The sequence below is a fragment of the Mchenga conophoros genome, linkage group LG4, assembly GCF_057382185.1.
Source record: "Mchenga conophoros isolate Kocher_MC1m ecotype Shallow Benthic linkage group LG4, M_conophoros_male_GT1.1, whole genome shotgun sequence".
NCBI lineage: Eukaryota > Metazoa > Chordata > Actinopteri > Cichliformes > Cichlidae > Mchenga > Mchenga conophoros.
This window is the reverse complement of record NC_140529.1, coordinates 17259140-17330599: the sequence shown is the minus strand read 5'-3', so window position 1 is coordinate 17330599 and position 71460 is coordinate 17259140. Positions and strand designations below refer to the sequence as shown.

The window sequence follows — 71460 nt, the reverse complement described above, 5'->3', positions numbered from 1 at the left end:
AAAGGGAGCAATGGCCTTAAGATCTATTTTTAAATCGTCTGTATTTCTCAAATTTTGGTGTAAAATTATTCCAAGATTGTAGCATGATTGTAAAAGAGGTAAATATTTTGGTAGTGAGGCCAATAAAATTACGTCATGATAATGTAAAATGTTAGTCTAGTTGTCAATGTAACAAAGGCACAGATAGTCTATAGGAGAATGGTGCAGCTATGCCAGGGCTAGCCCAAAATCAGAGGAGGACGCCAGCGTTTACAGTATTTGATACTTCTTGTTAGCATCTGCCAATCAGGATGCGCCTTTTAATTGTTCAGGATGCCATAAATGAACTTGAAGAGCCCGTCACTTTTACCAGTGAAAGAGATGTTCTTTGAAGGCTGAGATTTTAAATTGATCAGTTACTTTTCTGCAATGGAAAAATTCAGTACTCTGAACTTTTTTTTATTGAGGGTGTATTTAAATTAAAGTTGATTGATTTGCAAGTATAACCAAGTAAAATGTTTTTGTGTGTGTGTGTCTGGCAATAGAACCTTAATCTTGTAAATAGATTTGTAAAGTAGCAATTGTGTATTTTTTTTACCTTGTATATATTGTTCACTGCAGCAGCCTAGTAGGCGTGAGAAGCCATTTTTGATGATTAAGTATTCTCCTGTTTTTTGTTAGAAAGTTAGGTTAGTGAATTGTCTTTTGGTTGGTTTTCATTTGTGTATGAAAGCATTTGGCTTCCTGGCTGAACTGATTTTTGGTAAACAGCCCAGTCCAGCCCACCAATCAGGAGATTCATCTGGTTATTGCCAGATCAATAATCACACATCTATCACAACTTCCACTTTCTTTTTTTTTTTTTCTTTTTTTTTTTTTTTTTTTGTGTCCCGTTTGGATCTATAGCCATCAGAATTGTTGTCTTAAGGCCAAGAAAGATGCCAAGCGGATTTATTTTACCAAGTGGATCGTCATGGCCTTGCCATATTGGTCCATTTGATTGACCTTTATTATAATTATGAATTTATTTTATTTTCAGTTGCTACAAACGGGACAGACATGACTGGAGGATAGGACAGGGAGAAAGAATGAAAGAAAGAGAGGGAGAGAAAGAAAACCAAATGGGAGAAGAGACGGTGAGAAGGGGGGGAAGAAAGAAAAAAAAAAAAAAAAAAGAACAAAACTCCTGGGTCACCTGTATGGAGAAAAAAAAACAGAAGAGAAAGCAAACAACAAAGAGCAACATAATAAATAAAATAAAAAAAACGGCACCATCACAATAAACTAGCTAGCAGTAGATATCAGTAGATACTAAATAATAAACGATATTGTGCAGCACGCAAGATAGACAGCGCACAATGTGCTTTGAGGCAGCAGCCAAGAAAGCTGTAGTCTGCGTCTGTGAATACCCGTGTGTACACCTGTGTGCATACCTGTGTGGATCAGCATGCTTGCATTCCAAAGGTTTCTCCATGTAACGATCTGCTAGGGAGTGTGGGGAGCCACAGCCCCGTCCTCCAGGGCATGAAGCAGGTATGGAGGAGATCAAAACTCCAGACATCCAGAGGCCCCCAGAACACAAGAGACCAAGGAAGACCAACAGAGGGGCAGCTGCGCCACTGTCCCAGTAAGAGCTGAGGAGAGTCCCAGATGAGGGCTCACTCAGCAGCCGCGGAGCAGAAGCCAGGGGGAGTTGCAGTGACGCGCCCGTGAGCTCCGCCGGCAGCCAGCTGTGCCTGAGTGACCGAGCCCCAGGCCGAGAGGCTGGGGGCACCCCACCTCCGAAGTGGTCCGAGCGAGCCCCAGGCTCCAGGCCCCGATAAGCGGCCGCCAAGGAGTGAGCCGGTGTGTACCCGGACGCCCACCCCCAGACACAAAGAACCACCAACGCACCGACACCTGAGGGAGTCCGCCACTGGCAGGGGAAGTGGTGGTGGGTGGAGATAGGTCTCCAAACCTTGGAGGGCCTGAGATGTCCCCAGAGAGGTGGTGTCTGATACCCAACCTGACATATAGACACAGATACAGGCACACACAGACACAAACATCCATTCCCACCCTCATGCTCTCATATGCACTTACTCCACACTCAACCAACATGGAGACAGACATAAAGAGACGCTGTACACACGGTCACACTCCCCAAGCGTACTCTACGAACCGGGTCTAGGTACCCTTGCCCCTGGAGGGGGGAACTGCACCCAGACCCAGGTGGTGTTACCCTTTTCCCTGCGGTGGGGAGAGGCAGACCGCCCCGACTCCGCAGCAGCAGGGAGGCCCCACACTCCAGACCGCAGTCGGACGGCCAACTCCTCCTCCTAGCCCCCCCGCTCCAGCAGGCCGCAGAGAACGGGGGTGAGAGAAGACTCCAAACCTCCCTCCACCCGCTCATTGTAGTGTTGATGCATGTGTGTTCTAAGGTGCAATTAAAACCCAGGAGGGCATGGAGCTACCTGCCAGAGAGCAGCAGGTAAGCGCATAGTCCCTCCTGCTAGCCCTCAATGTCTACGTGTATTTAACATTGAGAGGTGGGCAACGACGCCAGGGGTGGGGTGTACACCCTGATGGTAATTTGGACTCCGTGTATCGTGCCCACCCCCAAGATCCTATATGTATGCGTAATGAGAGTGTGAGTAATGTGAATGTCTAAGTTGTGGGATAAAATTGAGGCAGAGGCAGCCAGAAGGGGACGGGGGGGGGGGGGGGGGGTAGCCCCCTCTGCACCCTGGTGACATACCCCTACTCCAAGGCCCTACATGTGTGGGTGGTTGTGGTGGAGCGGGAAGAGGGAGGCAGCTGGAGATGGGGAGGGAAGGAAGGGAGGGGCAGGTGACCCCTCCCTGGGGCCAGCTCCCCCGCTGACCCCAGTAGGCACTCCCATACTCCGCGACCCGCCAGGGAAAGGGGGCCCAGGCCCATCCAGACCGGGGCCCAGCACAACTTCCACTTTCCCAAACCATCAAGCTCAGGTCGAGTCCAATCATCTTTCAACTTGCCACTTTCAAGCCAATCAGCCTCCACTTCACATACTTTAAATCTCACGGTTCCTCTGACTACTTCCCGCAACCCACCTCCTCTCCATCTCTGCTTCAACCCACCTTACTCAGAGCTCTATCCAAGTCTCTATCTTCATCACCATCACAAGCATCTCGACTCCGGGCGGGGTCCTGCCCTATAAACGATCTGGATCTATTTAGCCATCAGAGTCCAATCACCAGACGGCTTGTTTCAATTCTGTTTATCAATAAATTATGTTAAATTTATCCTAAAGATCTCCTCTTATTAAAATTTCACTCAGTGACATGGTCTTGGATTTAATGTGAGCAGTCACCCCTTTGTGCCTCTTGTCTGAAATTCCTTTTTAGTTTGTGAACAGACAGACATTTGGAGAATGTACGACTATGATAATGTTGTAGAGACCCACCCTTTGGCACATCCCAGCACACCCACTCACTTCACCAGATGCACCTTGTTTAGTTCTCTCACCTTTGATTGGGTGTGGTGCTTGTCCTCGATTGCAATCACCTGTCACACATTATATGTCACACATTATATAAGGACTGCATTCACTTTTGGCTCACTTTTTCTTCACTTCCACACGGGGCGGCAGCTGAGGTGAGGTTCTATTTGGGTTTTATTTTATGTATTGTTTAAGGGAATGAGTAACTTAAATCTGTTTTCCTGTTTTCTTTCAGCTGTGGCAGTCCATGTGTGTCTTTGTTTCCTTCCTTCTTTGCCTTATTTATTTGAGAATAAAAGGAGAACCCTGAGAATAATTCTGAATTAGATGGCTGCTTTTTCTTATTCTAACCGGATGAGCCCATGATGCTGATTGCTTCAGCCCTGAACCTTCCTTCCTTCAAAACATGGTCCTCCGAGCCGGAGCAGTGTTAGCGTCATGGATTCAAAGCAGCCATTGACTGAAGGTTTGAGAAGATCCAGTCGTGATAGTCGACCTCCTGCCTACCTGCAGCAGTATGACGTTCAGTATCCTGGAGCTAGAAGAGCTACATGTGAGACAGAGAGCCAAACTGAATGCCAGCATAGTGACAAAGACACACATGGGCCGCAGGATCCTGTCGGAGAGTCAGAAAGACAACCAGAGACATCCCCTGCTCCTTTACCCACCAACCAAGATGAGGTCATGAGGGAACTCCTGACAACAATGAGGGAGATTAGGCAATTTATGATTCAATCATCTCCTTCCCATTCTCGTAGCTCCAGATCTTCCATTCGCACAGTCTCATCTGATGGAATCAAAGCTTCTGTATGCAGTTTACGAGCCAGTCCTCAAACACATCAACGACATGAGCAGCTCCCAGTGATTGATACAGTAACCTGTCAATCACCCTTCCAGCCCCCGCAGATTAGCCGTCAGTCTGGCTTAGTTACAGCTGCCAGCCCTCCTTTACCTAATTCAACAATACTAGATGCTGCTATCCCTTCAACTGGTTTGCCTAGACCAGTCCTTGCTACAGAAGATGAGACTCCCTTTGATTTCCTGGCCTTATCACGGCAGGATCTCCACCAGATCTCATGTGTTCAACCTGCTGTTCCTTTAGCTGAAGACCCTGTTCAACCTCTCATTCGCATATCTGACCACAAGCATTGCCCTCCTCTAGAGCAGCAACCAGCTACATCCAATGCCTCAACACCACAGCACTTTACAGGAAGGGCCAGAGTCGTCTCTATTTTTTGAGGCGACTGAGGTCCTTCAACATCTGCCAGAAAATGCTGAGGATTTTCTATGAGTCTGTTGTGGCCAGTGCGATCCTCTATGCTGTTGCATGCTGGGGGAGCAGGCTGAGGGTCGCAGATGCCAACAGACTTAATAAACTGATCCGTAAGGCCAGCAATGTTGTGGGGATGGAGCTGGACTCCCTCAAGGTGGTGTCGGAGAGGCGGATGCTGTCCAAGATAAAGACAATGTTGGATAACACCTCCCACCCACTCCATGACATGTTGGTCAGTCACAGGAGCTCGTTCAGTGAGAGACTGAGATTACCGAAAAGCACCACTGAACGACACAGGAAATCATTCCTGCCTGTGGCCATGTCCCTGTACAACGCATCCACTTAACACACTGTTTGCTGCTACAGCTACACATGTTTCTTTTCCAAATATTTATTTATAAGTGACTTATGTATGTATGTATGTATATATATGTATATATTGTACTATTCTTAGTTAGCGTATTGTCTGTCTTGTCTTAATGTTGGTTTAAAATGGAGCACTGTAACAAAAAATAATTTCCCCCAGGGATCAATAAAGTATTCTGATTCTGATTCTGATATGACCAGAAACCTTTGATACCTGGTACTGCTAGCTCGGGTCACTCCTCTAGCACGAGAACACATGTATATAAGCTTGAAGGTCCTTCGTTTCCAGACCTTAGTAGAGAAGACGAAATGCAATACAGGATGTTACGGATGGCCCTTACAAACCTTCTTGATCCTCATGAGACAGAGCACTTCAAATATCACGTCCTTCTTGATCACCTCAAAGTAGACCAAGCTAAACGATTAGCTCTTGCCTTTTCCTACGCTCCTGACCCATACACACAAGCCATCAAAGCCCTTGATGAGCGTTATGGGCAACCAAGACAGCTGGCATTGAAAGAGCTAAAGAATATACTGGAACTGCCTCCTATCAGAGCAGGTGATGGTCAGAGCCTTGATAATTTTGCTCTTCGAGTACAGGCTTTAGTTGGGTTGCTTAGCACTATGGGAGAACAAGGACGTGCAGAACTAGATTGTGGCTCCCATGTCGATCGCTTGTTAGCGAAGTTGCCTGCAGAGCATTTCAGTCGCTTCAAACGGCATGTTTACAGGGAACAGGGAGAAATGACGTATACTTTGCCTTTGTTCTCATCCTGGTTGCAAATGGAATGCAAGTGTCAACCAAGGAAGGCCAGTCCTGTTTCATCCTTCAACCAGCCACGACCTTCCCGTAAGTACACCTCTCCACTTACAACAATATTACATGGGGCAAATACATCTGATGATCCTGTACAGGCAGCACAACCCATCATAACTAAGGCAACATGTGCATATTGCCGCTCACCTGAACACCACATTAGTAAGTGTCCCGAGTTCATTCAGAAGACAAAGGATGAGAAAATAAACTGGATAAAAGCAAACAAACGATGTTGGCGTTGTGCTAGGACTCATCAGGCCGCAAAGTGTGACCTGAGGAAAGCATGTGCCACCTGTATGGGACTACATCTACAGATCCTATGTGATGTAAATAAGAGATCTAAAACTGAAACTAATCCTGTAGTGAGGACACTGTACTTTGATAGACCTAGTGACTGTCCTAGTGTCCTTTTAAAGGTTGTGAAAGTGCTCCTGCGAAACGGCAAAAGAACCCTTGAAACATATGCAGTACTTGACGATGGCTCCCAGCGTACCATTCTTCTGACATCAGCTGCACAGCATCTCAACCTAACTGGGGAAGCAGAGAGATTATCACTTAGAACGGTCCGTCAAGAAGTTGAAACTATTCATGGTTCTTCCGTAAGTTTCAAAATCTCACCCATCGCACACCCAGAGAAAACCTACACAATTAATAATGCCTTCACTGCAAGTCACCTAGCACTTTCAGACCACACCTACCCTGTATCATCTCTCCAACGGAGATACAAGCATCTTCAAGGTATCCCATTACCCATTATTAATAAAGCAGCGCCACTCCTGCTCATAGGCTCAGATCATACTCACCTCATCACGCCTAATGCTCCATTGAGGCAGGGACCATATGGGTCTCCTGCAGGAGTTAAAACCCAATTAGGATGGACACTTCAAGGTCCGATCACAGATTTTCAGCCCCAGAGCAGTACAGAGCATGTGCAGTGTTTGTTCACATCTCTCAGTTCATCTGCAGATGTACTGCGTTATCATGTTGAGAAGCTATGGCAACTAGACACTTTACCTGAATACAGTGAGAAATCTGTGATCCGATCAAAGCAAGATCAACTGGCACTGGAACTCCTTGAACAGGCCACAAAAAGGGTTGAGATCAATGGTGTTAATCGCTACGCCACTCCTCTTCTTCGGATGGCAAACTTTCCTCCTTTGAATGTCCCTCCAACTGTAGTCATGTCTAGACTCCGCAACACTGAGGCTCGGTTAGCTAAAGATCCTGACAAAGCCATGTCTTACAAGGATCAGATTTTGAAATTGGAGCAGGCAGGCTATGTAGTCAAACTTAGCCCGGAGGAGATGCACAATAGCAAAGAAACCTGGTATATTCCTCATCATATGACAAGTCACAACAATAAAGATGTGACTGCTCTTTCACATTTCAAGGTCAGTGTCTCAATAAGTACCTATTGCCAGGACCAATCCTAGGCCCAACACTTCTCGGTGTTTTGTTGCGTTTTAGGCAACATTCAGTGGCAATAAGTGGCGACATCAAAGGCTTGTTTCACCAAGTCCGTCTTCTGCCTCCTGATAAACCACTCCTCCGATTCCTGTGGCGTGACATGAACAAAGCAGCTCCCCCTTCAGTGTATGAGTGGCAGGTACTCCCCTTTGGTACGACCTGCAGCCCTTGTTGTGCAATCTATGCACTGCAGAAACATGTGAAGGAATATCAATCTGACAAAGATGTGCAGTCTTCAGTAATGCAGTGTTTCTATGTTGATAACTGCTTGCAGAGTTTTCCATCAGCAGAGTTAGCTCGAACACTCCTAGACAAATTAAGAAACCATCTATCAGAAGGAGGCTTCGACCTTCGCCAGTGGGCCAGCAATAATCCTGTTGTGATTAGCCATCTACCATCTGAGGTAAGAACGGCAAGTAATGAACTTTGCCTGACTGAAGACAAGCCATCTGGCCCACATGAATGCACATTAGGATTATTGTGGAATTGTGAGATTGATTTGTTTGCCTATAAATACAGAACTCTAGCCTCACACCCCACCACAATGCGTCGTATCTATGCAGTACTTGCTCATCTGTATGACCCATTAGGCTACTTACTCCCATTCACAACACGCGCCAAAACCTTGGTGCAAGAGCTATGGAGAAAAGAGAGAGATTGGGACGACCCTTCCCTTCCACACGACCTCTTAGAGGCATGGAAGTCCTGGGAAGAAGAACTTTGTTATCTCCCACAAATTGCCATCCCACGTTGCTATACTTCTAAGGAAATGGATGTTTCTACCACAGTTCGAGACATTCATATCTTCTGTGACGCTTCAGAGCGAGCATATGGTGCTGTCGCATATTTGAGATCAGATGATCTTGAAGGCCATGTAGAACTGAGTTTCTTGTTAGCTCGCTCACGTGTTGCTCCTAAACGGCATTTAACAATACCCAGACTGGAGCTATGCGCAGCCCTACTAGGCGCACGCCTCTGTGAGCTCATACAAACAGAACTCACCTTACCAGTCAGGACTACCACCCTTTGGTCTGACTCGACAACTGTACTTCACTGGCTTCAGTCAGATTCCTGCCGTTTCAAGGTATTCGTAGGAGCCAGAGTCTCAGAAATTCAAAACCTCACAAACAGCCAAGACTGGAGATACATCAATTCAGCCACAAATCCTGCTGATGATGTTACGAGAGGTAAATCCCTGAAAGAGTTCCTTAGCTCAAACAGGTGGACCGAGGGTCCCTCGTTTCTGCATGAACCTCCAAATAACTGGCCCACAGTTACAGATCTCCATCCTGATGATGATCAGACTGAGTTAAAGAAAGCCTACTTCTTTGGTATTGTCAGTATACCCTCCCATACATACACAGCCAGCTTTAGAACGTATCAAGAGCTATTGGATTTCACGGCTCGTTCACTCTCCAACCAAAAGGGTAACATTCCTTCTGCAGCTGATTATCAAACAGCAGAACAAGAAATCCTTCGTCAGGCACAACTGGACAGTTTCGGCGAAGATTTAGCCCGTTTACAGTCAGACAAACCCCTCTCATCCGACAGCCGTCTATTGTGTTTGTCACCAGTGTTGTGCAGGAATTCTGGACTTATCCATGTAGGAGGCCGACTACGGCAAAGCCCAGACTTGGAATTGAATGTCATTCACCCAATAGTACTTGATCCTGTTCATCCAGTGACCAAACTGATCATACAAAATTATGATGACAAACTGCATCATGCTGGTTCAGAAAGACTTTTTGCTGAACTACGTCGGAAATTCTGGATTCTCAGAGGAAGGGAAGCCGTACGCAGGCATCAGTATAGCTGTGTCGCATGTCAGAAATGGAGAGCACAGCCCATCATTCCAAAAATGTCAGACTTGCCTGCTGCTCATCTTAGGTTATTCAAACCACCTTTCTACTCCACAGGAATAGACTGCTTTGGACCATACAAGGTCAAGACCGGCCGCAGATCGGAGAAAAGGTGGGGAATAATATTCAAATGTCTCACCACTCGGTGTATACATCTTGACCTCCTAAACAGCATGGATACAGACTGCTTCCTCATGGCCCTCCAGCGATTCATTTCTCGACGAGGAACACCCCTGGAAATTATATGTGATCAAGGAACTAACTTCAAAGGAGGAGATAAGGAACTACGGGCAGCTTTTAACAACCTTGCTCCGACTCTACAGCCGGTCCTGATGACTAAAAGAATCCATTTCAAATTCAATCCCCCGCATGCACCCCATTTCGGTGGAACCTGGGAGAGGGAGATAAGTTCTGTGAAGAATGCTCTGAAGAGAACCATTGGTGCACAAATGGTCACTGAAGAGGTCTTAAGAACAGTCCTAATTGAGATTGAAGGCATTCTGAACTCAAAACCCCTAGGCTATGTATCCTCAGACATTGCGGATATTGATCCCATAACCCCAAACCTTCTCATTATGGGCCGACATGATTCGAAAACAGATAAAGTCTAAAAGGTTGAGCTCAGGTACAAAGCAGAGTTAATTGTGTCACTGCCTGGGGCTGGGACAGGTTTAGAAACACAGTCACGCAACCTCGAATCGCACTACAAATTCTTTATATCACCTTTTATTTAGACACATAGCTGTCACTATTCTGTACTTTAGTTTAGGCAGGAAGTTATTTGCATTCAGATTTTCCATTGTACTTTAGTAACCAAAGAGAAACACAGTGATTGAATGATTTAGTTTAGAATTTGAATTGGCAACACTGATAAAACCAGCATTTTGCTTCTATTAGTCTTAAGTCAGTTTGTGATTCTTGGTAAATGTTTGTGATTCTTATATCTTGTGTTTGAGCAATAAATATTCTTCCTAAAACCAACAACATCTGATATGTCTTTTCCCTTCACCCTAGTCAGTCAAAGTAGATAAGTAAAGAGGAGTGTCACAAGGAATGCAGTCCAACCAATAAAAGCCTTTAGGGTGAGGTTCACCTATTTCCAGGGAAATCGAATCATGAAGTGTGCAAAGAATAACAATACTTTTTTTTTTTGGCAGTTCTGCATCGCTATCATTCCCAATTCTGGGGTGATCCAGCCATAGTGTATGAGGTGCAAGAAAATAAAATGAACAAACGCGATTTTTATTCTTTTTAATTAAGTACAGCACCTTTCCAGACATTGCTTGTGGTGTCAAAAAAAGGGAGAGCTAAATACAAAAAAAGTACAGTTAACTAATGCTGACACTGACAATACAAAGAGTCTTTCTCCATCAGTTTTGTGTGTATATATTGCTACTCTTGGTATGTCTGGATAAGACCCTGACAAACATTAAAAAAAATAATCAAAGCCACGATCACATAGCCAACCGGCTTACTTGTTCCATGTGTGACAGGGCTGTAGTATACTGTAATGCAATGTATGGTAAACTGTATAGGGTCCCTTTCCTTTCATCCAAAATGTCTACCTACTTAATTTTACAGAGGTAAACTGATCCATTATCCAGACTGAAACCAGCATGGAGTGGTTCAGTGAAGGTTGTGTTCACGGTGTACAGGTGGGTAACTGTATCAGGAGAGACTTTAAAGAAGGACAAAATCCCTGCCGGCCAGTCCAGGTAAACTCCTATGATAGGACTATAAAGTGCTGCAAAGTTTATACAGGAATTGTTATGATAAAAACAACCATCATTCATCCAGCACCAAGACTTTTCATTCTTTCCCAATGAATAGTCAGAGGCAAAGTCTCCCTCCCGGTCAATGCTTTTATATGCCACTCCAACGTTAGCATGAGAACACTTAGCCTCCCAGTAATGGCGACCTGTCAGACCTTCTTCACAGAGAACCTGGAGGGTATTAAATCTGTCTGGATGATCAGGATATGGTTGCTTTTCTGGGGCATATTCTGCCATTCTGTTCTCCTTGGTTAAAATAATATTCACACCTGCTGTGTTTGGGTCAAGTGTTAGGTCACAGGCAACTGGAATCAGAGCATGCAAAAACAATTAATTACTTGTAATAGTAATATTATGTAAGTATGGTTCTTCATCTCTGGTTATTGTATCATCAAACTTTAAAAAAAAGCTAGGTTACTTAGTATTTATACATTTCCCCAAGTCCCTGTTCATACAATTGACATGCTGTGTAAACTGTTTACGTGAACATTCATTTTGCATAGTTCTTTCCTGGTTGTTATTCTTGTTGTTTTACATTAAATGTTTTAACTTTGATGCATGAGGAATGTGGATTGTATCTGATTGCCCTTATACCAGTTGAGTTAACAGATCTGGAATAAATGAAAGCCGCTTTTATACAGAACATTGTCCCTTGGCCACAGAAAAAGCTCTAATTTGGATATGACTTTAAACTATAGACTATCATTGATTAAGCACAAGGCCGCATTGGACTTTACACTTTCGTGATGTAGAAAATATTATTTATAATAAATCACCATTGTTCATTTTTGTATATTCATCCTGATTTGGAAAATGTTTAGGGACTTGTAAACACTTGCAAATATAACTGCATGGATGCAAATCACATGTAGCATGTAACATTTCAGGAACAAGAAAAGGTTTTCTTACACTGTCTCAGCAGCTTCAGGTCAACCCAGCATTCTGCGTTTTGGTCCACACTGATGGGAATAATGATAAAAATCAACTTGCAAACATTATTATAATATTATCAAGTATAAAACTGTGTTTGTTATTGGTTTTCCATACTTGAGTTTTTCCAGACTGCAGCATGAATCCCTCTGTTTTTCCTTCAGCATCTGGACTATGTCATCAGTGAGATTATTAAAGCTGAGGTCCAGATCTTTGAGACTGCAGGGTTTCAAGTTTAGAGCTGAGACCAAAGAGGAGCCTCCATCGTCTGTCACTTTACAAAATGATAGCCTACAGAAAGCAAACAATGAGTGGTAGATGCTCTCATCAGTGCCAAGTTTGACTTTCTGTCATAACACAAGTGCCATTTCATAGCTTTTTCTCAGTGTCCCTTTGGACAGCACTTTGTGCCTCTCACTTTTTTTGAGTGATATCAAATGATTAGATTGCAAAAATTATTGCAAAAAAGTGTTATGCTTAAGTTCAATAAGGAAGACCTGCAGTCACACATCTGTCTGCTTCCCATGCGTTTGGTGGCTAATCTAAGCTTACGTCACTTTCACTTTCCCACGCTGTCAAGCTCATTGCGACATTACAGACTAGTCCGATCATGTTTCTGCGCACCTTCTTGAGGCCAATCAGCCTCAAATCCACGTACTTAACTGAGCAAATTTAACTGAACGTTAAATTAGCTGATTTCTGTATATCAGTAAATCATGTTCAGTTCCTTCTAATTATCTCTCATTTTTGAAATGCAACTCAACTGTACCGTATATTCAGTTTCTCTTTTTAAAAAGCATGAACTTTTGTCTGAGTTATTTTTTGTACTAACCTGAGTGTTTTTAAACCTGTCAGTGCATTGCACAGTGCCAGCACCCCCGAGTCTTGTAGGTCATTGTAGCTCAGGTCCAACTCTTTCAGGTGGGGAGGTCTGGAGCTGAGTGCTGAGGCCAGCATTTCACAGCCTTTCTCTGTGACTTTGTTGTGAGTGAGACTGGATGGAAAATGTTGCGATACAATAATTACCAAAATATTTGAAATAAATGAAAGAAAACATTACTGTGACAATAATTCTCATTTTTCCTCATATACAGTTCTTAACACATTTATTAGACTGTGTGAGAGGTTTATGCCACAGCTGCAGTGGTAACTATATCTTTATTAAAAATTATAATCATATCTTTTTTAATGCTTGTGTAATGGTGTAATCCACCAGTATGCAAAAGCACTTTAATCAAAATGACATTTTAATGCTAATATACAATCATTGCTATTATCCATGAATTTAAAAACTACCTTATTTTATTTTTTTTCTAATTATTGTGCCATGTTACAATTATTACTTGCATTTCTGAACAGAAAAATTGTTTTAGTTATATGTCGATATTATTTATTGTTTTATGACAGGTAGTCTAATAAATTTGCCAAGTGCTGTTCAATTCAACAGCACAAGATTAGAATGACAATCTTTGTTTTTCATTCTAATCTTGTGTTGTTGAATGATAAATAAATTATATTTATGATATTTATAATAAATAAACAGATTTTTCCTAAATAGTAACACTAGAAAAAACAAGTTAAATTTCCCCACTGAGAATCTGTTCACCAGCATCACAACCATGATACTCCATGTCAAAAGTACTTAGAGTTAAAATATTTCAAACTGAGCTTTCTTCCTGTTGACTAAACTTTAATAATACCAATAATTACTTTTTAGTAAAGAATTTTACCTTAATGCCTCCAGTTTACATTTCGTGCTCATCAGCTCTGCTGACAGTTTCTTCATTTCTGAGTCTTTAAAATTGACGTAGTTCAGTTGCAGCTCTCTCAGATAACAGGTGCTGGATTTAAACGCTGCCACTAACTCTTCACAGATTTTCTCAGGCTTTGGATTTCGGTTCAGTCTTTTGTTGCAGAGAATAAAATTGGATTGTTGTTTTTATCTGGCTGAAATTTTTCAGAGCAACTGAATTTCTGACATATGAGAAAGCCAAAAAATTAGATGAAGAATAACATATAAAACGGACCTGAGCTTCTCCAGTTTCTGGGATCTTAATCCAACTGACAGCACAGAACATAGTGAGTCCCTCAGGATGTTGCCACTCAACTCCAGTTCTCTTAGATTTGAGATTACTGATTGGATGGCTGATGCCAAATCTTCAGCCTGTTGTTCTGTGAGTTCTTCACCAGAAAGACTGCAAGGGTAAATGACAATAGGTGAAAAGATCCACATGATAACATTCACCACTATGTCAGCTATACCTGTTCACAAATCTAGTCAACCAGTCACACAGCAGCAACCCAGTGCAATTAGGCATGTAGAAACAAGATGTCCCACTGAACTTCAAACCGAGAGTCACAATGGAAAAGAAAGGTGATTTAAGTGACTGGGAATGTGTCATGTTTGTTTGACAAGACACTCAGATTCTCTGTTAGTACTAACTACTGATTAGTTAATACTAATAGAGAATCATTTAAACACCACAGTCTACCTGACCATGTCAATTCCTTTGTAACCATAGTATACACATGTGTATGGTTACAGGGGGATTGTCTGGAAACAACAGTTTCAAGCAGGAAACCATACAAAGCTCTCTGAAGAATGTTCCCAGAACCTTGTTGAATCTATGTCATGAAGAAGTTAAGAAGACATCTGAAGTTAAAAGGTACAGCCCACTACTAGCCAGGTACACCTAACAAAGTTTCCAGTGAATATATAAGCACACTGTTCAAAAAGCACAACATCATAATAAGAAATGACAGATCGTACAAAAAAAAGAAAGAAAAAACCCTCAAAATGATAATTTTACCAACCTTAGAGCCTCTAGTTTACACTGAGAATATTTTAGTCTGTCAGCCAAGATTTCTGCACCTTCATAGTCCCTGCTTAGAAATGTGTTATTGACTAGGTGCAGCTCAGTTAACACAGAGTGTGGTATGCAAAGAGCTGAAGAGATCGTTTTATATTCCGAAACACTAAGATCCAAGCCTGAGATTCTGCAAAAAAAATTTGATTAAATTAAATTAATTTTTTTAAAAAGATCATTGTGCAATGTAGAGTTTTAAAGGCATGTAGATCATTTGCTAGCATATATATATATATATATATATATATATATATATATATATATATATATATATATATATATATATATACGGTGAAAATACGGTATTTGTTGTCTAATCTGAAGAATTTTTACAGTAAAAATGATATAATTTTTTCCAACTCAGCACTAGAAACCTGTGCTCAGTTAAATGGTTTTGATTAATTTTATTTATTCTATATGGGACAGTAACATGGTATGTGCACAGTTATTCCCACTAATCACCCATAGCACTGAGCACCTAATTCTAAGGCCTCAATTCCGCTGTGTTTTCTTTCTGTTTCATTTTAAACAGCTTTTTTTATTTCACAGTGCCAGACAAAGCAGCAAAGACTGCAAAGACTCCATTGATCATAACCGTAAACTATATTTCACACTGTAGTCTTGTTATGACTCTTCTGAACTGGCATACCAATATATCAAAGTACACTGACATATGTTAGACCTACAGTTTCACTGGTGTTTGTCTGATAGATTTGCTTCACTATAGACTTACCTTGCCTTTTTGCAGTTCCTCACAGCTGGAAGAAGTCTAAAGATACCTTTTCCTGATGGTCTGTATTTCTTGAGATTGAATTCATCCAGAGGTGTGTTTGACATCAGAATCAAGTCAGCCAAAGCTGAACACTCAACAGGAGAGAGCGGTGATTCAGGAAAACAATTTGGTTTCAGATACTTACGTACTGAATCATGTAGGGAATTGTCTTTCAACTCAGTCAGGCAGTGGACAAGGTTTAGACATCTTTCAGCTGAGCAGTCAAACAAATCTATTTCTAATAGACTTGACCGAATTTCCTCAATATTTGTTGAATGCTCTTCAGTCTGCTGAATCAGGCTTTGAAGTGGTTCTTCTGATGATTGTAGCGAAAAGCCAATAAGGAACCTGAGGAACATGTCCAGTTCTCCGGTTGTTCTAAGAGCCGAATTAGCTATTGTAATTTCAATCAGTTCATTCAAAGGTAGATCCACTGGATCACTTTCCAAGATAGTCTTGAGCTCTTCATCAGACCCTTTTAGCATGAAATCCTTGAGACTTTCAGAATCGATTTTTTTGTTTGCAAAACTGTGATATACAAAGAGAGCAGCAAAATACTCTTGAACTGTCAGATGCACAAAGCAGTAAAGTTTCTTTGTTAGGAACACACGCTCTTCTTTGAATATTGCTGTACACAACCCGCAGTAAACTCCAGCTTTCGTTATATCTATGTCATACTTCTTCAGATCTCCAGCAGTGAATATGATCCGGCCTTTTTCCAGTTGTTCAAAAGCCAACCTGCCTAATTTCAAAATGAACTCTTCATTTGACTTAAAAAGCTCTGCTGTATCAGGCTCTTCCTGCTCTTCCTGGTCGCCATATTTTTCATTAGCTATCGTCATCTGAATAAGAAGGAAGTGTGTGTACATCCCAGTAAGAGTTGTGGGTATTTTTTGGTTTCCATCTTTGGTGTTTCCCATTTTATGCATCAAATACTCAAAAACATGTACAGCAATCCAACAGAAGATAGGTATGTGACACATAATGTACAGGCTCCGTGACATTGTTATGTGTTCAATTATTTTTTCAGCGACTGCTTTGTCCTCAACTCTTTTTCTGAAGTACTCTATTTTTTGTGGATCATCAAATCCTCTGACCTCGGTCCACTGGTAAACATACTCACGAGGAATGCGTTGAACTGCTCCTGGTCTTGAGGTAATCCAAACAAGTGCAGAGGGAAGAAGATGTTTCCTGATAAGGTTGGTCACCAGAGTGTCCACTGAGGACACCTTCGTAGCATCATCCAGTATTGTGGTCGTTTTGAATTTCAGCTGAAGTTGACTTTCATCGAGACCATCAAAGATGAACAAAACTTTACGATCAGCCAAAGCTTTCGCAACTGCTATGGTTTTAAGTTCTGGATGGAATATTTTCACAAGGTTCTCAAAGCTAATCTGATCATCTTGGACCAAATTTAGCTCCCTGAATGGAAACATAAAGATGAAGTCCAAGTCCTGATTGGCTTTTCCATCTGCCCAGTCAAGGATGAACTTCTTCACAGAGACAGTTTTTCCAATGCCAGCGATTCCCTTTGTCATCACAGTCCTGATTGCTTTCACTTCTTTGTCGTCTTGCTCATGTTTAAAGATGTCATTACAGTTGATTCTAGTACCCTCAACAGTTTGATTCCTTGCTTTATCTTCAATCTCCCAGATCTCATGTTGTTCATTGACATGTTCACTCTCCCCTTTTATAATGTGAAGCTCTGTGTAAATTTTATCCAATGATTTTTCCTCAATAGTAGTCTTTTCAGTGCCTTCTCGCTGCCGCTGACACTTCTGCCTCAGATATTCTTTGTTCTTTTTGATGACCTCCTTGATGACATCTTCTGCTGTAGGTGAAGAGGAAAAAGAACAATCTTATAACTATCATTATCCCTGGTCTAGTTCCAGCATTAGATTCTTTTTAAATTTCTTGTTTCTTCCAACAAGTCTGTTTGTTGTCTGTGTGGACTCTATTACTCAACTATTTATATATGTATATATGTACAGTGTTGAGTTCTTTAAAGTAATGCAGCATGTTATTTAATTACTAACCAGAAGACTTAGTTAGTTACACAACTGTATGCAAATGTACTGTTTACAAGGTCAGGGAAACCTGAAGACTGAAGAAGTTACGGGTGATGAAATGTTTCTCCCGCTGAAAACGCTTGGTTCAGATGAACAGAATCAACTTTCAGTCCATAGACAATTCCAATTGATCGCCACTATTTCTCTAGACACTTCAAGCCTGACTGCTCATCACTGCCTTTGTTACCTGTTGAAGATCAGACTTTGGGTGCTGGGCTGGGGTTGGATTCAGTTTAAAATTACTCTGGGTTTTTGACTAGTTGGGTGTTAGCATGCTGTCCTTGTAAAGAACCAAAGTTGTGTTACCAATTATGCATTTTTTTAGTCCGAATTATAGTTTCGACTTTACCGTTGCACTTTTGTCCTTTTGGGCAATACAAATTAGTAATGTCCATATCGCCACTTCTCAAAAGCTGCATTGATATACTTCTTCAGCATTTTCCTCCCCACGCATACAAACACAAATCAGCTGATTGTAGCGCAGGAAGGACGCAGGAAAATAAACATCTGATTATTTTTTCCTCTCTACTGTAACTGTTGTGTAATTACTGAATTTAGTATAGTAACACGTTAACTTACTCCATTACTGAAAAATCCAAAGTAATTACAGCAATGCATTACTTTATAACTCGTTACACCCAACAATGTGTATCCACGTGTTCAGCGTTCAGGCCATTACACACCGAACACGTGTTTTTGCATAAGATTTGCCATCTGAGAACCTGTGAAACTAATTAAGTCCGTCCTGTTGTTTCTAAACAAAAAACAAAGAAATTATGGGTTCATCCATTTTTTCTGAAAAGGCAGTAGCAGGGGCAAATTCATGGTTTGATCGAGCACTTGAATTTTCATTACACCACTATCATACATATATTCGGTGTCGCTGTTTGAGCTCTTGTTAACAGAGTTGGGACCACATCTTAGAAAGCAGAGAAATCATTTCAGAAAGCTGAGTGACCCGGAGCAGCTTGTAGCTGTGTGTTGGAGGTACTGGTGTGCGTTTTGTGCTACAACCACACCTATAGCCAAATGCAGTGATCTACTTGTTGAGATCAGTTTACTTGGATCTGAAAAAGTGAGCTTGGTTCCAAATATGCACTAAAGTATCTGAGTCTAAAACATTTTTTTAACACAGAAAATATTTCCACAGATTTTATGTGCTTAGATTTTATGCAAAAATCTTACTAGCTAGCCTTTAGTTATGTATTATCCTTTAACGTGGCAAAGTATAGAAAGCCTTCTCAACAACTTTTGCAGAATTATCTGCATGTCATAACTATCTTATATTTTATGCATTAAATGAAAAACAAAAGAGATAACAGGGCAGTTGAAAATGTTTCACCCAAACACCTTACATACTTTCACATGTCTCCGGCTGAATTTCTTGGAGGCTTCTGAAGAAAGCAGATTTGACTTCTTGAGTAGTCAGGGCGTTGTAGAGTTCCCTCATCTTGTCCTGGCTTGTTGTTGCAGCATCAATTTTGTTGTAGGTCTCTTTATGGATCATTTTTTGCTGTCTCATTTCATCTGCTATTGGCATCACTAAAGTGACGCTTTGAATGAGCTTAGACCTGTTGCTGTCCACCCAGTCAGCTTCTTTAAAAAAACACAAATTAATTGTAAGAGAGTGCATTTTAATGGGTATTTTATGACCAGAGTTTGTCTTAAAATTATAAACTTTAACTCACCATTTTTGTTGCTGAAGCAAGGACTGACAAAGGACAGAAACAAAGTTACTGTAAGTGGTTAATGTGTAAACCATATTATGTTTTAAAAGAAAAGGGTAAGAGTTGCATCTTATATTTATGTTGTTACACTGATTGTATATTCGGTTTTTTTTTTTAATAAAATCAGTGTGATAATAAAAGACTAAACAGTTTTTTTATGAATGAAAAATAATGAAATCTCACCTGAAGGTGTTACCTTCAGCAGTAGCACAGTCATGTGCACTGCTGTTCTCACTACAGTTGTTTTTTCCAGATGTTTCTTCTGCATGTCTGGATAAATGCTCTTCTGCTTCCTTCAATGCAGTCCCCAGCCCCTGCACAGACGGCCGTCTTAGGAGGGAGGAATTTGCTCCACTTTCCTCTGTGCTGCAAACAACCTTTTTCTTTTGGTCAGATTTGTTGTTTTGCCTTTGACCCCTCCTGTGCGTAGAGCATTGGCTGCCCATGTTTGTTCTTCTGTGTCAGCTCAATGACTCAAAGCGTTTAAGTGCGATCTAGGCTACCACGCTCTATCGCATTAGTGCTGTGGCTTTACAACCGCATCCGGTGTCTGTAAAAGTAAAAGTAAGAAAAAAAAATGAAGCATTCAGAGAATTAATGATCATTGACATCTAAGATATTTGATTGGGTGAATGTGATATGTGGTTAATATATTTATCTTACCTTTGTGTTCGATGTCCTGTAGTAGCTGCAGTAAATATGAGAGTTGGCTGGGTGAATCTCTCTCTGTTCACTTGATCGTTTTCACTCTCTCTATCTCTCTATCTCTTGCGCTCTCTTTTTCTCTCTCTCCCTCTCTTGCTTTGTACATTGTGTAAAGAATCAGATACAATGTAACACCACCGGTTTGGTGAGTTATTTTTTCTATGTTCAGATAGTAATAGCAAACACGTTATTAATTTGTTAAGGTAAACCCATTCACGGTAGACTACTGCCAGTTTTAAAATGTTTAATTTACCTTTATTAGTGTCCCTTGCGTTTTATATGTGAAGAGTAACGTGCCATTGAAATAAACATTAAAGCCATTTTTGCAGCTGTGCTTCTAAAATGTGCATGATTTCAGTGTGGCCTTTTGTCTTAAATGTTATTTGTACAAAATAATAATAATCCACTCATTCACAAAGCTTTTGTAACCTATAAATTTAAAGTGTCAAATACTTAATTTGTGCAAGTGTAGCTTCTCATGTTGCTATTTAATGAGAATCTTAATCAAGGTAGTAATAAAACCAAATGTTGGCTGTTATGTGCCAAGAGATGTGGCTTTGCTTTTGTGTTCTATTTATCTTTCAGGTGTCAAGCCACCACCTATTGGCCAATTCGAAGTTGATTGGCATGTGTCTGTTGGCTGGTCTGGGCCCAGTTGGCCAATCACACGCCGAGGATTACTACAAATGAGCAGCCCCTGGCCGGCTGGTGACTGCTGGCGGCTGCTTTGACAAACATTCGTGAACAGGCTTCTTTATATTGTGTGTGGTGGGAGGCTGGACAGGTAAGCTGGGGTACCCTATACACTGGTTGTAGGTTTTACTCTGTTAGTCACACTAGGTTATGCGGTTGATGCCACTCTTGTATGTTTTCACTGACCTTTTTTTTCGAGTAGCTAGGTAGGCCTTTTGTTTTGCACTTTTTCTTTCAGTTAGGCCCTGGAAGCTATCGACCTCTTTTTGTTTTATTAATTTCTTTGATTTGGATCAACCGCCCAGTAGGGCTGCTCGATTATGGCAAAAATGATAATCACGATTATTTTCACTGAAATTGAGATCACGATTATTTGACGATATTTATTTAACCCTTTAAGACCTACTATAGAACCAAGTCCACCAGAGCTTATATTATTTTTTTTACATGCTGTAGTGCCATTTGTGGGAGCATTTCAAGTTGCTATACATCAATACAACTGTTATAGCCCATATTTTAATAATATGTATGCATTAAGTCCATAGTAATTACATAAATTGCAAAAAAGTGCAATAAACTACAAAAAAAATTGAAAATCGCTTTTGTTTTGTTTACATATATTTCTACTTGGAGAAATTTAAGAGGCTTATCCCTCAAAACTTTAAATACAATAAAGTTGCAAAAAATAGTTTCCCACCACAGGAAATTTATTTTGAGTGTCTTCATAGTTTTATTTTGGAGATACAGCAATTTTTATATACTGCAGGAAAAACAAAAAACAATCCTATGATGCAATTTTTGCAAAGCTATATGTGGAACGAAACCATGACCGAGGACAAGCTGATGGCATCAGATGTAAGTACAACTCCTCCGGTTTCATATGCAAAACAAATTATTGCGCTAGCTTACACGGTTCAGGTTCTACAGGGATTTAAAAATAGTTACGCAAAACGGAGCGTGCTGCTCTGACCGGCTTTAAAGGGTTAACAATGACTTTAAAAAAATAATATAAAATAGTGTGCAACACCACTGAAGTTTTTTTTTTTAAAGTCTCTTTTCAACCAACGGCAGTCACTCTCCAAATAACTTCTGCTTAGCTTTCCGAGCTTCCCTCGGGTCCTCTTAATCAGCGGTCTCCAACCTTTTTTGCGCCACGGACCGGTTTATGCCCGACAATATTTTCACGGACCGGCCTTTAAGGTGTCGCGGATAAATGAGGGAGGGGCTAATAATCGGCTCAGTCATTTTTAATGATCGTTGAAAGCCCAGATCGTAATCATGATTAAAATTCGATTAATTGAGCAGCCCTACCGCCCAGTCCTCCTCCCCCACCTCTTTTCTGTTGTTAAGTTTGACTATCCAGGCAAGCAACCAATAAATCCTGCCTGATACTTAACTGTTCTGTGGTCTTCCTCCTTCATTGATTGTGGTTGTCCAGTGTTGCTGTCTCCTTCCTACCTTTGCCTCCACCATGGTGGGGGGGACGTAACATGGCTAAGACAGACTGTCTTAGCCAACAGACTCCAGCTATTTTTTAAAGAGAAGCAACCTCTAGTGGCCAGGGGACTAACTGCATGGAAAGTGTGCAGTGGTGTTACTGTTTTTAGATGAGGTACAACTCTTTAACCTGGAGATCCAGATAACTGAGCAATGTTTACATGGCTTTAAATAATTCTTTAAATTGTTCTTTTCTTTAAACCATAAAACATAAGTGCCTCTAACCCACCTAACACCAATCCACACATTCTGCACAAATTCAAAGACTCACAGCTCAAGACACAAAACTCCTCCTGCTAGAGTAGGGACATAACAATATAAAATATGTCATATAAAATAAATACATTAATTTGGGGTATAGAGTATAAATTTGGGGGCAGCACAAAGTTGGGTGGTTAGCCTTTTTCCTCACAGCAAAAAGATGCTGAGTTCTTACCTTTTGGGTAGGCCTGGCCCTTCTGCATGGAGTTTGCATGTTGTCCCTGTGTTTGTGTGGGTTCTCTCTGAGTGAAAGAGAATGGATGGATGGATGGATGGATGGATGGATGGATGGAGTATAAATTTGTAAACAACTTAGGATGGAATCAGAATCAGAATCAGAATACTTTATTGATCCCTGGGGGAAATTATTTTTTGTTACAGTGCTCCATTATAAACCAACATTAAGACAAGACAGACAATACACTAACTAAGAATAGTACAATATATACATATATATACATACATACATACATACATACATACATACATACATAAGTCACTCATAAATAAATAGCTGAAAAAGAAAGAAAAAGAAACGTGTAGTTGTAGCAGCAAACAGTGTGTTAAGTATGTTATGTAGACCTTTTTCTTCAAGCACATATTTATGAAACTCTTTAATATTACACACACACACACACACACACACACACACACAGGCATCCTTCATTACAGGAGCAAACGTGGGTGGGACATCATTTTAGAATAGAATAGAATAGAATTCAACTTTATTGTCATTGCACATGCACAGGTACAGGGCAACGAAATGCAGTTTGCATCCATCCAGAAGTGCTTTAGTGATATAGATATATTACAATATATATTAGCAATAATATAGATATGTAAGTATATTACAGAAATGGGTCTATTATGGTATGTTATAAGGTACATGGTATGAAGTATGTTGTGAATATTCTATAACTATAGGTATGTACAGGCTGTAGTGAGTACAAGCTATGTACAGGATATGAACAGGATATAAATATGAAAAACTATACAGAATATGAAATAAATAACTTTACAGAATCTGGGATATACAGCTATACAGAAATGGGAACTATGCAAGTTGTAAACAGTTGTAGGGTTAAAAATTATCGTATGTACAGAATGATTATTTACACAGAGCTATACAGTAGTGCAGTTAAGATAAGTGAGGGTGTGGATAATTTCTACAGAGGCTATATAAAGTGCTAGTGGTTGTGAGTGGTGGTTCACTCCATGTTATTATTGTGTGTTTGAGGGTACAGTTGTCCATTGTGTGTGTGTGTGTGTATGTTCAGTCCATGAGTTTAACGTGGGTCAGATGTCAGGAGGCAGAGTTCAGGAGTCTGACAGCTGTGGGGAAGAAGCTGTTCCGGTACCTGGTGGTCTTAGTCCGGAGGCTCCTGTAGCGCCTCCCAGAGGGCAGGAGGGTGAAGAGTCTTTGTGATGGGTGACTGGGGTCTCTGATGATTTTCCCAGCCCTTTTCAGACACCGCTTCCTGTAGATGTCTTTTATGGCAGGAAGTGGTGCTCCGGATCCATTTTGCCGAACCTTCACTTTAAAGAAAACATTTACTCTTTAATAACTTCCTGTGCATCACCTCTGCTTTTTCTACATTTTTTTTCTCCTTTTTCTCGCCCTCTTTACATAAGCTCTCCCTCATTTGTTGTCAACTCTAATGAAGCCACTGTGTGTGCCAGGATGCAAGTGGGCGTGTGTTTTAGTAAGTAAAAAAAAGTAAGTAAAATTTTATTTATATAGCACATTTCTAGATAAAAGATCACAAAGTGCTTCGCAAGGTATAAAACAAAAACAAACAAAAGTAAACAAAATGCAATTCTAAAAAGATGTGTTTTTAGTTGTTTTTGTTTTTTTTAAGTGATCACTGAGTCCGCAGATCTTAAGTTCTGAGGAAGAGAGTTCCACAGTCTGGCGGCCACAGTGGCAAAAGCTCTATCTCCCTTGGTTTTCAGCCTGGTATGCTGAATAACAAGTAGGCCCTGATCACAAGACCTCAGGAATCTACTAGGGACATAGGGCTGTAAAAGTTCAATGATGTAGGCTGGTGCTTGTCCTTGAAGAGCTTTAAATGTCAGAACCAGTATCTTAAAATGGACTCTGAATTCAACGGGGAGCCAGTGCAACTGTATAAGCAATGGTTTTACATGAGAGTACTTGCTGCAGCATTTTGGACAATCTGCAGACGCTCCAGGGAGTTTTTGTTTAGACATGTAAACAGTGAATTACAGTAGTCCAATCATGATGAAATGAATGCATGAATAACAATCTCCAGTTCAGTATGAGACACTATAGGGCTCAATTTAGAAATGTTTCTTAAATGATAGAAGCAGGACCGAACCAGAGATTTAACATGGACATCCAGGGTAAGAGCAGAATCAAAGGTTACCCCTAGGTTCCTGATAGACGATTTCACAAATGTTGAAAGAGGACCAAAAGCATTCATTATGTTAGGTACATGTCTGTCTGGAGTACATACAAGGACTTCAGTCTTTTCTTCATTAAGTTGGAGGAAGTTGTCAGCCATCCAACCTTTGATGGATTCTAAGCACTCATTTAGAATCAGCAGCTTAGAAACATCTTCAGGTTTAAAAGATGTATGTAGCTGGATGTCGTCTGCGTAGCAGTGGTAGCGAATGTCCTCAAAGGGGCTCAAAATATGCTGGAGAAAAAGTAGATATATTAAAAACAATAAGGGCCCCAGCACAGAACCTTGTGGCACACCATAGGACAGGGACGTGGAAGATGACCTGTTCTTAGAGAACGCCACAGAAAAGTATCATTCATAGAGATACAAGGAGAACCACTCTAAGGCAGACCTAGATACACCAAGCCAGTATTTCAGCCTTTCAAGCAAAATGTAATGGTCAACGGTGTCAAAGGCTGACGTGAGGTCCAACATTAGGAGTACAGAACATTTTCCTGAATCTTTCTGCATCAGAATGTCACTGGAAACTCTAAGAAGGGCTGTCTCAGTAGAATGAGCTCTAAGAAAGCCAGACTGAAATTTGTCAAAGATATTATGTTTGTCTAAAACTATTAACTATTTTTTCGAGCTCTGCTAGTGAGATGGGTAAAAAGTCTTCTAAGATGACAGGCTGAGCTGGCGTAGGAACTGACAATGCAGATGCTGATGGGACAATTTTTTCCTTACATTAGAATTTTTTTCTAGAAAGAAGGAAAGAAATGTTTCACAGTCTTCATTAGAAGACATAATGGCAGTAGGTGGAGCAGGAGTAATAATATCAGTAATAGTGTCAAACAACACCTTATGATTACCTCTGCTCTTTGCAACCAGATGAGAAAAATAAGCAGCCCTCGCATCTCTAATTGCATTGTTAAAAGAGGCTAAAAGATCCTTTAAATAAAGGAGATGAAAATTTAAATGAATTTTCCTCCATAAGCGCTCAGCTTTACAACAATCACGTTTTATGGAGCGGATGTTGTCATTTAGCCAGGGTCAGGACTTGGAAACAGAAACTGGTCTCATTTTAACCGGACAGATTTCATCTAAGATCGAAAAACCATGGTTATTAAATAGATTTGTTAAGAAACCAACACCGTTTTGCGGGGATAGAGTTAAATTAAAAGCATCTGAGAAATTCTCCGCTGTGGAGGAATTTATAAGATAAGATAAGATAACCTTTATTAGTCCCACACGTGGGAAATTTGTTTTGTCACAGCAGGAAGTGGACAGTGCAAAAGTTATGACGCAAAAATTAGAATACAATAAGAATAAATACAGTACACAGCTGTACAGAATAGAATAAAATAATATACTATATACAGTAGAATAAAATAGAATAAAAATATACAATAAGATAAAAATAGAATACGAATGCTATATACAACTGAGTAAAAATACAACGATGCCAGAAAAGATTATTGCACTTAGTGTTATTGCACATGTGTGGATGTGTGTGTTTGTTCAGTTAAAGTCTTTGTTGTGGAGTCTGACAGCAGTGGGGAGGAAAGACCTGCGAAATCTCTCCGTCCCACACCGTGGGTGCCGCAGTCTCCCACTGAAGGAGCTGCTCAGTGCTGTCACAGTCTGCTGCATGGGGTGGGAGATGTTGTCCATCAGGGATGACAGCTTAGCCGCCATTCTCCTGTCACTCACCACCTCCACTGGGTCCAGAGGGCATCCTAGAACAGAGCTGGCCCTTCGGATCACCCTGTTCAGTCTCTTCCTGTCCCCAGCAGAGATGCTGCCGCCCCAGCAGACCACACCATAAAAGATAGCAGAAGCCACCACAGAGTCATAGAAGGTCTTCAGGAGTGGGCCCTCCACCCCAAACGACCTGAGTCTCCGCAGCAGGTACAACCTGCTCTGCCCTTTCCTGTAGAGGGCGTCTGAGTTATGAGTCCAGTCCAGTCTGTTGTTCAGATGAACACCAAGGTACCTGTAGCTGTCCACAGCCTCAATGTCCATACCCTGGATGTTCAGTGGTTGCAGTGGAGAATGCTTGTGCCTGCGGAAGTCTACCACCAGCTCCTTGGTTTTACTGGCGTTGATCTGGAGGTAGTTCAGCTGGCACCAGTCCACAAAGTCTTGAGTCAGTCCTCTGTACTCCTTGTCGTCCCCATCAGTGATGAGGCCGACTATTGCAGAGTCATCATAGAACTTCTGCAGGAAGCACTGGGTGGAATTGTGGGAGAAGTCTGCAGTGTAGATGGTGAAGAGGAACGGAGCCAGAACCGTTCCCTGTGGGGCCCCCGTACTGCAGACGACCCTGTCCGACACACAGCCCTGAGTCCTCACATACTGTGGTCGGTCGGTGAGGTAGTCCAAAATCCAGGTAGTGAGGTGATGGTCCACTCCAGAGTTCTCCAGCTTGTCCTTCAGAACCGAGGGAAGAATAGTGTTGAAGGCACTGGAGAAATCAAAGAACATGATTCTCACAGTGCTTCCAGCGGTCTCCAGGTGAGCGAGGGAACGATGTAGGAGGTGAATGACGGCATCATCCGCTCCAATGCCAGGCTGGTAGGCAAACTGAAGTGGGTCCAGTGATGAGCTTGTTAGGCGCCGAAGCTGAGCCAGGACCAACCGCTCCAGGGTCTTCATCAGGTGGGATGTCAGAGCCACCGGCCTGTAGCTGTTGAGGTCCTTGGGGCGTGAAGTCTTTGGCACTGGTACAACACAGGAGGTTTTCCAGAGCTGTGGGACTCTTCCCAACCTCAGGCTCAGGTTGAAGAGGTGCTCCATCACCCCACACAGTTGGTCCGCGCAGGACCTGACGACCCTCGAGCTGATGCCATCTGGGCCCGCTGCCTTCTTGCCATTAATCCTCCTCAGTTCCCTCCTAACCTGGGTGGTTGAGAGAGACAGGCTGGAGCCTTGTGTTGAGTGTGTATTGGATGCTGTTGTTGGGGGTGGGGAGGAGTGAGCAGGGTGAATAGAGGAGGTGTGAAGTGTCTGAGGTGTCAGAGGTGGAACAGCAGCAGTGGGGGTGGGTGAGTCTGCAGCCGATGTTGTAGACTGTCTCATGGTTGAATCAAATCTGTTGAAGAAATGATTCAGTTCATTTGCCCACCTCACATCCCTCCCAGGCAGAGAGTTCTGCTGTTTGTGGCCTGAGATGGTTCTGAGGCCTCTCCAGACTTCACCAACGTTGTTTTGCTGAAGCTGGTTCTCCATCTTCTGCCTGTAGCTGTCCTTCCCATTCCTTATCAGTCCCCTCAACTCTCTCAACGCATCTTATGATGCGTGAGATAATTGTCCGGTGAACAGGAGACAAAGGCTTGTGAGAAGACATGTTAAAAAGAATACAGCGATGATCAGAGATAAAAAGGTCCTCAGAACAAATAGAATCAATATTCAAACCCAAAGTAAAAACAAGGTCCAGTGTGTGTCCTTTGTTATGTATGGGGCCTGACACATGCTGGGTAAAATGAAAAAAAAATCATAATGTTGATAAAACCTCTGGCAAAGAGGTCAGAGTCATCATCAACATGTAGGTTAAAATCCCCAACTAAAAGCAGTCTGGACAATCTCATAGTAGAGGACAGGAAGTCGCTAAACTCCGATAAAAACAAGCTATTTGGGCCAGGTGGACGATACACCACAGCACAATAAAAAGGATCCTTACGTCCGATTTTAATCAGCTGTAGTTCAAACGAAAGAAAGTGTCCAACTTTCACTGAGTGGCAGGAGAAACGGCCCTGAAATGCCACATCGAGACCTCCTCCACGACCAGATCCCCGAGGCTGGCTGATGACGGAATAGCCGTTCGGGCACAGTTCAATGAGGGGCGAATAGTCCAAGTCCCGCTGCCAGGTCTCAGTTAGAAATAACAAGTCCAGTTTTTTAGAAGATATAAAAATAAAAATTTAAAGTGGTCTTAGGAGGCTCATCACTCTAGTGTGCACCGCCACTGGATCCCCCTGGTTATACACATACATACACGCACAGTATTCTTGATGCTTGAAGCAGGTGTTCAGTGCGGTTCTAATAACTCCCTTTACTACACTCCAACTCCTTTATACACAGCATGTTATAACAACTAGCTATTGCGTAAGCTAGCTATTGTGACAAATACAAGCGTATGGTCACAATTAACCCAACAAATTTTCATGATTTCTTAACCCTCTGGGTCCAAAATATAATTGGCCATTTTTGAAGACTTTTGATATTACCTTTGTAGTTCACCTTTATTTTCATTATTTACATCACATTATTTACTCACATGTCTGAAGATACAGTTATTTTTTTCATCTGTATTAACACAATTCATCTGAAATCACATAAAAACAAAACATATAGTTATAGTAGGTATATTTGTTTTTACTGTAAAAAGCACAGGTATGTTTAGTTAATTATCTTCATAACCATGAAATGCATATAGAAATTGTAAATGTAAGAAAACCTATGCACAAATTTGTAAACAAATATATACAATTATTTATCTAAAAATGCAGACAATGCATCCGGTGTTTTTTTTAGTACAACCATTTAAACCTAATACTAAAAGAAAAATTAGAGAACGATCAGGTTTCACAGTAAGGTGCCCAACAAATTATTTGTGCCAGTGAAAAAAAATGTTTATCTGCCACAAGACAGGAGAACAGCACAGGTATAAAACCTGCAGACCTGATAGCAGGAGTCCACCTGCGATCTGCCTTTGTGACATTCTCTAGTGCCCGCACTGACAGACAAAACAAAACAACAACTACACAACACACTAACTATACACTCCACACTAAACGTCACAAATCTCTCACAACTCAAAAATCAATCTCTCTCTCTCTCTCGATCAAAAACAATGAAATCACATGTCAAATCAATAATGTTTCTCTGCTTCACCATCCTCAATTTGGATAAGAAATTTCATAGAACAAATTTGGACAAATGTAATGATAACTGTGAAATTTGAGTTCCATTTATCAAATGGTTTGTTTGTTTGTTTTGGAAAAACAGTCCATCCACCCACTTTTGACAAGTTAAAATATTTAAGAAAATTCAAACAATCCAACAAAGTCACATACTTGAGTACATGCTAATATAAATTGCACAGAACACATTTATTTTTATAATTTATTATAATAATTATAATTTTTTGATTATATAACTATAATTTTTTGCAAATTGCAGATGATTTAAAATAAAATTTGATGATTTGAGAAGGACTGACTCAGGTCTTAAAACAAAAGGACATAGTTAACAAAATTATTTTCTGACTTATAGTTAGAGTACCATCTAGAAAGCAATAACATACCATAACATTTTGTGCAAATTTGAGCAAAAAGTGCACTAATAACTTCATTATTTGACATGGAATAAAACTGTTATTTTTTCTATGATAGCTGCTGTTTTTTAGTTAAAACAAGGGGCACTGCAATCATGTATGAGGTGAGTATAAAGTGCATGAATACTGGAATCATAAATGCATTCATACAGGACCTTTCAAATGTTACAAAAGAAAAAATGAAACTATTTAATTTTACAGTTTAATAAAGTTCAGAAGCTAAAGGTGCAGAAATGTAAAGTACAGTAAAGTAGTATATCAATCGAATGAACACATAAAAAATTGAGGTATACGAAACAGCATTTTTAAATTTTTCGGAAACACAGGAAGCCCATACACATGCACACCTACACACATATAAGTGTAAAGCACTACACTTAAGTCAGTGCTGACAATACTTACTGCCACAAATGCAACACGTCTTTTTTTTGAAAATGTAATGCATGAGATATGGGACTGTTCAAAATTGTTTTGAAGTCTAGGACAACTAAATATATTTTTATAAGGATGTTGTGTGCAATCTTTGGTGCTTAAAATAATTTTTCTTTCCTTTCATCCAAGTTGTCTAATTACTTTATTTTACAGAGGGAAACTGATCCATTAAAATAAACAGCAAAACCAGGGTGGAGTGGTTCAGTAAATGTTGTGTGCACGGTGTACAAGTGGGTAACTGTATCAGGAGAGATTTCAAAAAAGGACAAAATGCCTGCTGGCCAGTCCAGATATACTCCCATGACACCAGCGGAGTTTCTACTTCTAATAAAGTTTACAAATGATTTGTTATGAGCAAAATTGTCCGGATTTTTAAAGCACCAAGACTTTTCATTGTCACCAAAACCATAGTCAGAAGAAGAATAAGAGGAAAACTCAGGCATCCTGTTGATACTTTTATATGCCACTGCAATATCTGCAGAAAAATACTCAACCTCCCAATAATGGCGACCTGTCAGACCTTCTTCACACAGAACCTGATCTTCATGAAATCTTTCCGGATGATCAGGATATGGTTGGTTCTCTGGAACAGCCTCTGCCTTTCTGTTCTCCTCGGTTAAACGAATGCTCACAGATGCTGTGTTTGGGTCAAGTGTCAGGTCACAGGCATCTGTAATCAGTGCAGGAAAAACAGTGAATCATTTGTAACAGTATTATCATGTCAGTGTGGTTTCTGTCTGAGTTTATATTAGCTAAGTTCTGCTCTGTTCTGTTTCATCATAATTACTGAGTTATTATGAGGCTTATCTCTAAATATTCAGGATGTGAAATAAGCGGCGAGCTACAAAATAAAGTCAAAATTATGGTATTGGGGCCACAACTTTAAGAATTACTACCAATTACACACTTGTTCAGATCAGAACAAAACTAGAAGCAACTATTAAACTTAATCAGGTAGATAATTCAAAAAGGTTTTGGTAAACATTTGCATTTACTGTTTAGAAATTACAGCCATTTTTATACAGTCTTCCAGTTTCAGAAGCTCAAAATGAATTAGACAGCCTGACATAATCGGAGAAATAAGAGGGCGGAACCGGCTGTTCAAACCCCCCCAAGGCTGCCCGCTGGAATCGAAGCGATGGGACGAGGCGCGACCTCTCACAACGAACGTAATATGGTCAACACCTTGGAGACGCTTGCATCGGCTGTGAAGGCTCAAAGCAACAACATTGAGCGTATGGGGGGATACATCAGAGAGAGGCCTGCTCAAAATGGGACCCATGAGCGACAGTTGGAAGACATCGTGGAACGGATCACTGCAGCTGTGAGGTCTCAGAATCAAAAGAATGACAACACCATGGAACAGAAGTTTGATACCATCATGGGGAGGCTCGCGGCTCTCCAACGGGAGATCGAGAGGCCAGTGTCGGAGTGTTAGGGCAGCCTGAAAATTCTCCTGGCTGCTCGCATGGAAATTTACAAAATCAATATCGAGATTGCGGACCCCCATAAAGGCGCCAGCTGCAGGCCCAAGGCTGGAGCCGAACAATCACTCCCTGATAACGACTGTGTTACGGCTATTCTTCCCGCCCCATGCAAGGACACCTGGATTGGCTGGAGGACTGTTTACTTAGCCTGATAGGCCGAAGGACACTGTCTCAGCTGAACTATGGACACGCGCACACACACACACTTACACTGATAAGCACTCACTCATCCCCCCTCCCTTTCCATGCTTGTGCCCTACCGGGGAAGATGGCAGTCAACTGGACCAGCGCAGATATGCTGCAGGACCGGATGCGCTGTCTACACCGGCTCTCTCTTACCCTTTACCCGCCCCTGTTGCTTGTCTTGTGTTTCTATGGTGTATTGATAGTCATGTGCTTTTGTGCTGAGGTGTTTTTTCTGTTATCAAACTGTTCTCCCACTAGGAGCTCAGTCTGAGTGGAGTTTTTTTTCTCCTCCTCTTACCTCATGTAGTGTATTTTCGTTGTTTTCTCCTATCAGCCTACCTTTCTGACATGTCTGCCCAATGTGATGTTTGTGTAAAGTTGGTCAGAAGGTTCCTTTGTAAGTGCGCATGCGCCATTAGCGTGCTGCCTGCTGTAACCCTAATTTCCCTCAGGATTAATAAAGTATTCTGATTCTGATTCTGATGATTCTGATAATTTTAAATGGAAGAATTTTTTTTAATCATTTTAGGATGAAAATTCTCTGCAGTCAGTTGAAACCTAAAGTCTACAAGCCACAGACATCACCAAATGCTGTGCTTACACTTTTGAGATGCCCTGCCAGGCTTTTACTGTAGCCACCTTAAGTTGCTGCTCATTTGCTCAGTTTTGCATCTATAATCTGAAAAGCATAGTGCATTGTTTTCTGGCAATGTCTAATTTGACTTTCCTGTTATTGAGTGTAACCATTGGTTGCACTTTGTTGTAAACCCTGTATTTCCATTTATGAAGGCATCTCTTGATTGTAGAATTACATTACGACTCTCTGCCACTGGTACCTAGTTGGCTTGGCCCATGACGACTTGACTCTGCTTTTAGAGTTTGCAATTTGGCGGTAATACCTGGTACTAGGCCCTTCTATATATAATTTTTAGAAGCCTGACAAAAAGAGAAATGGCTACACGGAAAAAAACACTGTGGTGTCTGACAAAGAGCTGTAGGCCAAGCAGCTTCCCCTCAATGCCCTTCATTATAGTGTTGCGTTTTTGTCACACTCAAATGATGTCTAAAGACTTTCAGCCAATTCAAGTCAACTCAGCCAAGTCAAGTGAAGTTGGTTTTCTTAACTAAGGAAATAATTCTGTCATCATCCACTGTCAGGTGCTGGGTCTGTGACTGAGCATTGTGAGTTATTGTTATATTTTTGTGACTTCTTAGGTATATTGAAGGTATGTTAAGTTCTTGTTGTGGCTGTTGGATTTGAGTTACCTTGTATTTTGTTATTCATTGTTTTTGGTTAAGTCCATCCAGTCAGAAGGTCCTAGGTTGCCTAGTTATAGCTCCTTGTTTATTTAAAATTTGTTGTGTCATCACCTCCTGTGTTAAGTCTCCCTTTTTGGTTAGTGTGTCTTACTTGTCATGTTTCATGTCAGTGTGGTTCATGCTGTCAACATTGTGTCATGTCTGCGTACCGTCATGTTTCCTGGTTATTATGAAGGTCTTGTTTCTATGTTCTATGTGCTTAGTTTCACATCCCCTGTGGTGTCATTATTATTTATTGGGTCAGCTATCTCCTCATGTGTTTCCACTTCCCCTGATCGCCCCTTGTGTGCATTTAGCCTGTGTGTTTCCGTTCAGTCATCCTCAGGTCGTCTGTGTATTTACCCTCCACGTCACGTCAGAATTAAACCGTTCACGGTTCTGCTCAGATTATGTTCATGTTTCTGTTCCGTTATTCACAGTTTCTCACATACACCAGTGCAGAATCGTGTTCATTTCACAGTTTCATAGTCAGTCATAGTTTCTTCCAGTTTAGGCTTTAGTTTAGTTTTTTCCCCATTCACTTTTCCTTGCTTTGTGTATCCCTGTAATCAGCCACAAATATAGGCTCGCTTTCTGTTAATCCAAGTTGATTTCCACATCCATTGTTGTCTGGTTTTGGGTTCATCATTCACGCAACACACAGTCAGCTCCCGCTGGCCATGACATCCACTTTAATTGTCTTCTGTGGTCTTTCAAGCATTTTGGTGTTGCTTAGCTGGCTAGTTCATTTATTTCTTTTAAAGTATGAATCAATTTGTCTAATTTGGATACTCCTAAAGTTTTAATATGTTTATTTTATTTTATTTTTTATGGTGGCCTCTTTCACTTGCACTGAAATCTTTTTGGGCCTCATAACTTTCGTTATGGTGAAAAACCATGGCTTTTCTGGTAATTGTCCAATGAGACTCTTAAAACTGGGGGACTAGAAAACTGTCTACTTCATTGTTCATTAAAAATATTTTTTTCTAAAAATTCTTTAACTAAAGTCTGAACTTCAGACATGTGGCAATTGTTCAAAAACTATAAAGAAAAGGAAAATATTTAAATTAAGGAATGTCTCTATTTAAAAACAAACAAACAAACAAAAAACTCATGATGTGATATTCTAGTATATAGTATATCAGAAATCTGTTCACTATTTTTATTACAAATTATATCAGTAAGGAAGCTGACTAAATATTAACTGATAATTTATGGCAAAGGGGTGGGATTAAATAAGTGTATACTTCTTCCCACTCCCTTTCAACATGTAAATTAATCAGAATGTTTTTTTGTATGTAATTTGTGTAGTATTTTTTGTCTCTCTTATTTTCTTTTCTAAATGTACTTGTATATTGTTCACATGTTGAAATAAATTACCAATCAATCAATCAATCAAAAATACACCGTGATGGTGTACAAAGGCAAATCTGCAAAAACTTTGTCTTTTTCAGACAAATTATAGACTCAACTGTATGCACTGAGGCCCACAACAGGATGCTTTTTCAAGATGCATATATACTGAAATCCTGATTTGAAAGATATCTCAGGACATCCAAAAATATGCATTTACACTAAAACACATGCAAATCAGAAGAATATAAATGATAGCTGTAAAAAAGCAAAACCACCTGTTTAGCTTTTGCGAGGATTTTTTTATCTGTAAAACATCTGTAAAACTTATCATGAAAACAAAGGTGTCATTGACAACAAATTAGTAGATCCACAAATTATGGATACAGACTCTTTTCAGAGTTAGAGGTACACTTAATGTACTTATTAACATACAGTTCAATGGACTACATTAGGGTGCACTGGTGCACGCTTTGCTTGAGATTCTTTCATATGTTTGACATCCAGCTAAAACCTTGAAAATATGTATACATTTTTAAATCAGCGACATTGCATTGGACAACAAGTAACTCACATTTTAAACAAGGTTTGAAAAATCAGATCTAACAGGCAGATATTTATGAAGGGCAGGCTATAACAGACATGCTCATCAAGGACCGCAGGTGTCTTGGAGCAGAGGAACACATTGGATTGTTGTAATTCTCTTTTGCATATGCAATGCCCATTCACTTCATTAGTTTGATTTGCAGTTGCTTCACTAATATAATTCATTAATGTTTTTGCTTAAACCTAATACTGATATTATGAGGCGCGCACATAATAGCATTGTGTGGTTTTTCTAAAAATGTTTTCTGTTATATTAATTAGGTTTCTTTCTTTGCTTTACCTGGTTTGCAGAGGTGGCTGTTTCCTGTCTGGGCAAAAGGTGTGGCTAAGGCCTTTGAAAACAAAATGCCTACTCAACAGGAACAACCAAGTGCTTATCAGAAACAGGGATGTTTTAGGTTTACTTATGTTATTCTGTGCTTAGTTAGTATGGTTAGGTGTTTGTTTTTGTTTTCACCTGTTGTGTGTAAATGGTTTGGCCAAACCACTATAAAAACTACCCTCCTGTGTTTGTGATTAGGTCAGTTTGTGAGTTAAGTTGGGTTCACTTTGTTTGGTTAAGTTTCTGGAAATTACTTTTTGTAGAGTTATATTTAGTTGACCTCTTTTGTGGGCCTGCTAATTATATTTTTGAACTGTCTTTCTGAACTTTTTTTTGAGGGTTAAAATAAAGAAAACTCATTTTGAAGACATTTTTACCTGTCCTGCCTTGGCTGCTTGGTCCCTCACTCTGGACCATCAGCTTCCACGCTGGGATCTGCTGCACAAATTCTCACTCACCCCAGGGGCAGAACAAAACTTGTAAGCCCTAATCTGTGTCTTCATTTCTCCAAGAGAATTGCCAATCGAAGAAAGGGATCCAACATGAAACTCAAATCAAGGGGTACACTAATTTTCCACAATCACGTTCAGTTGCACAAATAAACTAAAAACTTCCACCAGCCACACTGCTCATAGCCACAGGAGGGAAAATTGACTGCCCTACGCCATTTTGGAAAAGTTCAGAACCTTTATACATAGCATATCACAAGCAGATTCAGTGGGAGATAAATAAAGTAGCCTAGAATAAGCATCTACAATCTAAAGAGACACATAGTTGAGTACATCGCTATTTTCTCTGAACATTTAGATCCATAAAATATTAAGTTTCACTAACAACGGACGGGCAAAACTGAGAGTTCTGGAGGGTAGTGCATGCTCTCATTTCACAAGTTGTCCTGCGTTTTCCCAGAAAGACAGACCACACAGTTTAAACCTGTGAAAAAGCTTTTTTAAGAGAAGAAAGATTCACATTATGTTTCTCTAAGTTAAAAACAAATCAAATTTACCTTTCAGAGCAGAGTCTAAAAAAACAACATTAAATAATTTGATTCTGCGTCTATAAAAGTAATTTCTGTTTGTATTAATTCACACTGAAATCTGAAATACTTGCCACGCTTGATAAAACAAAATTAAATAATATATTGCCTGTTAATTACACATCTACGTTTTAAAGATGGCATCAAAGTCAGTATACTGTATTTGTCTTACATTTTGAAATTTAGATCCCAAAAGCACTTGGTTTTACACGGACAAGTAAACGTGACAGCTGGGTGGGGGCAGTTGAGGGCACACACGAACACGTGCATAGGTGTCCGGCTTCTCAGGAAACAAAAGCTTTTGATGAAAGGACATACTGAAGGTTTAGACTGCGTTTTCTCAGACATAAAGACTACACATGACAGGCAAAGGGCAATAAAAGCTCTCAAAGCAAAACAGGTGAAATAAACAACCACAGAGGACACTTGAGGAAAACACCCTGCTGTTAAAACAAGTAAAAAGAGTCGCACAAACAAACCCCAAATACAGTAAGATTGCTTCTAACAAAACCAAATAGGTCTTCCACTCCACATAAGGCTTTATTCTCCATTCAGATCGCTGACTAAAAAGCAAATAGGTCTTCCTATAAGGCTCCTCCATAGTGTTAGAATAAAGCGACATTAAATAATTGGTTCCTCCATAGGGATGGGTATCGCCAAACCGGTACTTTTGAAATGGTGCCAGTGCTTAAACGGTGCTCAAACCGGTGCTTAAAGAATGGAGAACAAAAAATTGGTCCAAAAACCTCTCATGTTCAGCTGTTTTTTTGTAAAAAGATAACAATGTTAGCCTTTTCTGCAGCTATGGGGCATATATGGTATCACTCTTGGCTGGAAGCAGTGCTTAAACAATGGAAAAAACAAACTTTGTCCAAAAACCTCTCATGTTTAACTGTTTTCCACTTTTTCTTTGGTCATTTTAGCCTTTTTGGCCAGGGTGAAGGGAGTACCTGCCATCAAACAAGAAGACAGCCGCATGTAACTATGATGATGTTTGCTAGTTCACCTTACATGCATTAATGTAATAACGTGGTTAGCCTACTCAACGTAAATTACACACGAACAACATTAAGCGACTCACGCAGAGAAGAACGGCTGCTGCTGCCATCATCATCCGTCATCATTTCTGCTACACTGGCAGGGCTAGGGGCCAGGACTCTCCTCTTCGTGTTTTTGGGTGATGTTGCTAACTCCGGGTCCGATAACAGGCACCACACCCGCAGTAGATGTGCACGGTGTGAGGTCTCACAGCAAGCTATCAAATACGGCGCATTTCTCGGCTTTTAAAAAAAAACGCTATGCGTCGCCAGGTGTTTCATCGGATTTGAGGTGTTACCTCCTTTGACAGTATCACAGTATCACCTTAAAGCACTTGTTGCATGCTGCTGAGTTTGCATCTTTTGCTGTGAAGTACAGCCAGACTTTTGACCGCTTCGCCTTGGGAATTTTTAATCTGTAGCTCTGCTCTAAAAGAACGTACGTACCTGGACCCGCCTACTATCCTCGGAAACGTAAAATGATTGGCTAGAATCTAAAGTGTATCACAGCTCAGGAAAAAAAAGCACCGAAATAAAGCACCGAAATGTGCGCTGCTTTTCGGTCTGGTTACTACCGTTTATGTCAGAACCGGTGCCATGATACCGGTACCCATCCCTATTCCTCCATCTATAAAAAGTCATTCCTGCTTGTAAAAATTTACACTGAAAATTAAATTAAATTAATTAAAACACACGCCAGGAGGAGACGGTTCTGGACGGTGCGTGTGCATGCGCATTTACGTGTGCATGAACGTGCATGCATGCATGGGCGCATTCTTCTCCAATCACATCACAGATGTAGAATATCATGAAGAAAAAATATTTTCTTACACTGTCTCAGTAGCTTCAGATCAACCCAACATTCTTCATTGTGGTCCACACTGATGGACAAACAAACATTGTTGATTATGAAAAACAATAAAAGTGAATCAGAAATCAGTATAAAGTGTTATAAAAATATAAAACTGTTCTAAACAGAACAGTTTTTTTTTCATACTTGAGATTTTCCAGACTGCAGCACAAATCCTTCTGTTTTTCAGTCAGCAGTTTCACAACTTCTTTGGTGAGGTTATTGAAGCTGAGGTCCAGATCTTTGAGGCTGCAGTGGTCTGAGTTTAGAGCCAAGACCAAAGAATAGCCTCCATCTCCCGTCATTTTACAAAATGACAGCCTACAAAAATCGAACAGCAGATGTGTGTTAAATGATCAGGGCACATTTTCACTTCCTGTCATGGCCTGAGCATAGAGCTGGGCGATATAAGATTTTTTCATATCACGATATGCTTTTTTCATTTCAGGCGATAATGATATATATCACGATATAAGCCAAATAACTATATATGTAAGATTTAAATGTGCTGTTGCTCACAAGTAAAATGTGAAATAATCAGCAGCTTGTTTTGATTTAAATATTTATTTCCCATAATAAGTTCAACAGGGCAGATGTACTTAAAATGAGGCTTCAGTTTAGGCAAAATAAAGGCAAATATTACAAACTACACAAAAGGTAGCCGCTAAAGCATTTCAGTTTCAAAATAGAATAAACAAAACAGACTACTAAATTGTCAGTTCCACTTAGAAACAAAATATTAATTCTAAAAATAAATCTTAGTTTATTTTACAGAAGAAGAGACAAAATTGACTAACTTATACAATATTGCTTTGGAAGCGCTGTCTGAGAGAAATGTTTATGTCCAGGGAGTTGGTAACGAGGATCCATTACCTTAATTAGCTGCTTGAATCCTTCATTTTTGTGTTTTGTTTATTGGTAGCATGTCTTTAGCAAGACAGTAAGCTATGGCACTCGTTATGTTGCTATGTCTCTTAGCTTTTTTCTCATATGGTAAGACACCCCTTTGCCATATGCTTCACAGGGATTCCCCTGGTTGTTTTCGATGACGAATTAGCGCTTTCAGTCAGAGATTGAGCGTGCTCTAGTGGGTGGCACTGCTTCAGGTGATAAAAAAGGTTTGTTGTATTTCCAGACTTTGTGGGAACATGCTTTCGGCACAATTTACAGTGCACATTACTCTGTTTTTTGTCAGATTTCAAATAGCCGAAATACCTCCACACTACGGAACTTCTCTGACCTTTCCTTTCGACAATCTCTCCGGCATTGGAACCGTCATCTGTGTTCTCTTCGGTAACCTGGTCACCTAAGCTCTCGGTTGATTTTTCTCTAGTCGGCACACTCATTTCCTTCATTACCTGGCTGCATGGCGGCTGGCTGCTTCCCAAACAAATACACATGTGCGGCTTGGCACTTGAGCTGTACGTAACAGGTTACATGACGTGACACTGCGGCTGTGATTGGTTCGGCTCTGTGCTACTTAATTTGTATTGGCTATTCATTTTTTATAAGAGAGGAAGAGAGAGAGAGATGAGGTCTATCGCAATAGTTTCATTTTTCTATCGAGAAAGTTATTTCGCAATACATATCGTTATCGTTCTATCGCCCAGCTCTACCTGAGCACCATTTTATTAGTCTTTTTTCAATCTCCCTTTGGACATCTAGCATCATGTGTGTGTCATGGTCCCACGTAGAGTGCCTTTTGCTGTGCTCTAGCTTTAGATAGATAGATAGATAGATAGATAGACCGTTTTACAAATGCAGACTTAATCCTTTTTTTGCAATTGCTAAATCTAGATATACTGTGATAACATGGTTTGAAGTTAAATGAGATTTATTATATTAACCTGAGTGTTTTTAAACCACAGTTTGGGTTCCTCGATGCTTGAGATAGTTCCATCACTCCCTGGTCCAGCAGATCATTGTAACTCAGGTCCAGCTCTTTCAGGTGCGAGGCTGTAAAGCTGATTGCTGAGGCGAGTATCTTACAGCCTTTCTCAGTGAGTCTGTTATGACTGAGGCTGACAGAAAAATATAGGAATATAATCATTAACAAAATTTTTAAAAATATTAGCAATTACATTTTTTTCAGTAATTCTAATCTTATCACTCACATACACACAGATATACATTTATACACACAAACACACATGTATATGTGTGTGTGTGTGTGTGTGTGTGTGTGTGTGTGTGTGTGTGTGTGTGTGTGTGTGTGTGTATGCTCATTCATTCATTCATCCATCTGAGAACTATAAGACAGACTGTTTCTGCTCTCAGAATATTGGGTCACTTAATGTAATTGCTGGTTCTTTGATAACAGAGTGAAGTGTTTCACTATGGGAATCACCCTGACCTAACCAACTACGGAAGCTTTAATGACACCACGTCTGTCTATGAAAGACTTGTTGAGCCGTGCTCAGGGCTCCACCCCCTCCTTCTAACACGACCGACCAGTCCCATTCCAAGCAGATTTCTGTGCCCAAGCAAGGGGGAAGTGTTGGCGAAATACCCCTCTCTGTTATCAAAGAACCAGGGATTACATTAAATAACCTAACATTCTTTTTTTAACTTAGCTCAGTGTTTCACTATGGGAGATATGGCACCCTCCCAGATTGCGCCAGCTTCCAAAGCTACGCTCCAGTACAACTCCAGGATCTCAGGTCAAACCTGGGGCACTACATCCAGCCTATAAAACCGGACAAACGTGTGTGGTGTAGCCCAGCTTGCTGCAGCGCAAATATCCTGGACTAACACCTCTGAACAAAGCCCAGTATGTGGCCACACACCTAGTAGACTGAGCTCAGTGTCCCGGGGGGGGCCTGCGAGCCCTTACAGCTATAAGCCAGAGGTATGGCTTCTACAATGAGCTAGCCTCTGGCGTGGTAAGGGCCTGCCCTTGTGAGGGGAGGCCCAGGAAACAAACAGCTGATCTGCCTTCCTGAATCCAGCTTTCCTGTCAACATAAGTACAGGTGCTCTACTGTAGAGCACCTGTATGATCTTTCCATCACCTTAGGGACAAAGGCTGGGTTAGGCATGCTTTAGTGAGTACAGGAGCCAGCTGTAAACAAGAGGGGTGGATAGACAGAGCCTGCAATTCACTTACTTGCGTAGCTGTGGTTAGAGCTAACAGCAGAGCGGTCTTACGAGATAAACTACAACTCCCCTGCCCCAAAAGGCTCAAAGGGGTGGTGGGAGAGGGTGTCTAAACCAACTGACAGATCCCATAAAGGGACCAGTGGTCTAGAGACTGGGAGCGTTTGACACAGACCCCTCATGAAGCGTCATACAAGTAGGTGGTGACAGGAAGGTTTATCACCAAACCCCACATTGCAGGCTGAGATAGCTGCCAAACAGACCTTTATAGTGGAAAAAGCTCTCCTTTTGTCCAGCATGTTCTGAAGAAAACACAACAGCTCCACCACTGAACACTGAAAAGGGATTGCCTGCTTTTCATGGCTATTAAAATCAGCGACAGCCCCTGATCCCTCACTCTGATCAGTGTTGGGGAGATGAAGCTGAGGGGAAGGAAAGCATACAGTAGTGTGTTTGGCCAAGGATCAGCCAGCTCATCCACGCCCAGTGGGGCATCTGCGTCTGACAGGGAGAAAAACAGTGGACAATGTTTTCTCGCAAGGCAAAGAGATCTATCTATATCTGCTCCACCACCTGTGGGTGAAGTCTCCATTCTCCGAACAGTGGATTCCCTCTGGACAGGAGATCGGCCCCCCTATTTAGAATTCCTGGCACATGAGTTGCTCGAAGGGAGAGAAGCTGTGTGCTGCTCCACACAATTGCTTCCCTGGCTAACCTGTGTAGTTGCCGGTAACGGGTACCGCCCTGGCAGTTCTTAAAAGCAACTACCATGGAGTTGTCTGTTTTCACTAAAACATGTTGCCACCGGAGATATGACAGAAAATGCTGTAAAGCTAAGAGCACTGCGCTGCGCTCCAGCAAATTTATGTGATTCAGAGCCAGTCGCCGCGACCAAACGCCATTCACTGCTCTGCCCATCATAGTTGCACCCCAACCTGACAGGGACAGTCTATGGTCAGAGTCCCCCTGGATGATACTGCCCCCAGAGGTACCCCCGCAGCGAGAGCTGTCAGGCTCCTCCATGGCCGAGAGCCGCAATACAGGACTGTGTTATTTTTACACTGTGACCGAGATGTGGGTGAGGGCAGAGCCGCAGAGAGGCAATTCACTGCTGAAAATCCCTCATCATGAGCAGCTCCAAATGTACCACGATATCACCGAGACTATGAGGCCAAGGAGGCGGAGACAGTGTTGAAACTGCACAACTTTCCTCCACTGAAAGACGACGTCACCTTTGTCTCCTGGAAGGAGTTGGGGCTGTCCCCCTCACAAAGAGCGTAAGCTCCCCCAGCTGGGGACAAGGAGAAATGGCAGTGATTTTCTTTTGTTTTTATTTTCTTTCCAGAATGCTTGCCCCAAGGTCTTGGATTCTCAACTTTGACCTGGTGAGCAAGCGGATTGAGGGCCTCCCTTCTCCTCTCTCTATTCTGGCCCCACTCTGTCTCCCTCTCACAGCTACTGCTGCTGCCGCAAAGCAGCTCTTGGCACCTGCTGAGGTTGTGGGTTAGGGGTTCTGGGCAAGCAGAGATTGAATGCTTTTCCCTCCTGCTTTCTGTGGGTGCTTGTCTCTCTTATTTTCTCCAGGGTAGGGCCAAAGAGACCCTTGGTCGGGTCATAGGCTGCATCCATGACCTCAGCCTTCTGAGCATCATCTAAGCCTGACAGGTTTAGACACATGTCTCTCTCACCCGAGACTGCAAGGCCCATTACACGCCCACAACCTTGGACTGCTCTCCTGGAGGAGCGAAGGATGAGATCATTAACCATGCAGATTTCATCCCAGAGGGCTGGATTTAGGGAACCCGAGTCCAGCTGACAGCCCATGTCTTCTAGAATTTCTGACTGAGGCTGGTGGGAGCCTCTTGCCATCATGCAGGTTGTGTCCTGCCCCTTCGATATCCTGGGCGGCTGGCCATGGGATACCTAGCAGCCCATTTGCAGACCTTGTATAAATTGCTGTACGCCGGGGGTGCAAATTCTGCCCCATTCAGTGACCTGGACTGCTGGGGAGGGTAGGTGGAGTCATGCTCCTCTTTATCATACATGTCCTCTAGGTTGAGTAGGTCGAAGTTGGCATCACCCTCTCCGTCCTCGCCACCCAACTCGCCCACGTTTTGATCAAGGAAGTCCTCGAACAATGGGGGCATGAGCAGGGACTATTCTTTCATCATGTCCGCCCAGCTCATGGAGGCTCGCCGATGACGGATGTCACTCGTAGCAATAGCAGCCGACAGGTGGGGGTCCAAAATGTTCATTGCTGCTACTCTCAGCCTCCTTTCCAGGACTTTCTCTGGCATAAACGCACAATGGGAGCATCCCTGAGGGTCCACCAGTGAAGCCTGAGCATGCTTGGCACCCATACAGATAATACACATTGTATGAGGGATGCAGCCTCTTTGGCCTTTGGTTCTGACCCCTTGGCGGGGGTAGGAGCCGTAGACATAGTTAGCGGAAAGGGGGTGAGACCAGGCTACACCAGGCTCATCGCAACACATTAGCCTGTTCGTAGTCAGAGCTAGCAGTGGGGATTAAATCCAAGCTAGTCGTAGCGGGAGTCAGGTCATCGTGATATAGGGTTGCCAACTCCCTGAAAAATAAATAAGGGACACCTCGTGGCCAGGGCCGGGCGACCCAATTGTCTTCACCCTTCCCAGTGTGGTGAATTTTCTAGCTCTTTTTTTGTGTGTGAAATTATTTTTTTAACCATTTGACTTGAATTTGATTTAAGTAGATGTGTATTCTTTGTGATATGAACACATGTGAAACAAATGATCATTTAGCCATTTATTTTTAGCTCAAAATGACAACATTAACACAATAAAACAGGTCTCCTTCTTAAACAGAAGCCTGTCATGCTTAACTTTTGAGAATATAAGTAAATCTTTCTTTAAAAGAACTCTGTCCTGCTTAACTTAAAATAATAGAAAACAATAGAAAGAAAAACATTCTTGTAACAGTGCACATTTAGTGCATTTAGTACAATTGGCTTCAGTTGAGGTATTATTTCAGCTTTTCTAATGCTAATCAGCTGCTCCTGTTTGTAAACCCACTTGCTCCCATGATTACGCATCTTAACTCATCATCATTATTCATCTATGTATTACTTTTATGTATTAGTCATCTATTTGTTGTAATCATCTATTCTTGCAGTTGTTTATTACACAAAATAAATTATATTATCACACTTCTGGCCACATAGCGCTGATATTCACTGCACATGCCCATATTAACTTTTTCCAGCCAGGTGTTTTCCTTTTCCCATTCTTCCCTTTCTCTGAGGGGAACAAACATTGCTGCTCTAATGCTGGGCTTACACTGTGCAGTTTTAGGCCCATTTTGAGCCGATTTTTGAGTGATCGGACCGATTTTGGCCTTCATCGTGCGTCGTGTAGTATACGTGGGGTAACGAGAAGTGATTAACACCTCACGACCAGCTCCCGATCATCAATCGCTCGTGAGGGTCTCACCACAGCCGCTCACACTGCTCGCGCGCAAACACGTAAACGTTGGTGTAAAAGATGGAGCAGCACGGCTGTGCAGCCTGTGATCTGGACACAAGCGATGGAGGCACAACTTGTAGAACTTTGGAAAGCTCATCCGAGCCTTTTCGATGTGGCATCACAAAATTATCACGACCACAACAACCGTGAAAATAGTTGGATTTACATTGCTGCTCAGTCACAGCTGCCCGATCAGTGTTTTTCATTAGCAATTTAGCAAAGTTGATGGTGGTGGTGTGTGTGTCTGTGTGAGTGTAAGACGGAGAGAGAGAGAGAGAGCGACAGATTTTCTGTTATAACCTTCATTTTATGGAGGCACAGTGTGAGCACTCAGGTCGCATCAGAGCATCGGGCGGTATAGTGTGAGACCTGCATCGTGACCTACCAACTGCGAGTCAATCGTGCAGTTTGAGCAGGAGCTGAATAACGTGACTGAAAAAAATCGCACAGTGTCTGCCCAGCTTTAGGTGTACTGTCGTCCGAGACTTGCACCGCAGTGTCTGCGTTTGTTTCCCTGTTGGCCATGCTTCTTGTTTTGGTCATTTGTTGTCTTCCGGTATTTTCTCCGTAAGCGACCTTTCCTCGACCAATGAGATGAGTGGTAATCTGAATTGTCATACTCGTAAGTGTGCTGTCAGCTCATTGGTCACAAAGCAGGAGAGGGGCTGGGAATTATGTTTTCAAACAAAGCGTTAATTCCATTAAAAGTTATAGACTACTTTTGATTCTCACTGTATTACGGGACAAAGTGCGTCCCTTATTAGCTCAATACGGGACGTGTACTTTTGTTTCGAAATACGGGACGATTCCGTATTTTAAGGGACGGTTGGCAACCCTATTGTGATATGTTAGCTGCATTCTGCTAGCCAATATTGTTAGCAACTTAATGCTAACCGAACCCTGAGGTTGACTAACAAGCTAATGCTAGTGAGACACTAATACGGTTTGTGGCCTGCTAACAAGTTAAAGCTAGACGGACACTGAAAAGGCTCGCCGTAACGCGTTAGCCTAAGTTACACAAAGTCGGCTACCTTGCTAACTAAAACCAGGAACTGCCTGAACAGATCACCTAACACGATTACAGTTCACCAGAGTGTAACTATAAGTACGCTTCTTTCGAAGGACAACTTAAATTTCACCATAACCCTTACTGGGGAAAAGGTAGTTTAAGATTTAAAAGACATTACAATTGTTGTAATTACGTTAAAATCAGTGTTATTGACTTTAAGATCACAACCTGATTTAAAACAGAATCTAGTATAAAAATTCTTGCCTCTAGAAATAGCTATATGATATTAAGAGAATATGGCCGTGCAGTCTTTCAGTACAACTTTGTCCAGCCACTGGTAGGATTTCTGGATATCAGCCATCTCCTCTATCTGCCGGTGGTACATATTGTGCATGGGCCTGTCCTTCCATGATAGTTCCTCTTTTTCCTCCTCTTTCTTGGGTTTCTGCTGCCTGAGGTATTCACTGAGCATGCGTGACTGGTCAGGGCCATCTTCCTGATGTAGTAATGGATGTTCGTTGTCTCATCCTGGACTGTGGTGCTGACACTCACCAGTCCCCGGCCTCCTTCCTTCCGTGTAGCATACAGCCTCCAGGTGCTAGACTTGAGGTGAAACCGTCCATGGGGAAGAGCTTCCTTGTCTTGATGTCGATGGCTTCTATCTCCTCCATTGGCTAGCTTATTATCCCAGCAGGGTACCTGATCATGGGCAGGTTGTAGGTCTGGATAGCCCGGATCTTGTTCTTACCATCCAGCTGACTCCTCAGGAGTCGGCTACCTTGCTAACTAAAACCAGGAACTGCCTGAATAGATCACCTAAAACGCTATATATATATATATATATATATACACACACACACATACATACACAGATAGATAGATAGATAGATAGATAGATAGATAGATAGATAGATAGATAGATAGATAGATAGATAGATAGATAGATAGATATGTACATATACACACACACACACTATATATATACATACAATTTTTTGCTATTTTAAACTCAAAAGTAAAAATTCTCAAGTATCTAAATCCTGCTTCAAATGTTTTTTTGATGCAGTGCTTTACCTCAGTACCTCCAGTCTACAGTTTTTGTTCTTCAGTCCATCTGAGAGGATCTTCATTTCCGAGTCTTTAAACTGGGTGTAGTTTAGTTCCAGTTCTCTCAGGTAAAAAGGTTTGGATGTGAATGCTGTCATCAGCATTTTGCAGATTTCCGCAGTCCTATAATGTCGGTTCATTCTTTTGGCACAGAGGATAAAAAACATTAGATTAGATATAAACATAGATTATACTATCCAAGTTTTAGCAAATGTCCTTCTAATCTAAGAAAACAAGACACTAAGTTGTGAATTTTAGTGACTGTGGGGGGAGACACTTTTACATAGAAGATTTTGACTAATTGTTAATCTTTTAAACACTGTTTACAATTAGAGTTACTGTATGGTGTCACCTCACATGTATCCACTTAAATCAGCAAAGGCTGTTTCTCCTCTGCCAAACAGGACCCACTACTGCAGATTAGTGCTCCCATTCTGAGCCAAAGCACTTTACATGAACACAAAATTTATTCATCCCCAGAAAACTTGGTGATCCACAATCTTCTCCTTTAGCTACAGGGAAGAAGAAGCTCTAGTTCTGACCACTGGGTATTTTTAGAAGGCTCAATTCAATTTCACTATCTACACCCAGGCCTGGTTACTTCCGGACCTGTTGAATCAAGACTTCCTTTAACTAGAACCTGTCTGACAAAGTAAAGTAGGCTAAAAGATTTCAAAAAGCAACACATCATGCCACGATATCTTAAACTGACCTGAGCTTCTCAAGTTTAGGGCAGCCTAGACCAACAGACAGTACAGAGAACAATGAGTCCTCAAGTATGTCACCACTCAACTCTAGTTCTCTTAGATTTGAGATGACTGATTTTATGGCTGATGCAAAATCTTCCATCTCTCTTTCTGCAAGCCCTTTGCCAGAAAGACTGCAAGACCAAAGGACACAAAATCAAAAGAAATCAGTACAAAATGTTACAAAACAATCATATAAATATGATAATTTTACTAACCTTAGAGCTTCTAGTTTACACTGAGAATTTTTCAGTCCATCAGCCAAGGTTTCTGCACATTTATCCGCCCTACTGCCAAAAGTACTATTCACTATGTGCAGTTCAGTTAACACAGAGTGTGGCATGCAAAGAGCTGAAGAGATAGTTTTATATTCCCAAACACCAACATTTACACCTGAGATTCTGTAGAATTAATAAAAGGACAATTGTTTAAATATCAGATACAGTTTTTAAAAGCATACATTATTTCTTAACTTAATAGAAAATTGTGAACTCAATAAACCCCTTTTCCATCTGCACCCTGACACAGTCCAATATTACGGGATTTCCATAGGGGAAAGGATTTAGTTTTCCCTAATTGAACATTTAAAAAAAAAAAGATCAATTAGATCTTACAATTTCATTTTACTTATATAGAACCAGTCCACAACAACATACCAAATCAAAATAAGCATTAGATGTTTCAAATATTCCTTTTGTGGCACACAAAATGGTAAAGGCGCTGATTAGCTAACTGTAACACCTCCTGCAGCATGAAAAGAACAATATTTTAAACAGATGACTGATGTCAAAATGCCAGATAAATCAGTTAACATGAATGTATGGATTAAAAAGTTCGGTCCTAGGTAAAACTGCATAGGACAAGGTATTCAGGAACTGAGCGTAAAAGTCACATAGTTGGTATCTGGTTCTGTTCAATAACAATAATTGTAAAAAACAAAACAAAACAACAACATACAATTATAGATAAAGTGCGGTAAACTGAATAACATTCTTGTATAAAGCACCAACTCACCTTGCTTTCCTGCAGTTCCTCACAGCTGGAAGAAGTCTAAAGATACCTTTTCCTGATGGTCTGTATTTCTTGAGATTGAATTCATCCAGAGGTGTGTTTGACATCAGAATCAAGTCAGCCAAAGCTGAACACTCAACAGGAGAGAGCGGTGATTCAGGAAAACAATTTGGTTTCAGATACTTTCGTACTGAATCATGTAGGGAATTGTCTTTCAACTCAGTCAGGCAGTGGACAAGGTTTAGACATCTTTCAGCTGAGCAGTAAAATAAATCTATATCTAATAGACTTGACCGAATTTCCTCAATATTTGTTGAGTGTTCTTCAGTCTGTTTAATCAGGCCTTGAAGCAGGTCTTGTGTTGATTGTAGAGACAAGCCAATAAGGAACCTGAGGAACATGTCCAGTTCTCCGGTCATTCTAGGAGCCGAATTAGCTATTGTAATTTCAATCAGTTCATTCAAAGGTAGATCCACTGGAACTGTTTCCAAGATAGACTTGAGCTCTTCATCAGACCCTTTTAGCATGAAATCCTTGAGACTTTCAGAATCTATTTTTTTGTTTGCAAAACTGTGATATACAAAGAGAGCAGCAAAATACTCTTGAACTGTCAGATGCACAAAGCAGTAAAGTTTCTTTGTTAGGAACACACTCTCTTCTTTGAATATTGCTGTACACAACCCGCAGTAAACTCCAGCTTTCGTTATATCTATGTCATACTTCCTCAGGTCTTCAGCAGTGAATATGATCCGGCCTTTTTCCAGTTGCTCAAAAGCCAACCTGCCTAATTTCAAAATGAACTCTTCATTTGACTTAAAAAGCTCTGCTGTATCAGGCTCTTCCTGCTCTTCCTGGTCGCCATATTTTTCATTAGCTATCGTCATCTGAATAAGAAGGAAGTGTGTGTACATCCCAGTAAGAGTTGTGGGTATTTTTTGGTTTTCATCTTTGGTGTTTCCCATTTTACGCATCAAGTACTCAAAAACATCCACAGCAATCCAACAGAAGATAGGTATGTGACACATAATGTACAGGCTCCGTGACATTGTTATGTGTTCAATTATTTTTTCAGCGACTGCTTTGTCCTCAACTCTCTTTCTGAAGTACTCTATTTTTTGTGGATCATCAAATCCTCTGACCTCGGTCCACTGGTCGACATAATTAATAGGGATGCGTCGAACTGCTCCTGGTCTTGAGGTAATCCAAACAAGTGCAGAGGGAAGAAGATGTTTCCTGATAAGGTTGGTCACCAGAGTGTCCACTGAGGACACCTTCGTAGCATCATCCAGTATTGTGGTCGTTTTGAATTTCAGCTGAAGTTGACTTTCATCGAGACCATCAAAGATGAACAAAACTTCACGATCAGCCAAAGCTTTCGCAACTGCTATGGTTTTAAGTTCTGGATGGAATGTTTTCACAAGGTTCTCAAAGCTAATCTGATCATCTTGGACCAAATTTAGCTCCCTAAATGGAAACATAAGGATGAAGTCCAAGTCCTGATTGGCTTTTCCATCTGCCCAGTCAAGGATGAACTTCTTCACAGAGACAGTTTTTCCAATGCCAGCGACCCCCTTTGTCATCACAGTCCTAATTGCTTTCACTTCTTTGTCATCTTTCTCATGTTTAAAGATGTCATTACAGTTGATTTTTGTACACTCAACAGTTTGATTTCTCGCTTTATCTTCAATCTCCCAGATCTCATGTTGTTTATTGACATGTTCACTCTCTCCTTGTATAATGTGAAGCTCTGTGTAAATTTTATCCAATGATTTTTCATCCTTACGAGACTTCCCAGTGCCTTCCAACTCCCATTGACACTTCTGCCTCAGATATTCTTTGTTCTTTTTGATGACCTCCTTGATGACATCTTCTGCTGTAGGTAAAGAGGAAAACCACCAATTTCAAAAATAAAGCATGTGTTTTCTATTATCTTCTATTGTCTAAATAAAATGTGGATATGAGATTTAAAAACCATTGCATTTTGTGTTTATTTGCAGTTTACGCAAATTTGTAACATTATATTAATTGTATTTAATAATTGTACAGTGCACCCGAAAAGTATTCACAGCAGTTCACGTGTTCCACATTTCGTCCTATTCCAAAATAGATACATTTTTTTTACTTTAAAAAAAATTCTACACAGAGAAGGATACATAAAGTGAAAACTGTTTGGTTCACATTCACATGAATGTATTAGAAATTTGGAAAAAAAAATATTGTTTTTTAAGGTGAAAATTGACTTTAATCCATTTTAGATTAAGACTGTAACATGACAAAATGTCAAATGCTGTAAATGCTTTCCCTATGCACTGTATACATAGTTACCAAACAACTGAAACATACTTTCACACGTCTGTGGCTCAATTTCTTTGAGGATTTTGTAGAAGGCAAATTTGACTTCTCTAGTAGTCAGTGAATTGTAGAGCTCCCTCATCTGATCCTGGCTAGTCCCAGCAGCTTTGATTTTGTTGTATATCTCCGGATGGATCATACCCCGCTGTCTCAATTCATCAGCTATAGCCATCACCAAAGTGACACTTTGAATGAGCTTAGTGCGGTTCTTGTCCACCAAGGCTGCATCTATGAAAAGGTTAAAAAAAATGTAAGACATGTTGTTTAGAACTTTAGAAGACAAAGAATGAAAGCATGTGCATTTTATGATCAGAGTTAATCATAAAATTATAATTATTAACTTACCTTTCATTTCTGTTACTGCTGAAGCAGACAGACAAGGACTAGAAAAAGGCAAAACTGCTTTAGCGATACATGGTTTATAAATCTACGCTAATAATTTATTTCATCTTTTACCTTAGAAATACTGATTGTATATTTACTTATAAGAAGATAATAAAGGTCTCACCCGAGGGCACTGAGTTCAGCAGTATCATTGCTGTTCTCACTGCAGTCATTTTCCCCGGAAGTTTCTTGTGCATGTGTGCATGCAGGCTCCTCCCTTCTTTCCTTCACTGTGTTTCCCCCCCTCTGCTGTCCAACAGGAAGGAGTGAACTTTCTTCACTCTTCTCAGCAGTGGAAATGTTGTCTTGCTCACAACTGTTTTCTTTCGTTTTTGCACAGCAATGTGCAGACCATAGGCTCCCCATGATGTTATTTCTTCACAGTCAGCTCAGTGACTCTGTCATTTGCATCTAAATATGAGTATTATTACATAGAAGTTCTGTTGTATTGCTACTGTCTTGAGAACAGCCAGACTTTCTTTTCCCTTTTCACCTAATGCAGAATTTATCATAGATATTTCAGTTTAACTAGAAACATTTATTTTGCTATATTCTTAATCGTCACTATGTAAAATATCTGACCGAACTACTCGCTGTTCAAAATATGTTTATTTTTTCTTACCTTTGTGTCTGATTTCCAGTAGCTGCTGCAGTAAAGCAAAGATGTATGTTGCTGGATCCAAACGATAGCAAGACAGGAAGTGAACCGTTGGCAGGATGGGCGGAAATTGAATTCTCTCTCTCTCTCTCTCTCTCACTGTTTGTGAATACTGCAACAACAACAAAAAAGTACTGAAAACGCTTTTTGATGGTTAGTGCTTTATGCTATTACACCATTACACTACAGATGCTCTGAAAATGATTTTTTATTAATCAACTGATACATTTCAAAATGCTTAACTTTGTACAGACATGACAAGAATAACACCAAGGCTGTTCTTTTTAGGAGGTTAGACTGTTAATTAGTAACTTGTTACGGTAAAGTGAAAGTATTCAGGACAGACTAGCGCCTGCTCTTTTTTAAGATAAATTTTATCAAAACTCTTTAACTTTTGTACACAGAGAGGAAATGTGCAGCTAAGTAAAAGCATTTAAACCATTTTCACAGCTGCTTATCTAAGGCTTGCACAATATCAGTGTAGCTGTACCTCTTGCAAATCTTCTGTACATATACAAAAAAAAACAAACTCATTCACAAAGTTTTTGCAACTTCCTAATGCAAAGTGCCAAATACTTACTTCGTATAAGTGTAGTCTCTCATTTTCAGCTGTTCAAGAAGAATCTTAGTCAGTTTAGCAATAAAACCAAATGTTATCCAAGACAGACTACTTTATAGACTGCAATAAACGTTTATTATGACTTAGCTTTTTGTTAAAGAGAAGCAGTTTGTAGTGGGCGGGTAAATAATTGCATAACATGTGCTGTGGTGTTACTACTTTTAAATGGAGTGTAACTCTTTAATCCTGAAACCTGGGGAAAATGAATAATGTTTCAATGTTTGACACACGTAATGTGTAAAAGACACAGACGATCTGCTGACTTGGTAACTGCAAAGCGCCAAAGCTCCTCTGGCATTAAAATCAGCACAAAAACCATCCACCTGGAGCATCCATGGCCGAGCAGCTCCTGAAGGTGTCCCAGTGCTTTTGTCCCTCAAGTGTGGGTATTCGGCGACAGTCTGCAAATGCAACACCGAAGAGTGAGAGACTACACAAATATTTGAAAACTTTGGTAACCAACATCCCTTGAGTTTGCTTTTGCTGTAGCAGAACTAGAGGAAAAATTCAATTGTCCAAGCTTCACACTCATGCAGAGGTCTCATTTTGTTGATACTGTAAGTTTTTGGTTGGGCAAAAAGAAAAAGAGCCTTACGTTTTTTGGTTTGTTTGTTTTTTCGAGCTTTGTTTTTAATCGGGAAAGAAACATTGAATCCTTTCACGCTTAGTCTGCCATCACAGAAATCACTTCACACAAACCTGTGTATATTTGCATTTATTGAAAGTTTTCCTGAAACTCACTTTTTGAACACACCTTTGTGATGTGTGCAGCTTTAGAGTAATCCATTTCCAAAGTATTCATGAAAGAAACCAAAGTACTAGTCATTGTCAAGAGATGTATTCTAAGACACTTCTTCAGCTGAGAATCAGAGAGGAGAAAGACACAGTTTTACTTGTATACAAGGGCAGCACAGAGTACTCGAACTGAGACTGAGGGCTCTGATACTCGCCCTGAGAGACTACCCTGGTCTTTATTTATAATTTCAGGAACCATTATTCCATCCATAACGGAACAACCAGTTAAGAGCTTGGGGAAACTCTTTGACTCCAGCCTGAAAGACTCTACTGCTATCCAGAAGGCAAATGAGGAGCTGGGAGCGTGGCTTATTAAGGTGGATAAGTCCGGCTTGCCTGGAAGATTTAAAGCCTGGATCTACCAGCATTCCATCCTGCCCCGAATCCTGTGGCCCTTGCTTGTCTATACAGTTCCAATAACTACTGTGGAATCCCTTGAAAGAAAGATCAGTGGCTTTCTTCGTAAGTGGCTGGGACTTCCCCGCAGTCTCACCAGCGCTGCCTTGTATGGGACAAGCAACAGCGTGCAGTTACCCTTCAGTGGTCTCACAGAAGAGTTCAAGGTGGCTCGCACACGAGAAGCCCTACAGTACAGAGATTCTAAAGACTGCAAGGAGCCATCAGCAGGCATTGAGGTAAGGACAGGAAGAAAGTGGAAGGCTGAGAAGGCAGTTGAGGTGGCGGAGTCACGCCTAAGGCAGAAAACACTAATGGGGGTCTTAGCAACAGGGGGAGCAGGCTTGGGGTACATCCCAAAGGCCAGGTCAGCAGGGCACAGGGAAAGGAGAGACACCAGCTACTCCAGGAAGAGGTCCGAGCAGGTGTGGAGGAGGAGCGAGTAAGCAGAGCTGTAGGCCTTAAGCGGCAGGGAGCATGGACAAGGTGGGAGAGCACCTTGCAGCGCAAGGTCACCTGGGCAAACATCATGCAGGCAGACTTCCACCGGATCCGATTCCTAGTGCAGGCAGTATACGACACTCTGCCAAGCCCAGCAAACCTCCATTTGTGGGGAAAGAGCGAGACACCTGCCTGTCCCCTGTGCTCTGGAAGAGGGACCCTAGAACACCTCCTTAGCAGCTGCCCAAGGGCCCTGGCCGATGGTCGGTATCGTTGGCGGCACGACCAGGTGCTCAGAGTAGTTGCTGAAAAGATTGCCTCAGCAATCAGCATCAGCAAGCATCATCATGCTCCGAGGAAGGCAATCTCTTTTATTAAGGCTGGAGAGAAACCCCAGGGGCGCCCACATTTGACAACTGGCCTTCTCAACACAGCCTCTGATTGGCAGCTACAGGCTGACCTGGGTAAACAACTAAAGTTTCCTCAGAACATTGCAGAAACATCACTCCGGCCAGACTTGATAATTATTTCTGAGGCCTCAAAACAGCTGATCATGCTGGAACTCACAGTGCCCTGGGAAGAGCGGATTGAGGAGGCTAATGAAAGGAAACGAGGAAAGTACCAGGAACTAGTGCAAGAGTGCAGGGGAAGGGGCTGGAAGACTTTCTATGAGCCCATAGAAGTGGGTTGTAGGGGCTTTGCAGGACGATCACTCTGCAAAGTTCTAGGCCGGCTGGGCGTGGCTGGGGCAGCCAAGAAGAGGGCCATCCAGGCTGTGAGTGAAGCGGCAGAGAAAGCCACAAGGTGGCTGTGGATTAAGAGGGCTGATCCGTGGGTAGCTACTGGTACGCAAGTCGGGGCCTGATCACCCCCGGCTGGGTCGCCTGGGTGAGGGTGTATGATGTTGTGAGACCCGAAACACCTGATGACCCTAGGATACATCACTGAAGATGCGTACCAGTGCATCCAGGAGATGTGTCTTTATAGTAGATAGATCAGTGGGCGTTTGTTCCTTACATTGGAATGCGGAAGTGTATATGTGTGTGTGTCAGAGTGTGACCCCATAAACAACTTCCCTTAACCTGCTGGTCTGAAAAATCCAACAGTTCATCTATATGTAAAAAAGGCACTTAGACTAAAACGGACATAGCTACGTTAATCCTACCGTAAAACAATAAGACAAGGTACGACCTTTCCCATGCTCCTAGGATCTGGGGGTGAACGCCAGAACACCCTGGAATGTACACCAAGTTGTTACAGACCTCCTAGGATGAGACATTCTTTCAGTATGCCACCAACTATATACTTCTAAACGCAAATGATTACATGCAGTATTCTACCATATGCAAACTTATATCATTAAAAGATTATACTGACTACTAAGTACAATTTTCCATTGACAGTCAAAGAATAAAACCCCACAAAGAGCACAATAAAGTTTTATTAACAACAATAATAATAACAATAATAATAATGCAACATTGTTTTGGAGATATAGTACAGTTTACCTCTAATATACATTTTGAAGTAATGCACTAATTGAATCATGGTGACCTTAACAGTGATATGCAACACTGTCCTTAACAATCTGAAAGCAGACAAAGAAAGAAGAGCTTGAAACAAAAGTTCACCGTTTTCCATCTGAACCGAAAATACTGATGAAAGGCACAAGTTACAAAGTGCAGCTTCTTTAGCTTTATGTGACCATTAAGGTTTATGGTACTTAAAAACTATGTGAGCAAAACACTGGCCCCGAAACAACATCAGCACAAGGACTGTCCATGCTGTCCAGCACAAACTCAAGAGTGAGCAGCTGGAAATTTAAATAGGCGGCTTCATGTCCTCTTCCCAACTACTCGGGTATGACTGAAGTAGCGACTGCACTATAAGGTCCATACCGGCCAAATACATCTTTACCCACCACAGCCGCACACACCCTGTGACCAGGCTTATACTTTCTGACCAGCACACACATGGGCAAATTCAAGGCCTTCACCTCACCGAGGATATTCCAGTCTGGGAAAGCGCCACTGCCCTTAACCTTTTCCATAGTTAGGAAGATCCTGCAACAGGGACAAAGAACAGAAAAAAACAATATCATCAGTGAGTAACTTAAAGTCAAGATTACTAGTAAAGCCTAAGAACTCACTGACTGCTTCCATCAGGTGGTTACAAAAACTGGCAGCAGCGTCACAGTGAGATCCTCATGAGGACCTTTTGTTTTTCATATTGGTCGTAGGGCTGAGAAACTACACGCTCGACACACAGTGATGAGTTCAACACTGCTTCTTACGTGTAACTGTCCATGGGTGGAGCAGATGGGTCTTCCTCCACCACTTTCCAGAGGATAGAGAGGCCGCTGGGGTTTCTGATGAGGGCCAGATTTACTTCAAGTTTCTGAGGGATGCTATACGAGGCCGCTTCCATGTTCAGGACGGAGGGGAAGGGTCTAGAAGGAAGAGGAGGTAACGAGAGTCCGTTCTGAGGAAGGAAGGAAACTTAAGTGAGTGGGTGTGATGTACCTCAAAGAGTGGAATGAACCAAATGTATTTTCAGCATGGGTGTATTACCTGCTCCGAGTCAGTGTGACTGGGACTCCTCGTGGCGACAGAAGAGACACATTCTGTTTTCACCTTTCGATGCTTCGGCTCTTCAAACTCTTCTTCACTGTTTTCTTTTTCTTGCTTAGCTGTGTACTCATGCTGGTTTTACACATGCCAAAATGGAAGATGTCAGTAATGATTTAAAAAAAATGAAAAGACATTTAAAAGAACTATTTTTTGCTTGCTCAAATAGCCTCCACACATTCATTTGTGGCAAAATAAATAAAAGAGCGCATAGTAAAGCATCCCACCTTAAGCTGAAAAGGCCGTTGAGGAGTCAGAACTGGAGGCAGCCGCTCCTCATTTGAATCAGTCGTGGCAGCTGTCATAATTTAATACAGATTATTTAAAATGTGAAGGAGGAGAAGGGAAGAAACAGGAGGAAGTAGGAAAAGGGGGATTTTTGTTATAAAAATTAAAAATGGTTGACTTTTCTTCATTACCTTCATGCGTCCTCTTTACTCCTCTTCTCGTGGTTTCCTGGGCAGAAAGAAAGCCACTAAATTAGAGGTGAAATTATTACGACAATAATAATAATAAATAATAATAATTATAATAACGAGTAAGTAAAGCTTATTTATATAGCATGTTACAAAAATCAAAGTGCTTTAAAATATAAAGTATTAATATTGACCTCAAATTAAAATTATGCAAAATTAAATTTATGTATTGTTATTATTATTATCGTTATTATCATCATCATTATTATTATTATTATTATTATTATTATTATTATTATTATTATTATTATACACTACCAGTCAAAAGTTTGGACACACCTTCTCATTGTACAGCTTTTATTTTTACTACTTTCTACATTGTAGATACAAACTAAAGACATTAAAATATATATATAGCAAGATATCTGGAATTATGTAGCAAAGAAAAATGGATAAATAATAAGTTTTATATTTTAGATTCCTTTGATTTGTTGTCAGCGCTGCAAACCCTTGGCCTTATCTCAATGAGCTTCCTGATGTAGTCACCTAAAATGGTTTTCACTTGACAGGTGTGTCAGGGTTCATTTGTGGAATTTCTTGCCTTCTTAATGGGGTTGTGCAGAAGTCAGGTTGGTACACAGCTGACTATTTCACAACTGTTAAAATGTATATTAGGGCAAGAACCAATAGGCTAAGAAACGAGAAATGAGAGTTTGGGATCTGAAGCGGAGTTTGCACCCAGATTACTACGGTAGACGTACTGCTCCGACAATCCATCAAGTGGTGCAGCTTACCAAAGTTATACTAAAACATTTTTTGACCAATTTTTGAGTGCTGTGTACCACATAAAATCGGTTCGAGGTCAATAAGCATAACCAGGAATTCATAAATAGGCACACTGTCGATGTTTGAGAAAATTATAGGATTTTAAGTGTGCCTTATAGTGCTGAAAATACCGTATATATTAAACACCTCTCAAAGGTCAGAAAGATAAAACCCCAACTATCTGACTGAAGAGCTCTCTTTAGAAAAAAAAAAAGACCTCCAACAGATTCAGGATAAGGGAGGAGGCGGGTATCTGCTATCACCAGTTGGGAGGGAAAGAGATATATGCTGACAAAGATGCCAACATGCAGTCTACTTGAATTACATGCTCTGTGTCTCTATCAATGTCTCTCGTCTTGTCATGAAAGATACCGTCTACTTTCACTCTTTGACCCTTTGGATTCTCAAACTGCATCAACTCCTCAACTCAGAGACCAAAAACAAAGATGGACAAATGAACTCAAGACAGAAAACAGAAAAAGATTCAACTGGTAGGTGATTTATTATCTTATGGAACCAGCATTACTTTTGTGTGCTTCTGTAGTTCTCATAACTGGCATATACAATCACTGGCTACTTCATTGGACAACTGAGTAATCAGCCAAACCCATAGCAGCAACTTATTCCATTTAGACATGGTCAAGACAAACTGCTGATGTTCAAACTTGGCAAAAGGGATGCCAATAACCACTTTTTCCAACAAAAGGTATGCAGAAGAGCATCTCTAAATGCACAACAAGGTAAACCTTATAGCAGATGGGTTATAACATCAAAAGACCACAGGGGCTGCCACTCATATCAGCTAAGAACAGGAAAGTGAGCTTAAACCAATACTGGAAAATACAAAAATGGGAAAAATGTTGTTTGCTCTGTATCGTGGCTTCTGCTCCAACATTCAGACAGCAGGTTCAAAATGTGACGTAAACAACGTGAAAACATGAACCCATGGATCCTACCTTCTATCAATAGTTTGGGCTGGTGGTGACGCACTAGTGTGGGACACACTGGGCCACTTAGCACCCAGTGAGCATTGTTTAAATGACACAGCCTCTCTTACTATTCTTTCTTTGTTCATCCCTTTATAACAATCTTCTGATGGCGGCCAAGATTCACCAAGATAACTCACCACGTCACCAACCTCAAACTAGTTTCTTAAACATCAAATCTCAATCCAGTAGAGCACCTTTGGGATGTGGTGGAACTGGAGATAGAAGTGCAACTGACTAATCTGCAGCAACTGTGTGACTCATCATGTCAATATGGACCAAAATCTCGGAGCAATCTTTCCAGCACCTTGTCATGAAGAATGAAGCCAAAGCGAGACCAATCCAGTACTAACAAGGTTTACCTAGTAAAGGGTCATATGAGTGTACGTGCAGTTATGTAATATTGCTTATTTTTAAAGGCTCCTACCTCATACTCCAATGGGCTGTTAGGAGTTGGAGGACGCTGCTCCTCATTTAAATCTGCCATGGCAGCCATCAAAGCTTATGTGGATTATGTAAAATAACAAGTGACAGAAGGGATGGGAAATAGCAGGAAAAGGGATATAGTTTATTCATATGCTGATTCATATTATTACATTTCAAGGTATTATAACAGCTTATTGTATCTGCAGAGAAAGAACGTTAGCACAAGCAAAATAAGATACGCATTTTAGATTTGAGGTACACAAACATTTACATGTATGAAACCAAAATACTCTTGTTTTACAAAGTAAAGACATTTTATAAATGAGACATGACAATCTAAGAACTTCTTAGTAAAAATCATCTTAAAGGATCTGCATCATCGCCATGATAACAAAGACGCTAGCTGCCCAACTTGTGCCCAACTTATTAATCTATTTAAATATTTCCCTGAGACAGACTTAACTGGTTATTCTATCATTGGTGAAATAGAAGTATATCCCTTTCTTCTTTTGGGGTTCAAAATAAAAGCTTATAACTGGTAGCATTACCAGAATACATACAGAAATGAGTAAATCTCAATTTTCACATGTGCACATATACTACACAGGTCATGCCCATCCATACAAATGCAAAACTATATACCTTAACACATTAAAAACTCCTGCATGTGAATAAACTTACCTTTACCGTCAGCACGCATCTTCTTAAGTGTCTGTCTTGTGATTTCCTGGATAGAAAGAACCAATAAGCTTTGAATATGAACCCCAATGCAGATGTTTTACTGTGAAATTTTACCCTGAGACCTTTCAAGAAGCTGCTGACCCCAACAAAATTTTAAATCAATAAGTGATTTTAAACTATTTTTAAAAAACTGACTAAATAAACAATGGCATATTTACCATCATCTGAAAGAGCCCTCCGTTCTTGGTTGCATCTATTGAGAAATAAAATGGCATTGAATAAATATTAATTTCAGCAAGAAATACTCAGTGATATTAATGTGCTTGGTAGGTTCTTACTCTGTGAAACAGCTTCCATGTCCCTTTCTTCTGAATTTGTTCTGCGGATTAAATGAAATTGTAACAAAACTGATAAAATAAATGTCAAAGAAGCTTGGAAAGAAAAGCGTCTGGACTTCTTTAAGTTGCTTGAAGACGTTTCACCTCTCATCCGAGAAGCTTCTTCAGTTCTAAGGTCAAATGGTGGAGAGTCCCAGATATAAACCTAGTGGGAGTATCCCCCCACAGAGGGACAAAAGGACCCCCTGATGATCCTCTAATCGCCTGAGCCAAGGTGTGAAACTGGGCATGGGTCCCAATCAGCCAGAGTTTCGGGTGTGTTCACATTTTGGACAGAGAGGACAGATGGTTCGAAAGAGGAGTGAAAGAAGCCATCTATGTCCACTGTGAGCGACCATCTTTGAACAGAGGCGGGGGTTTACGACACCAACTCTCTGCCATCTATAATCCAGTTTTGAGTTCCCTTCCCAGACGCCTTAACGCCCACTCACATCCTGGGCCATCTGACCTCAGGAATTCGCATGATAAGGTGGGGCCAGGTTTCACAATGAACAATGGTTACGGTTTTTTATCTAATGAGTGAAATGAGACAGTAAAACATTAAACAGGAGTAGCTACACTGTCTCCTAGGTCGTTTTCTCACATTAATATTATCGTCTATTGTGAATAGTACACCTCTTCCACCTAATGTTAGGTTGTTAATCTGTGAGTTGGGCCATATCAGTAATTAATCATAAATGTAATCAGTTAAACAGTGTAATTGGCATTGAACACTACACTATCTGAGAAACTATCATAGACAACCAAATTTGTAAGTAGTAGCAGCTCTAGTATTGAGCACAAGCGTATAGATGAGTTTGTCCTGTACAGAGGCTCTTGCACCTGTCAAATGGCTGAAGACTAGGGATGGGTACCGGTATCGGTTCTGACATAAACGGTAGTAACCAGATCGAAAAGCAGTGCATATTTCGGTGCTTTATTTCGGTGCTTTTTTTTCCCTGAGATGTCACACACTTTGAATTCTAGCCAATCATTTTACCTTTGCAAGTGTAGTAGGCGGGCCCAGGTACGTACGTTCTTTTAGAGCAGAGCTACAGATTAAAAATGCCCAAAGCGAAGCGGTCAAAAGTCTGGCTGCACTTCACAACAAAAGATGCAAACTCAGCAGCCTCCAACAAGTGATTTAAGGTGATACTGTGATACTGTGCAAAGGAGGTAACACCTCGAATCTGATGAAACACCTGGCGACGCATAGCGGGAGGTTTTTTTAAGCCGAGAAATGCAGCGTATTTTGCTGCAAGAGCTCACACCGAGCACATCTACTGCGGGTGTGGTGCCTGTTATCGGTCCCAGAGTTAGCAACATGAACCCAAAGAGGAGAGTCCTGGCCCCTAGCCCTGCCAGTGTAGCAGAAATGATGACGGATGATGATGGCAGCAACAGCCGTTCTTCTCTGAGTGAGTGGCTTAATGTTGTTCGTGTGTAATTTACGTTGAGTACGCTAACCACGTTATTAAATTAATGCATGTAAGGTGAACTAGCAAACACCGTCGCACTTACATGCGGCTGTCTTCTTGTTTGATGGCAGATACTCCCTTCACCCTGGCCAAAAAGGCCAAAATGACCAAAGAAAAAGAGGGAAACAGTTAAACATGAGGTTTTTGGATAAAGTTTGTGGGGGGTTTTTTTTTTCCATTGTTTAAGCACTGCTTCCAGCCAAGAGTGATACCATATATGCCCTATAGCTGCAGAAAAGGCTAACATTGTTATCTTTTTACAAAAAACAGCTGAACATGAGAGGTTTTTGGACAAAGTGTGTGTTCTCCATTCTTTAAGCACCGGTTCGAGCACCGTTTAAGCACCGGCACCGTTTCAAAAGTACCGGTTTGGTACTGGTATCGGATAAAACCTAAACCATACCCATCCCTACTGAAGACATGACAGAGAGCATCATCTCAAAGATTAGAGCAAGCGTCACTCCAGAGCACTTTTTTTTAAATTAAATACTAGTAGCACTTTAATATGTATTACCTGACATTTGATATTGAGTAATCCTTTAATATTTTTTGGGAACGCAGGCATCTGTTTAAAGAAAATGGATTTAATTTTAACAAGTCGGGGTGAAACTGTTCACCTCCAACTTGTTTTATTCCATACGTCATTCATCTGTGCTTGGTGCCAAGGATGAGATAAACGAGGAGTTATCTCATAAAGAGGAACAAACAGTACTCCAAGAACAGACAAAGCCCAGCAGAAACCTTGAGGAGCAGCTCCATCTGCCCCCACCCGGGAAGAGCCTCAGAAAGGAGAGACATCTGAGGCAAGAAGAGGAGTCCCTATTTGTCTCCAACTCTCTCAACAACACCAACGACCAGGACCAGGACCAGGGACCACGATCTTCCCCAGTCCTCCAAACCCCTGACAGGCCATCACCCCCATCACCCTCCTCCCCCTCCCTTTCTCCCTCCTGCCCACACCTGAAATTCACTGAGGAGATGATGGAGCAGGTCAATGCTGGGCTCAGATCTACCCCCGGCCCAATCCCTTTTTGTCCCCCATAAACCCCCCACCAGAGCAGCCAAAGGTTCGCCACCGAGCCCCACCCTCAACAGATCGATCGAAGTCACATTGCCCAGCCTCGCCCCCCTTAGTTCCTCCTTACCACCTTCATGCTTTGTCTCCGCAGTCTGATGTGTGATGTGTGGAGGGTCCGAGCTGCGAGGATTATGGCAGTGGTGACTTTTTCCAGGAGAAGCTGGGACCCTGTTTACTAGAAGGTTTTAAAATCTCTGTACTTTCAGGTGACAGAAGGAGACATGTGGCCTGGTCAAAACACAGAGAGCTGCACTCTAAAAGATCTTTAAACATAGTAAACATACCTTGTGTGCCACAGACTGCTCCCAAACACGAGGGGACAAGTAATGCCTCTAAAACACTTAAGTTGGCTTTATTAAACGTTAGATCTTTAGCTGGGAAAACATTTTTAATTAATGATTTAATCACTGAGCACAGCCTTGATTTTATGTTTTTAACTGAAACTTGGTTGGACCAAAGTAACAGTGGAGCTGTTCTCATCGAGACGACCCCTCCTAACTACAGTTTTATCAGTGAGGCCAGGGTGAGCAGGAGAGGAGGAGGGGTTGCTGTCTTATTTAATGAATCATTTCAATGTAAGCAGCTATCTCCTGGAAGTTTTCAGTCTTTTGAATATGTGGCTTTACAGCTGAAGGCCCCATCCAAAATTGTGTTTCTTAATGTTTACAGGCCTCCCAAATACTGCACAGACTTTTTTAATGACCTCAGTGAACTGCTGGCTGTGATCTGTGTTGATTTCGACTGTGTAATTATTGTTGGGGATTTTAACATCCATGTGAACAACCCTCAGGACAAAGGGACTAAAGACCAGAGTAACACTCTGGGCAACTTTGGGCTGACTCAGCATGTAACAGAGGCCACACATGATAGAGGACACACTCTTGACCTACTGATCTCCAAGAGCCTGAGCATTTCAAACATTACTGTGTCTGATGTGGGCCTGTCTGATCATTACTGTGTTTTCTTTGAAAGTAAAATCTCAGCCCACACAAATATATCAACAGCAGTGATCACAAAACGGTGTATAACTGAAGACAGTAGTGAGATCTTTAACCAGGTCTTCCCATTAACACCTGGGCCCTATTTCAGGAAGCCGGTTTAGAAAACTGAGAGTGGAAAACGATACTCAGGTTTGAGTAACCCCGAACTGTCCAACTCGGAATATTCGGTTTCAGAAAGGCTGATAACAATTAGTTCAATCAACGCGGAGTTGCTTTAACCCCAAATTAAGCACACGCACGAGGATACATAAAGCCCTGATTAGTGGAGCACAGATTAAGCGAGTCACCATGGAGACGGAGGGAAAGAAGGCGCGGTCAATGCATTTTACAGCGCTTGAGGCCGAAATTCTAATGGCAGCATATGCCGATAACATGCAAATTTTGCAGAAAAAAAGTAACACAGCCTCAGCTGCAAAAGAAAGGGAGCATGCATGGCAAAACATAGCCGACAGAGTCAATGCGTGAGTGTTAATTTAAACATTGATCTAGGGATTTCCACCCATTTAACACGTTATTTTATTATTTTTTATTTTTTATTTCATACATTTGATTTTGTGATGTGATGTGAGCGCAGGTGCAACCCAACAGGCCCCAAACGTTCCTGGCAGCAAGTAAAAATGAAATATAAAAATATAGTCCAAACAGGTAAGGTGTAATTGTATTATGAGCCATAGTGCTTGGTCTGTTTGTCCGATGTAAATCAATTGCAGTTAGAGGCTACATTAATTTTCTTTCTGTAAGCACTTATTGAAATTATCTGAGCACATTACAAGTACATATTTGCTTACTCTGTATGCTCAAATGTGACCCGTTATGGCCACTAGAAAAAAAGCGGAGGCCCGAAAAACAGGTGGGGGTCCTCCACCACCACCACTCACAGAGCCTGGCCACTTGGCTTCCACATTTGTGATAATGTTGGCAGCATCACATATGATCTTCACAGTGCAGAGAACGCAAATTAGCATCCATTACTAATAATGAAATAATTTGTTAGTTTGAAATGCTACAGGGAACTATGTACCTGTACATTAATGCTGTGGAAAGACTTCCTGTTCACATAGTCTCCTTCATTTACTGAAGGAGCAATGATTGGAATGTGAGTGCCATCTATACAGCCAATCATCTATGAAGCGCCTTGAGGCGACTTATGTTGTGATTTGGCGCTATATAAATAAAATTGAATTGAATTGAATCACGCCTGGGAACCGTGAAAATAAATGTAAAATTTAAGTAGTAGTTCAAGTATCACCACATCATGAATTAAGTTTTGTTCATCCTGCTACCTGCAATTTTGTGGAATCCCTCTTTGATGAATCTTGTGGGTCTATGACCGGGGAACACCACAAACGAGTACAGGAGACGTTTCAGTGCAACTGTAACATTCCTGACTGCCCGACAGACGGTAGCCTTGGAAACGTGCTCAGCGTCACCAATATTATACAGAAAGCTCCCGTTTGCAAAAAACCGAAGTGCGATACAAATAATATGTACAGAACTGAGAGGATGTCCACGATGTGTCACATGAGCAATATTAGGCCTGAGGATGTTATTCAAATAAATTATAGATTGTGCTGAAAAACAGTAACTTTCACACAGGAAATCATCAGGAAATGATAAAATGTCCAAACGCGCTCTAATCACTCTCTCCCGGCGGAGAGCTCTGCGGAGAATTTGGGCTTCAACATCTACTGGCTCTTCAAGGAAGGGACACGCCATGTCTGACACTTCCTACAGTCAGGTTTCCGACAAAGAGGCGGAGAACGTCAGGGTTAGTTGAAGTAAACCTGCTAGGGGGCAGGTTAGCTTCACGGAGTGTGTCGTCATAGTAACTCACTCAGAATTAATCTAAACTCGCTTTGTGAAACCGAAAACCCAGAGTTTTCGTTAACTAAGGGTATACTTACTCAGAGTTTGCACTAAACCGGCTTCCTGAAATAGGGCCCTGACCTGTCCAGAGGTTCAGTCAATGAGCTCGTCAATAGCTTCAATTTAAAAATGTTAAATGTAATGGATACAATTGCTCCCATTAAGGTGAAGGTTATCTCTGGAAGGAAAAAGTCTCCATGGAGAAACTCCACACTAGTGAAAAATGAAAAAAGAGAGTGTAGGAAAGCTGAGCGCAGAGGGAGAAAAACAAACCTCCAGGTTCACTATGACATCTATAAAGAGAAACTTCACAATTATAATTTACAACTGAGGAGTGCAAGAAGGTCCTACTTCTCTGGCATCATCACTAAAAACAGCCATAATGCTCGGGTCTTATTTTCTACAGTTGACAGGCTAACAAACCCTCCTGTGCCAGTGGCAGCTGAACTTCATTCAACCATGGCCTGCAATGACTTTGCCAAATTCTTCACAGACAAAATCCAAAAGATTAGACAAGCAATTGGTACATCAAGAGCAGATCCAGACTATGTACTGTGTCCACCGAAAAACTGTTTAAACACCATGAAACAGTTTGACCCTATTAACAGCAAAGACCTGGAGGACATCTTAGGTCAACTGAACTCCTCCTCCTGCTGTTTAGATGTCCTGCCAACAAGTTTTTTCAAAAAGGTCTCAAAGACTTTAGAGTCAGACCTATTACAGATTGTCAACTTTTCTTTAATATCAGGTGTGTTTCCGGAACCACTAAAAACTGCTGTAATCAAACCTATACTGAAAAATGACAATCTTGACAAGACACAAATGAACAACTACAGGCCGATCTCAAATCTCCCATTTTTAAGTAAGATCATTGAAAAAGCAGTTTCTCAACAGCTCAGTTACTTCTTAAAACAGAATAACTGCTATGATGCCTTCCAGTCAGGTTTTAGACAGAACCACAGCACTGAAACCGCTCTGACCAAAGTGTTTAATGACATATGTCTGAATACAGACAGTGGAAAAATGTCAGTCCTAGTTTTACTGGATCTCAGTGCAGCATTTGATACAGTTGACCACAACATATTACTCAAACGACTGGAGAACTGGGCAGGTCTTTCAGGAACTGTACTGAACTGGTTCAAAACATACTTAGAAAACAGGAAATACTTTGTATCAATAGGTAACTTCACATCTGAGCAGACAAGTATCACATGTGGAGTTCCCCAAGGTTCAATCTTGGGACCCCCTCTGTTTAACATTTACATGCTCCCACTTGCACAGATTATAAAGAACAACAAAATAAACTACCACAGCTATGCAGATGACACACAAATATATACCACAATGTCACCAGGAGACCGAGGCCCTGTACAGGCTCTTGGTAAATGCATTGAGGAAATTAATGACTGGTTGTGCCACAATTTTCTCCAGCTAAACAAAAACAAAACTGAGGTAATAGTCTTTGGCGCCAAAGAAAAACGATTACAGGTCACCAGAGAACTTCAATCTATACACCTAAAAACCACAAACCAGGCGAGAAATTTGGGTGTAGTGATGGATGCAGACCTAAACTTAGAAAAACACATTAAGACAATAACAAAATCAGCTTACTATCACCTCAAAAATATATCAAGAATAAAAGATCTGATGTCTCAACAGGACCTGGAAAAACTAGTCCATGCATTCATCTTTAGTAGGCTTGATTACTGTAACAGCATCTTTACAGGTCTACCTAAAAAAAAATCAGTCAAACAACTACAGCTCATTCAGAACTCTGCGGCTCGAGTCCTCACTAAGACCAAAAAAGTGGACCACATCAGTCCAGGTCTGAGGTCTTTACACTGGCTGCCTGTCCGTCAGAGGATAGACTTTAAAGTCCTGATGCTGGCCTATAAAGCTCTGAATGGTTTAGGACCAAAATACATCAGTGACCTCCTGACCCAGTATGAACCTTCCAGATCCCTCAGGTCATCTGGATCTGGTCTTTTATCAGTTCCCAGAGTCAGAACCAGACACGGAGAAGCGGCATTCAGCTTTTATGCTCCTTATATCTGGAACAAACTCCCAGAAAGCCTCAGATCAGCTGAAACACTCAGTTTATTTAAATCCAGGTTGAAGACTCACCTGTTCTCAGCTGCATTTGAATAAAGCACCAAATCTATGGAACGCCAGGACTGCCATAATGAATTAATTAAATACACCATTAAATAATTAATTAAATGTGGCAATAATTAATTAAAATTGGAATTAATAATTTAAATAAATAGTTATGACACATGTAATTAAATGGTAAATGGTAAATGGCCTGTATTTATATAGCGCTTTACTAGTCCCTAAGGACCCCAAAGCGCTTTACATATCCAGTCATCCACCCATTCACACACACATTCACACACTGGTGATGGCAAGCTACATTGTAGCCACAGCCGCCCTGGGGCGCACTGACAGAGGCGAGGCTGCCGGACACTGGCGCCACCGGGCCCTCTGACCACCACCAGTAGGCAACGGGTGAAGTGTCTTGCCCAAGGACACAACGACCGAGACTGTCCGAGCCGGGGCTCGAACCGGCAACCTTCCGATTACAAGGCGAACTCCCAACTCTTGGGAGTTCGCCTTGTCAATAATTACACATTTAATTAATTATTTATGTATTTCACATTTTAATTAATTATTGACACATTTAATTAATTAATTATTGACACATTTAATTAATTATTTATGTATTTCACATTTTAATTAATTATTGACACATTTCATTAATTATTGACACATTTAATTAATTATTTAATGATATATTTATTTATTTCATTTTGGCAGTCCTGACGCCTGGCTCTCATCATGAAATAATTTTATCTGTCAGCCTCACCCATCAAACTCAGGGGGCGGGGTTAACGCTGATCGAGTCAAAACCTTTGGCCTGGTGGCCATTGTTTCTAGCACACAACAACCGGCATGTGGAAGCTAACAGAACTGAGCTTTGAAAAACCCTGTTTGTGTGTTACCAAATACCGTTTTAATATTTTTTTAGCCGAGAATGTAGTGGTTTAATCTTCATGTGTCTGGTCGGTTTGTCAAGATACAGCCTCTTTGCAAAAGTGTTTCGATGATTTCGGAGATGTCTGCCCAGTCTCACGGCAAAGCGTGGGATAGACCCGCTCGCCTCGCAAGCAATCCCACCGACAAAGCGCAGGCCCCGGTACACAGCTGTAGTAACCCCCGCTGACTTCTTTTACTGAGGTTATATTTATCGATGTTTTATTTCCTGATGTTCTTATGTGTCCTACGTGTTTCAGTCGCCAATTCTGAATTATAACTAACATTAAAAACATGTTTAAGGAGGAGAGAGAGCAAATAAATCTGTTTAACATCTGATCTTTGGGTTTTTGTTCAGTAATCAGCGTGACCTGTGTATAAACACATAAAAGAGATAACGTTGGTGTTTCCGTCATGTAGTAACTGCTGGCTTTAACTGTACAAAGGTTGTTCGACACTATGAAACACATACAGACTTCATGATGTTCGGCTAATATTTTTATTGTGAATATTAATCATGCTGACCTCGCTCTGTACACCACGCAGCGAGGTCAGCATATCCACGATATCCTCAGCTCCATGAGTTAACACAAAGTTTCCCAGCTGACTATCTAACTGCCAACTATTCCAGAGACGTGAAAATATACAGCATAAAAAAAAGTGTAAGAGACTCAGCAGCAGATTCAAATAACAGTTATACATTTAATAAATCACCAAATGAATCCAAGAAACGAGCAAACCTGTTCCGACAGTTTGAGTTTGTATTCCCTCAGCTGCAGACTCGCTGCTGTTTAAATGTTTGAAAAGGAAGATTAGATATAAAAAACGTCAAACATAGACTCAGTCTGCCTTCACATTTGATATGAGGCCAGCACGTATAGTGGCCTAAGCAGGCTATTACTGAAATACACGTGCTATATCATAAACTATGATATAAACAGGGAGGTCCTATTAACATGTTTAGTTTTAAAGGACACCTTCCTGCCTTTAGTCTCATTCATGAGCAGTATTAGTTTTCTTCTAACATCCAGAAGTCTGCACGATGTGTTTCATAGTTTGTAACAAGCCTTTGACAGGTAAACATAACATGACCGAAAAAGCAAAAAAAAAGAAAAAAAAAAGAGAGAGAGTGTTGACATAAGAAGAGAAAATGCTCTCAATTATGGAGACAGACAAATGGTTCATTTATGTTTGATGTGTGTTTATTCCTCCCTAAATATCGTCGGTGAAGTTCGCCATGCATGTCAGATTTTCCTGCGCATTTTTATACCTCTGCCAACAGAGAGAGAAAAAAAATCACATTCTAACAGACAGCTGGTGCTTAGAATACAGTTGAATAACTATTAAAAAACAGATGATATTTAGATGATAGTTCAGTCTAACACATGTGCCAGTGAACCATTAAACGTCTGTGAAACTATGCAGTTATGAAACGTAACTTTAACCTCAGCCAAACCGATTTGCTCAGTTGTAAATAAAACAGCGAAGTAAACGTGACCCGACAGACAGAACCTGAGTGAATGAAGTCCAGCGTTTAACCACTGAGAGCTAAAACTCAGCTGAGGTTTGAAAGCTGTGTGCCGGTGATTGGACATCAGCCGCTGATAAAGCTGTTCGCCTATAAAGTGCTCTGTAAGGAAACGAGCTCCAGCAGCTCTGCGCTCGGGGAAAACACTATATTTACTTAT

The 71460-nt window shown here is 41.1% G+C and overlaps 3 protein-coding genes and 2 pseudogenes across 7 annotated transcripts; 1 reads left to right on the top strand and 4 right to left on the bottom strand.

Moving 5' to 3' along the window:
* Positions 1–10456: 10456 nt before the first annotated feature.
* LOC146575845 (NACHT, LRR and PYD domains-containing protein 3-like) lies at positions 10457–20062 on the bottom strand. The gene is made up of 12 exons (XM_085270748.1): positions 20022–20062; positions 19542–19908; positions 19320–19342; positions 18991–19227; positions 15524–17393; positions 14738–14920; positions 13951–14118; positions 13654–13827; positions 12756–12917; positions 12041–12214; positions 11903–11952; positions 10457–11298 (listed from the first exon to the last, which is right to left on the bottom strand). The coding sequence occupies exons 2-12, from the start codon at positions 19802–19804 to the stop codon at positions 10787–10789; spliced, it is 3816 nt and encodes a 1271-aa protein (XP_085126874.1). The 5' UTR covers positions 19805–19908; positions 20022–20062; the 3' UTR covers positions 10457–10786.
* Positions 20063–30826: 10764 nt separating this feature from the next.
* Positions 30827–53413, bottom strand: LOC146575843 (NACHT, LRR and PYD domains-containing protein 3-like). Of its 5 annotated transcripts, none has more exons than XM_085270743.1 (13): positions 53308–53413; positions 52692–52839; positions 52194–52562; positions 52031–52068; positions 51677–51913; positions 49337–51206; positions 48541–48723; positions 48289–48456; positions 47544–47717; positions 40713–40886; positions 39013–39186; positions 38847–38896; positions 30827–31359 (listed from the first exon to the last, which is right to left on the bottom strand). In XM_085270743.1, exons 3-13 carry the CDS (start codon positions 52433–52435, stop codon positions 30827–30829), a joined length of 3843 nt encoding a protein of 1280 aa, XP_085126869.1. In that variant the 5' UTR covers positions 52436–52562; positions 52692–52839; positions 53308–53413. The 5 variants fall into 5 exon arrangements, with proteins under 5 accessions (XP_085126869.1, XP_085126871.1, XP_085126868.1 ...); XM_085270745.1 differs by having other exon boundaries at positions 52194–52480; XM_085270742.1 differs by having other exon boundaries at positions 52194–52839.
* Positions 42568–45248, bottom strand: LOC146575844 (uncharacterized; annotated as a pseudogene).
* A 267-nt stretch (positions 53414–53680) lies between the features above and the next one.
* On the top strand, positions 53681–55843 carry LOC146575842 (uncharacterized; annotated as a pseudogene).
* Positions 55844–56403: 560 nt separating this feature from the next.
* Positions 56404–61323, bottom strand: LOC146575841 (activating transcription factor 7-interacting protein 2-like). Its single transcript, XM_085272599.1, has 9 exons — positions 61278–61323; positions 61158–61192; positions 60940–60985; positions 60260–60333; positions 58025–58061; positions 57833–57903; positions 57549–57680; positions 57272–57459; positions 56404–57041 (listed from the first exon to the last, which is right to left on the bottom strand). Exons 1-9 carry the CDS (start codon positions 61294–61296, stop codon positions 56831–56833), a joined length of 813 nt encoding a protein of 270 aa, XP_085128725.1. The 5' UTR covers positions 61297–61323; the 3' UTR covers positions 56404–56830.
* Between the last annotated feature and the right edge of the window lie 10137 nt (positions 61324–71460).

What these genes read in the sequence shown, in the direction of transcription:
- LOC146575845 (XM_085270748.1), bottom strand. Translation starts at nt 19,804, where the DNA reads ATGGGCAGCCAATGCTCTACGCACAGGAGGGGTCAAAGGCAAAACAAC. An exon ending in GCTGAAGGTAACACCTTCAG is followed by an intron (nt 19,343 to 19,541) that starts GTGAGATTTCAT and finishes GTCCTTTGTCAG; the next exon opens with TCCTTGCTTCAGCAACAAAA. An exon ending in TGTAAACTAGAGGCTCTAAG is followed by an intron (nt 14,119 to 14,737) that starts GTTGGTAAAATT and finishes TTACCCTTGCAG; the next exon opens with TCTTTCTGGTGAAGAACTCA.
- LOC146575843 (XM_085270742.1), bottom strand. Translation starts at nt 52,435, where the DNA reads ATGGGGAGCCTATGGTCTGCACATTGCTGTGCAAAAACGAAAGAAAAC. An exon ending in TGTAAACTAGAAGCTCTAAG is followed by an intron (nt 48,457 to 48,540) that starts GTTAGTAAAATT and finishes TTGGTCTTGCAG; the next exon opens with TCTTTCTGGCAAAGGGCTTG. An exon ending in CCTAAACTTGAGAAGCTCAG is followed by an intron (nt 47,718 to 48,288) that starts GTCAGTTTAAGA and finishes CTGTGCCAAAAG; the next exon opens with AATGAACCGACATTATAGGA.
- LOC146575841 (XM_085272599.1), bottom strand. An exon ending in AACGGCCTTTTCAGCTTAAG is followed by an intron (nt 57,681 to 57,832) that starts GTGGGATGCTTT and finishes GTGTAAAACCAG; the next exon opens with CATGAGTACACAGCTAAGCA. An exon ending in CCACCCATGGACAGTTACAC is followed by an intron (nt 57,042 to 57,271) that starts GTAAGAAGCAGT and finishes TCCCTGTTGCAG; the next exon opens with GATCTTCCTAACTATGGAAA.